The sequence below is a fragment of the Salvia splendens genome, chromosome 18, assembly GCF_004379255.2.
Source record: "Salvia splendens isolate huo1 chromosome 18, SspV2, whole genome shotgun sequence".
Taxonomy (NCBI): Eukaryota; Viridiplantae; Streptophyta; class Magnoliopsida; order Lamiales; family Lamiaceae; genus Salvia; species Salvia splendens.
Window position 1 is genome coordinate 18,413,961 of NC_056049.1, and position 71,855 is coordinate 18,485,815.

The window sequence follows — 71,855 nt, forward strand, 5'->3', positions numbered from 1 at the left end:
GTAGCAAAAGCAGCCAAAATTTCACCATTATGATCTCGTACTACTCCTCCACCGCAGCGTGAATCTGGCACGAAGGCTCCATCGGTGTTAACTTTGATCCATGGAACATCCGGGGGTCTCCATTGTACTCTCCCTACCTTCCTTGGTCTTGGAGCAGCCGGTGGACTTGCCATGAAATCCACCTGCGGACAACTCTCTCTCCATTGCTCTGGTCCCAACAACCTAGCCAGGACCAACTTCCACAAGTAACCAATAGTCCTCTTAATGATATTCTCCGCCTTGAACACGTCGTTTCTCTCTGTCCAAATGAACCAACATATAAGGAAAGAGATTAAGGAGCAAATATGTTGTCTGGAACCCAAATTCAAATGCCATTGCCACCATCTGAGCCATAGATAAATATTTCCCCCATCCTAAAAAAAGGCGGAACATGAGGGAATCAACGAGCAAAATGACTCCACACCGTCCTTGTTGCCTCACCATTTACAAACAAATGTAGTCTAGATTCAATGCTTGGTTTACTACAACATCTATATCTTGAAGCTTTTCAAAAATTTTACGTTTCAGTGTGTCAACTCATTATTAATTTTGTGTAGGTGGTGTCATAGATGTTTGCCTTTATATTTCTCTCTCTTTACCATAGAAAATCAAATACACCTACTCTTCCCTCTGTCTCTCTTCCCTTCTTCTTCCTCTCCTCTGGTTCCCTCCTCAAAATCTATCTTCCCTCCTCAACGCCGAGTTTTGTTTTTTGTCTTCATGTCTTCGTTGTCTGTTAAAAACTCGGCTGATGGAGGGAATAGTTGTAGGTGGCTCCGATTTGAGTACGAAAAATGTATGTGCCGGCAAAGAGCGATTCTCAAAATCGTTATTGACGCAAAGCTGAGGTTGGAGAAGAGGAAGAAGTTGATTCTGAAGTATCTCGAAATCGTTGTGAAGGTGGAAGTAAAGCGAAAGATTTTTTTTTGTGTTATTTGGTGGGTTTTCATTGTTAGTTTCATTTGTAGCCATTATCGTGAGTTTGAGCAAGTAGGTTTTCGCAAGTACATTGCAGATCGTGGGTTTGGGGAAAATTTTTGATTCGCGTTAAGTTTATGTGTTCGCTGAAGTAGGTTCGATGAATGTCATTGTGAGATTGATGAAGTAGGTTGTGACACATAGTTTGGGGAAAAATTTTGATGTTTGTGGATTTCATGTGTTTGAAGCAATGTAATTTTATGAAGTTTGAAGTTGTGATTTTAAGATTAACGATGCTGGAAGTATTCAAATTTTCATTCGATGTGTATTCATTCATAAGTTCGAAATCAAGAACAAAAATGAAAAAAAACTGATGGTACCTAGTCAAATGAATCTGGTTGGAAATGTTACTCAAATATATCTTGTTGAAATGATATCAAATCCAAATCCATTTCACACAAAATAATATCAAATGCAATAGGCGGAAATAATATCAAACGCAATTGCACAACCAAATAATATCACGTTGAGTACTGATATTAATATCAGATGTAATAGGCTAAAGTAATATCATATTGGGTACTTATTAATATCAGAAGTAGTACATGCAAGAATATTGGGCAATTTTGTCTTTTCAAAAATTTAACTTTTTCAATGTGTCAGCATCATTCAGATTGCATGTACAATGAAATAGTGTATATTGATTTATATTTGAACGGGAGGTAATGTAGTGTTGACATGTAGAGAGAGGGTAAAATTTGAGTGCATTTTGAGAAACCCTTCCATCTTCCCACCTTTTGCAACCCTTCATCTTCTCTCTCACCTCACTCTCTCACCTGCAACAAGCACATATTTCCTCTTCATTTTCCCACTCTCACTCCTCTCTATTCACTCCATTTTCAGGCTTCTGGAGCAAGCAAAATCGTCTTCCTTCTCTGAACTGTCTGTGTGTGCGTAAGAACTGTGTGTACTTTTGTGCTAGGTCAATCTCCTCAAATCCAGAGAATTCGCTAGATCACAAGGTCTAGGAACTCGCAGGATCCTGGAAGTCTCGGTCGTCGGACACAAATTCCGCATTCAAAACCATCAACCCGCTATACTATAAATTAGTACAGGGAAGTAGGGATCGATCCCACGAAGATGGATGCGTATGAAGGAATTTAGGTGATTCTGGAAAAGTGATTGGCTGCTGCCACGAAAATTTGGGTTGAGGAGGCTATTACTAGACTTAGGAATAAAATCTAACACTAGACCTAGGAAATAGAGAACAACATGAAAACGCCGAACACATTCTTAAGATCAATACCTCGAACAAACTTCCTTGACCTAGTAAACGGCTACCTAATTTGGCTAAACAGAAAGTAAACATGCAGTGGGGACCATTTCCCAGAAACAGTAAAGTACGGATCAAAAGCTGCAGATAACAAACTATGAATTTAACTAACAACAACCTGCATCTCGTTACCTGATTCAAACACGAACATGGAAAAAACAGAGCAAATAACTAGATTCAAACAGAATATAATAATTCAGACATCGGAAACTGGCGATTAACCGGAAACAGAAAAGATCTACATATACTAGACGAAGGGAAACAAAAACACAGAAACGAGTCATCAAATTCATGCACAATCAAACAACTCAGCTTCAGATCCTCACGTCGGATGCTCAATCCACTCCGGATCCAAGCAATCCGGACTCAACTACAACCAAAAACAACTCCATAAACACTGATTCAACAAATCTGCTCCGATCAATGACACACCAACCACGATTCTACTCAAATTCAACAGATCAAGTGCGAAAAACATCCATTCAAGTAAACAACTACAAACTCAGAAACAAACATCATCCATACTCAAAATCAACATCATTATAACGGAAAATAGAAATTGCATAGAAGGATCAACAGTACTTCAACAGTCAGCAAAAGCCAAGCTTCGAACAGCGAAGACTCGGTGAAATTCACAGCAGAAACTGAAATGAAAACAGTAAATTGTTTCTTCGCCCTACGTGAGGTAGGTGGTACGCAACATCAAACCGAAAGTGAAACCCGAACCCCTCTCAAATTCCGAAACCCAAGTGTGTAGAAGTGTGTGCGAATGAGCTGAGAGCCAAAAGAAAAATTTCTCTCCCCCCACTTGTAAATTGCATGCTCTCTCTTATATAGATGCGGAGGTGATCTTCTAAAAGCCTTCACTTGAAATCTCTGTTCTACCCTTCAGCTTAGCGATCTCCTCCGTCTGGCTATTTTTCCTTCATAATGCACACTTTATTGCCAAATTTCCTTCGCCAGGCATTTTCTTCCTTTCTTCCTTGGACTGGCGATATCTCCCACACACCTGGCTTAAAAAATGCGTTAGACCCCGTAAATGCATGAGTTTACCCTCCTAACCAATGCATGAAATTAACCTTATCATTCTCTCACTCCTCTCTCTCTGAAACGCGTATCGTCCTCCACAAAAATGAAAAGGACGAAACCGCATCCGAGATACCGCCAAAAAAAGGGGACAAAAGAAGAAGAACGATGACGGTGGTGTTTCAAGCTGAAATACGAGGGACGATGATGTTTCTGGGTCGAGCGAAAATACAAGGAACCATGATGGTGCTGGGCCGAGCCGTCCTCGGGTGATAATAGACCTTGAACAGGAGTCATGGCAGCTCCGTGATGACAATATCTCTATCTTCCACCCGGAGCTTGAATATGGTACACATTTTATCCTTGAAAAGTGTTGGACTTTATACTGCAAAAATGAAGATTTTTTAATTTCTTTATGTTGAGGTTAGGGTTTTCTGAAAAAAGGTTAATTTTATGCTTGCAAATATGGTGCGCATTTTCAAAACTAATGGATTTATTTGGTTTACGTGACTTTGAACAGAGAGTAGGCCTGATTGTTTCACGATTGCCCTTCACCACCATAGTGTGTTCCACGCTAGAGACTACATTACAGGAATGTTAAACTACATCGACTACGTCAGCATAATGCAGTTTAACCTGTTCGAATTGGCAAGTATGTTGGCCAGAGTTGGGTATCCTAGACACGCAATACGTGAGTCGTATAATTGTCATCCCAAGTTCAATGATGGATGCGTGGGCGTTCAAATTGGGCATCCTCCTGATCCGCACATTGAAGATGTTGATGTCCCTCGATTTATGAAGGTTGCTACTAAGATGAAAGCGAGACTCGTTCATGTTTACGTGCTTGAGATCACACGTGCAAAAGCTCTGGCACGACAGAAGCAGGACTAAGCTGAGTTGTTCAAAGAATTTATGCGCCCCAAATTGATTGGTGTTGTGATGAAGAAATAGAGGAGCCACATTTAGTTGTACCGAAGCCTGCAAGGAAGAAGGCAAATGTTATTCTAGAAAATGCAAAGGTTAATCCAGATACACCTTTGTTAGGGTGGTATGAACATGACATCGAGTTTGAGGACTACCTCGTTGATAGCTTGGTGAAAGCACGTGAGGCAAGGAAGGCAAAAGATAGTCAAAATGAAAGCGTTATAAAAAATCTGATGGATGAATTTGTTTATGTTCAGGTACTGACTTTCGTGTTATGTTTGGTTTTGTTATAACTATGTCTAAGTGTGGACATGACGTTGTAGGATGGTAATGATCTGTCTAGTGAACAACAACAAACTCAAGCTACTGTTGGTGATGCAACAAAAGAAGCCGATGTTGATGTTGTACAACAGGTATTGAATTTGATATTTCTACCTATTAGTTTACTACATACTTATTTTGCTATTTTGTTTTGGTTGGTTTATTGTAGGTTGGCAAAGTACATGGGATTGGAGAATTACAAGATCAAGTTTGAAGAAGAAGTTCAGCCTGCAGCTGATAAAGCACAATCTCATGTTGATGAGGTACTGCCTATGTTATTGACATTGAGATTTTTGAATAGAGTATTGTTTGTATAGGCATTGATTTCATTATGATATTATGTTTGCATACTGTTTTTTGAAATTATGTTTGGTTTGTCTGTTGTAGGTTGACAAAGTACATTAGTAGAATTACAAGATCAAATTGAACCTGCAGTTGGACAAGAGCTGATGAAGTTCAACATGCAGCTGATGAAGTCCAACCTGTAGCTGATGAAGCACAATCTAATGTTGATGAGGTACTGCCTCTGTTATATATTCATATATATTGGGATATGGTGTTCAGAAGTGGGTGGGCTGATTTTGTAGATGCATTTTGAATTGGTGCTGAGGATTTGTTATGAAACTGATTTTTAAGTGTGAAATTGATTACTATAAGTATTGATTTGGTTATTAGTTTGTTGGTTTTGATGTTTGAAATGTGGATTTGTATAGGTATTGATTTGGTTAGTAGTTTGTTGATTTTGAAGTTTGAAATTTGTATAGGTATTGATTTGGATATTAGTTTTGATGCATATTGATTTTTATATTATGTTGGGTTGGATTTGAGGAAGAGATTGATGTGGTATTAACTGCCTTTTTGGTTGACTCTGCAGCCAGCTGAAGTAGTTTGTGAGGCAGTTGAATCAGAAGTACATGGTAATGCACAAACAGATGATGATGTTTACAGGCCAATTATGGATGGGTTGGAAGATTACGGGCCATTTAAATCCCACTCAGAAGGGTCGTTTGTGCCAGATTTTGTTGAAGCAACTACTGTGTTTGAGGAGTATCTTAGCAGCTGAATGAGGTTAGGGATATAGACCATGTAGGAGAAAACGCAAATGGGACTGAAGAGGTGAACAATGAAGGAGGAAAAAGATTTCCACATGTGGTTGAGGAGGAGAACACAGAGGAAAACCAGGGAGGAGAAACCGCAAATGGTGCTGAGGATGTGAACAATGAAGGAACAAGATTTGACATGGGCCTGAGGGAGATGAACATAAACTTGCAAGACGACCAGGTCGAGGACGACGACGACGTACACATAGGCGATTTCCCTCTGCACAATGAGGGTTTTGATATGCATAGTGATGATGGCTACAAAGACTTCGATCAGTTCATTTCTCTGGAAAGCATGTGTCGAGATGAGCAAATGTTTGCGTCTTATTTCGAAGAAATGACCAGGCAACGCGAGTCTGAGCGAGCCGCAACCACAGCAAAATCTTCCACAACAGCCGCAGCCAAATCTACCTCGAAGACAACTAAACGCCGCAAATTCTCTCCTGTGGTAGATACTCACAATCATGAAGCTCGACGGATGGATGAAGATGCTGACATGCTAGATGACGTAGCCAATGCCGAGGTGAGAGATGTTGATTCAGACGATGAAGCACCTAGGCGTGGTCCTGTGGTGAAACGGTCGTTCATACTCACTGATCAGTTGCCACAGTTTAATGCTGGAGATATCTTCGGCAGCAGAGACTTCTTTAGTGAGGTCCTCCAACAGTATGGCGTGATGTCGAAGAGGCACGTTCATATCAAAGTGAATGATGATACAAGATTGAGAGTTGTGTGCCGTGGGGCTGATGGTGAGTGCAGTTGATTTGTGTACATGCATAAGGAAAAAAAATGGGGACTATGTATGCAAACATTGAACAGAGAGCATATTTACACATGTTCAGAGGTTCAAGAAAATAAATGGATCACGGCTAAGTGGTTGGGGAAACAGTTCACTGAGAAGATAAAAGCAAATCCGCAAATTCCATTAGTTGCAATCAGATAATGTGTAGATGAACAGTTTGGTTCCAGACTTAATCGGATGAAGGCATATAGGGCTAACGCACGCGAAGGCATATTTAAGAGCACCGATAAGCAATACAAGAAGCTCTTCTACTACAAGAATGAGCTGCTTCGAACGCATCCCGACTCGACTGTTCAGATACATTATGAGAAACATAGACGCACTCAGAATTTATATTTGCCTAGGGCCACTGAAGATCGGATGGACACGGTTCTGTCGACCTATCATCTTCCTTGACGCATGTTTTTTGCGGGGGACGTATAAGGGACAGATATTGACTGCCATCGGGATCGATCAGAATAATGGTTGGTGGCCTATAGCTTGGGCTGTTTGTGAAACTGAAAGCTATGAGCAGTGGAAATGGTTTCTAGATCATCTGGATGATGACTTGCAGCTATCAGAAAACGGGCCTCGATATGTAATCATGTCTGATCAGCAGAAGGTAAGTATTGTGATGAGGCTCGTTCCGTGCATATTTTCGATGGTAAAACTACATCATATTCTGTGAACTAACTTCTAATTTTGAGCCAGGTGTGTGTGAAAGTCCGCCATAATCGAAGGATAAACTGATCAATTGTGTGGACGAGTGGATCAAGGAAAAGGAGGTGTTTGCTACGCAAACTGACCAAGTCAGCGCTCGAATGGAGCAAGCCAATCCAGCATGGGAGATAGAGCTGAAGACCCCACCACAAAAGCCAAGGGCAGTAATGCCAATTTGAGAGGACGGTACCCTAGGGATAAGAGCCCTACGCATCTCTATAAATAGAAAGCCCCGGCGAGAGAAAAAAGACACGGGGGGAGCTTCCATCGGTGTCATTCATTAGTTTTCAGCCTCTTCTAGAGCTGGAATTAGGAGCTCCAAACACTTTATCTTCCTGTTTTCGCACGCGCACTTGGTTCTGTTCCAGTTTAGTTGCCATTTGGTGGTATTTTTCTGCACTGTTATCGTTCTGTTCTTGATATTCCTCAGTTTACTTTTAGATGTTATCGACTTTTGATGTTTTGATTTAGCAGATTGGAAGTTATGTCTTCATTTCCAGTTTATGTGTTATGTTTCATGCATGATGTTCCCGATCTGCCTTCGATTTCTGTTTTTCGACTCATTTCTTAGCTAAAAATGTTTCATTGTGTTTTGATTGAGTCAGATCTGATATTTTATATCTGAGATTGCCTTAGGATGTTTAGATCTGGGTGTTTCTATTTCATTTCTGCATGATTATGGGTTAGTTTCTTATTTACGCAGTCGCAGTTTATATCTTAGGAGTAGATTCAATTCTATGAGTTGTTTCGATGTTTCGTCTTCTGTAGCATTTTCAGATTTGTTCTTTGCTCTGTTTTTCCTGTTGATTCTGTGAAGAAGATGAGTTGTTAAAAAGTTCTTTATTTTATCATACACCTTGCAGGGGACTGATAGTCCCGTTTATTCTGTTTGTCCATTTATGGAAAGTTTAGTTAAGTTGATCAAGTAGATTAGTTGAGCTTTCATGAGTTGATCAGTTTAGTAGTTTTGATTCCTCAAGTCCAGTAGTTAACTTAACCCACCGTAGTAAAGCGTGGCAGCAGCCAGCCCCATTCTGTGCCTCGCAAGCAAATGTTAAACACATCATCTCTGTGGGATCGATTATTACTTCTCTATACTAGTTAATAGTATTGTGGGTTAAGGTTTTGAAAACATGCTTTTGCGTTCTTCTTTTCATCTCACTCGAGTAGGAGTAGGTCGAGTTGATCAGGCCAAATCTTTACTGGATCCACTAACCTGTTCTCACAAGTAGAAGGGCACACAATTGGCTAGCCGGATCAGTATGACAATCCAACTTGAGCAAGCCACAATGATAATAGAAGAGAGTGAAGAGTGAACAAAAGAAAGTGGGACACTTTTCGTATTGCAATTGGAAATTATTTCATATCAAATTACAACTTGTTAGGTAACTACTTTCATTTTTATATAGACAAGGTTTGTCGAAGATAATTGCTGAAAAGTATTCGCAGAGTGAGCACGGGTTATGTGTACAGCATATGTACAACAACTTTAAGAAGCGGTTCACAGGTAAAGAGTTGAAGAAAAGGGTGTGACAATTATCTGATAGCGCGACTGAGGAGGTTTTCGAGCAGAAAATGGATGAACTTCGGTTGTACAACCAGGCTGCTTATCAGCATTTCGTGGGTGCGGCACCAAAAGAAAAATGGGTTAAGGCGTACTTCTCTGGACATGCAAAATGTGATACACAAGTGAACAAGTTTTAAGTCTATAACACATGTTTAAAGTATATAACATTGTTTTGGGTAGTGAATCTGGATTTACCATCGTCTAATGTCGACATTATTGTGCAGCTGAACAATATGTGTAACACGTTTAATGCTAAGATTGTCGAAGCACGTGAAAAACCAATTCTGACGTTGTTGGAGGAAATTCGAACAAAACAATTGGAGCGCATCCAGATAAGAGTTCAGTGGGTGAAGAACTACAACTACCCTGTACCACATGTCATAAAAGAGATCCTTGATAAGGTAGCATCCAACTCTACTTCTTGGAGAGCCTTGTGGAATGGGGAAAATGAGTACCAGGTCTCTAGGCCTGCTGGTCAGTTTGTGGTGAACATGCTTAATAGGACATGCACGTGTAGGATCCCTTGTGTGCATGCTGCAACATCCATACTCCAGTGTAAGCACCCTCAGACTGATTATGTATCATCATTTTACGTGAGGGCCAGCATGGCGGCACTATATGAGCATGTGTTGTACCCTGTCAATGGTATGGAAAACAGGTCGAGGTCTTCAGAGGTTGGTTTTGAGCTGGACCCTCCAAACACCAAAAGGCAACGTGGGCGCCCAAGGAAACTGAGGAGAGAACAGCCTCAGGTAACACATCTTTTTCAGATTATATGTATCATATCTGGTGTTCGTCATTCACTAAGAAAGCAAGTTTGATTTGCTGGTAGGTACATCTTCACGAGAATGGAGTTGAATCGCTACAACGAACTTCAGTGCTCTCATGCGGTCGGTGTGGACAAATTGGGCACAATAAGCAGACTTGTCAGAATGACCCTTCAGTACCCAACAGCCAACGTAGTCAAGCAAGTGGTGATGGGAGTTAAGAGCCTGACGCGCAGAGGGACCGACTGCCTCGCCCTCCTACGGAGACAACTGCTGGGCCGAGCCGTGCTGCTTCATCATCAACCCATGTTCGGAAAGCTCAGAGATGTGGTCGTCGGAAGACGGTTGATTGAATTGAATTGGCAGCCTATATGAAACTGTGTTTTTTGTGAATGGCATTGCAAATCTTTAAACTTAATCATTTTTTGTTGTAAATCACATACACTCTGTGTCTCTACCCTTTACTATTTGGGTTGCTACTCCTTTTTGTTTGTTTTTGCCCATGGACTAGTAAAGGGATGTGCAGACTGATGATGATTTTGGTATGCATTTATGTAGGATTGCATACATAAGTTAGGAGTACCCTGTATGTACTTAAACCTTCTACTTGATCTGATATTATTTTGTGGTATCCATTACCGCTCATATGAAGTATGATATTATTTTGTGTAGTACTTTTTGTCATCTACTACATCTGATATTACTATTAGTACACAATTTGTTATTATTTTCTATATTAAATGTGATATGTACTAGTTTGTGCAGTAGATTTTGACATGTAAATTTATACAGTTTGATATTAGTTTCGTATGACATGTGATATTAACTATCAATAGCCAATTTGATATTATTTTCATATACTACATCTGAAATTATTTCGTATACTACACGGATGTATTTGGGCAAATTTTTGAGACGCATTGAATTCATATATCTTCCAACTTCCAACTTCCAACTATATACATTATCAACCAATATAAAAACTTGCACAATTAAATACATACGCCTAAACACAACACAATGAAGACAAGCAGAAATCCAAACCCAGTCGTTGGTGGAAAATTGTTTGAGGAAAAGTTGAGAAGTATCTTTGCAAGATTAAAGCGACCCCAAAATGCAAATGAAACGAAGCCGACACCATCCAAAACTGAGTTTCATTTCTTAGCACTGGTCTCAGAAACTGCCGCCAATGTCAGAGTTGTCTCAAGCTCAACTATGACAGCGACGTCGAACAATCAACACCCATTCATATGGGCAATGGAATGGGAACAATGGATGGAAGATGTCGAACAAGATCCATTCGAATAGATGTCCAACAACATCAATTTAAGTAGGATTTCCAACATGATCCATTTCAGTAGCCACTATATTTATTACTAAGTACGATTAGTTTTATTCTTAAAAAAAATTAAAATCAATTTTTCATTCAAAACTACAACATCAGAAACTTCAACTTCATAAAATTTATTCTTAGACCTTAGAAACACATAATCAAATTAAATTCACGCCAATCAAAATTTTCCCAAAAAATCACATACTGCAATCTAGTTATCAAATATACTTGCTCAAACTCACGATAATGGCTACAAATGAAACAAATCAACTTCGTCCTCTCCTCCAACCCCACCTTCGCGCCGATTCTGGCCAACCAAGTCAAAACCGCACACTTCGGCTAACACCACCATAAATAAACTTTGCAACATTTCATTTGATTTCTTGTTACCGTCGACTTTTGTGGAGGAACCAGAGGAAGAAGAAGGGAAGAGAGGTAGAGGAGAGAAGGTGTAAAGAGAGAGAAATATAAAGTCACACATCAATGACACCACCTGCACAAAATCAATAATGAGTTGACACAATGAACAGTAAAAATTTTGAAAAGTCCAATTGCCCAAATGTTCAAAATGATATTTTCGTATCAAAAAAGGCCAAAGAACCAATTTTGAAACAAATCCTTAGTACAGGGTTGTCTGGCGATATTTTTAAAGTACTGGGACTATGGACGAGATAAACTCGTAAATGTGCTAATATAAAATGAGAGTTTTGAAAATATTTACCGAAACGACATTTTAAAGGAAAACATAGCTATTGGTCTAACTAAAAGGCAAAAATTGTTAGACATCACCATTATTCGATACACATTCAGGGAAAATGGTTTCTCAAAAAAGTTTGGGAAAATGGTTTCTCAAAAAAGTTTTAAACCTTTATAAATAATTCATTGTCATGGTGTCTATTCACTATTTTGTGCAATAGATTTCCCATATGCGAAATTTTTGTTATTAGGTTTTTTTTCTCTCTAATATGATTTCCAATATATATGCCAGTCGATTAAATGTGCTAAATTTATGTTTCTCATCTTTTTCTTAAATTTGTTATTTTGTTTTTGTTAATAATATGTTTCATATCTATTAAGTGAGATGTGTATTTCACATCAGAGAATTTAATAGTGTATCTATTAATCAGGTTTCGTATATCATTATTTGAGATATTTTCTAATTGAACTTTATTATTTATGATCCGACCCATGGTGTTGTTCAGGCAATTTTTATTTGTTAAGTGAGACGCTCATTTCATATTAGAGAATTCAAGAGCATATCTGTAAATCAGATTTCTATAGTATCAATTATTGGAGGTATTTTCTAATTGACCTTTATTATTTATTCCTTGATTATAGTATTTTTTAATCTTTTATTAAAATTAGCATGTGAAAATATAGTCTTATAATAAATACTTTAATTTATTTTAAAAGTATATCTATTATTTTGTAAATCAAATTTATTGTAGTATATTAAATTGTTGTATGCATAAGGGTGCGTTAGGGTGACACCAATCTTAAAGTCACAATTTGACAACAACGTAGCATGCAATCTGCGATACATAGGTAAGCAACTCAGCATATGGTTCAAAGTAATCTGCGATACGAAATCAGAGCACTATGATGACACCATAATTAAAATAACAATCTAGGCAACCAACTCAACATATAGTTCAAAACAATCTGCGTTACGAAATTAGATATAATCAAGCAATGCTCGATACATAAACAAGCAAGTCTGCCACATGGCAGGCTAAAATTGAATATGCTCCTAAATCTAAGGGTCCTCATTGGTGGTATGTTGTCATTTTAAATATGATTGGCAGTTGTAATACAATCCGTTATGCACATCAATAAATATAATCAGATGACGGAGACACTATAACTCCATGATAGAAAGTAGGAGTAAGGGCACATGCTTGGACCCCTATCTTCCATGAAGTCAGCTGCTCGATAGCCCTCTCGATGGATGCGAGAGAAGTGAGCCTGCAACTATGAAAGCATAGAACGGATTGAAACAATATGATATCTCACACACTTAATTTTAATTCATTTTTGCATTTTTATCATTTTAACGTAATAACTATCACTTTCATTGAAAATAATAAATGTCTATATGTAGAGGAAATTTTGTCCAACATACAATTTCTTTAGCATTCTTTAAACACAAGAAACTATTCATTAATTGTAGTTCAATGCATTTTCTCTAACTTCAAAAATTGCACTCAAAGGTATTGGAATTGATAGAAGAAATGTGTCAAATTTCAAATATTAAACTCCGAAGCATTTTTACTAAATTAAAGCATTCACTTAGACTGAAAAGATGAAGTAAAAGAAGGGATTGGTTATTGCTCAAAAGCCAGTTAAAAAAGTGGCTGTGGTTTTTTGTTTTTGTTTAGTTACTAACATGTATTTGTATACAACACTCTATTTCTGCAGAATTAGTAACTGTTAGAAATAATGGGAAGAAATTCTCAAGCCGTGTACAGGCGGTACTCTAACTATTACAATTGAAAGGAAACTTGCAACAAAAAGAGGAATGAAAATTACAACGGAAATAAAGCAAACCAAATTTATAAGTCGAGTCGAGGAAAGCCCTCTTTCCGCAAGACAAATTACGCCCCGGCTAGTGCTCACGGAATGGCGTATTGCCCCCAAAGATAAAACGACTTCCTCCTAGCGTGTAGAAACCACCTCAAACCCGCTAGGCACCGGCGAATTTGATTGAGTTCCGAGAATCGAGCTAGACAATGCTCCTATATGTGAACTAGGATGTAGAGAGCTAGAGAAGAGAGAATGCTTGTTGTGGTGTTCGTCTCATCTCTCAAACCCACCTATTTATAGGTAAGGAGAGACCACTTCAAAGACATTAAGGATCCCCATAAACTACATGGAGGTTACCTTAGGAGTGAAAAGCCAAAAGGCTTAGGAAATGAAAATCTTGAGGCTTCTCTATTTCCTTCACGTTTTCAACAATCCCCCACATTGGTTAGAGCGCTACAAGCTCAAACCAACACCAGACACAAATGCATGTATGCAGACTCTTTGCTCAATTCTCGAGAAACAATATTGCATTTGGAATAGTAGCTTGGGGCTTTGAACTTTCCATAGTCAACACTATCGGGCATACCGGCGGCCTGGTGGACGTGATGCCTTGAACCATTCCTCCTTGGTGTATACCGAGACAATAATATTGACACAATATTATTTACAAACTCATCAGTTCTCACGTTTGTGTCCTTTACTGGCCATGGAACACCACTTTGGACTCATAAGTGATTCACATGTTGAAGCGGCCCACACTTCTTCACTTACATAGGTGATTCTTTTCCAGGTATCCTGCAATACCCACCCCTTAGAGGTTTTCAAGAATCATTAAAAGTCAAAACTTATCCTCCTACCACATGCAGGTTACAACACTCAATGCTTTCTAAAGAATGGGCGAAGATTAAAAATCTTCCGAGTGTTACAACTAGATTCATATAGCTTCGTTTTCCCATTGAACCAAGCCCATGGGATCTCAAATCGTATGGTTTGGTTACCACTATAATCATCTTTTAAGATGTGGTTTTCAGTCCCATTCCTTTTAGCAATTTATGCAACTGATCACGGTTTAAACCTTTCGTTAACGGATCCGCTAAGTTATCAACTGACCTTACATAGTCAACTGTGATAACACCACTTGTGATCAATTGTCTGACGGTATTATGTCGCCGACGAATATGTCAAGACTTACCGTTGTATAAGCCACTATGTGCTCTCCCTATAGCTGCTTGGCTATCACAGTATATCACAGTATTATGTCGGCACTGACTTCTTCCAACATGGAATACATTCTAGGAAATTTCTGAGCCACTCGGCTTCTTCCCCTGCTTTATCCAATGCGATAAACTCAGATTCCATGGTGGATCGTCGACTTCCACGAAACAGCACCACCCCCCACAATGAACACATAACCACTCGTCGAGAACGAGTCTTTTGAATCAGTGATCCAATTTGCATCACAGTACCCTTCAAGTACTTGGGGATATCTTGTGTACTGCAGCTCAAAGTTAAGAGTATACTTCAAGTATCTCAAAACCCTACGCAGAGCTTTCCAATGTTCCTTGCTTGGGTTGCTCGTAAATCGGCTCAGCTTATTCACCGTACACACAAGATCTGGTCGGGTGCAGTTTGTGATAAACATCAAACTCCCTATGATCTTTGCATATTATTCTTGAGCTATAGGCTCACCCGTGTGCTTACTCAAATGCACGTTGGGTTCCAATGGAGTCTTAGCTGGCTCACAATCGAACGAGTGAAATTTCTTTAGCACTTTCTCAATATAATGAGATTGTGTCAGAGCAATTCCCTCATGATTCCTTTTAATTTTGATTCCGAGAATCACATCAGCTAAACCCATATCTTTCATGTCGAAATTTCTCTTCAACATATTTTTGGTTTCGTTGATAATGGCACTATTGCTGCCCGTAATCAACATATCATCTACATAAAGACACACAGTAACAAAACCGTTATCTGTGTTCTTAATGTAAACACACTTATCGCACTCATTGATAGTGAATCCATTTGCCAACATCACTTTGTCAAATTTTAAATGCCATTGTAATGGTGTTTGTTTCAACCCATATAATGACTTTACCAGTTTGCATAATTTACGCTCTTGCCCAGGCACAACAAACCCTTCGGGTTGTTCCACATATATTTCTTCTTCCAGATCACCATTCAGAAACACAGTTTTCACATCCATTTGGTGAATATCGAGATTGTGCAAAGCAGCAATCGCAAGAAGCACCCGAATGGAAGTGATTCTCGAAACAGGTGAATAGGTATCAAAAAAGTCATGCCCTTCTTTCTGCTTAAAGCCTTGGACAACTAGGCGAGCTTTGTACTTATCTATAGTACCATCAGGCTTATATTTCCTTTTCAGAATCCACTTGCACCCTAAAGCCTTACAGCCTTCAGGCAAGTCTACTAACACCCAAGTGTTATTTCTCATGATGGATTCGATTTCACTATTGATAGCTTCTTGCCACCACGCTGCGTCTGGGCCAGATAGAGCTTCCGCCAATGACTTTGGTTCGTCATCCAACATAAAAGTTATGAAGTCGGGACCAAATGTTTTAGCAACTTTAACTCTTTTACCACGTCTTGGTTCAACATCCTCAAGACTTGACCTCGTCCTTTTTGGAGGATTAGAACTAGTGGATTCATCCATCATTCTTTCACTAGAACGATCCTCTTGCCTCTTGCAAGGGTAAACATTCTCAAAGAATATAGCATTCCTTGACTCAATCGTTGTTCCTTCAGCCACGCCAGGCACAGCTGATCTATGGACTAGGAAACGATAGGCACTACTATTAAGTGCATGGCCAATAAAGATGCAATCGACTGTTTTAGGGCCTATTGCAACTTGTTTCGGAGGTGGTACTTCTACCTTCGCTAAACACCCCCACACTTTGAGGTATGAATATGAAGGTTTCTTCCCTTTCCACAACTCATAGGGAGTCACATCCCTATTTTTTAGTGGAATTTTGTTCAGGATATGATTCGCTGTTAACACAGCCTCCCCCCACATGTTCTGGGGTAATCCTGAATTAATCAACAAGGCATTCATCATCTCTTTTAGTGTTCGATTTTTGCTTTCAGCAATACCATTTGATTGAGGAGAATATGGAGCTGTGGTTTGGTGAATTATACCACTTGCATGACATAATTCTGCAAACGGAGCTATATACTCACCACCTCTATCACTTCGAACACACTTAATTCGACAATTAAGTTGATTTTCGGCTTCATTTTTTAAGTCTTTAAACGCTTCAATTGCCTCATCTTTACTTCTTAATAAGTAAAGGTAACAATACCTTGTGCAATCATCTATAAATGTGATGAAGTACTTTTTACCACCTCTTGTTTGCACAAATTTCAAATCACACACGTCTGTATGGATTAACTCTAGAGGTTTTGTGCTCCGTTCTACCGAGTGAAATGGTAGCTTGGTCATTTTTGCTTCAACACAGACTTCACATTTTTCTTGTGAGTTAAACTTATCTACTTTTAGTAAATTAAGATTTACTAATCTTTTTATAGCATTTAGATTTACATGTCCCAATCTTTTATGCCATAAATCAGAGCACTCAAGCAAATAAGAGGATGTGTCATCTTCCTTATTTCTTAATCCTTTTCCACGGTGAATGACCGTAACATTCAGCTCAAAAAGCCCATTCACTAGGTGACCTTCACCTATGAACTTTTCATACTTGGTCAATATAACCTTTTCACACTCAAATTCTAGTGAAAAACCATGATTTACTAGAAGTGAGCCTGACACCAAATTATTTCGGATATCTGGGACATGCAGCACATCCTTGAGGGTAAGAACCTTTCCGGATCCTAATTTTAGGAACATATTACCCACACCAACCACCTCGGAAGAGGCTGGTTTCCCATACGTACTTTTCTACCTCCAACAGATTTGTAAGTCGAAAAAACGCTTCTCTCGGAGCACACATGACATGTGGCACCCGTATCAACAAACCATTCATTTGGATTGTTACCAATGTTCACGTCGGAGACCATTGCGACCACCTCGTGATCATTGTTGTTTATAACAACACGTTGAAATAATTTGCACAATATTGTCTCCACCAATAAGTACACAATTATATTGAACCATATGTGCATTGGTATATTCAACACCACAAGCATCCCAATTATTACTACCAAGTCAAAATTGGTCTTGCTTGTCAACTGACAAACGATAAACACAATTCTCAAGAGAATAGATCTCAAGGAATTAACCATTTCGTAGCTCATGAACATTGGTACTGTTCGTTTCTTCATTCCAGCTTTGGAGCTAATGTTTCCTCCAACTTCAATTGGTATAATCCTGTCTTAGAAGAGTACACTAATTTATCTTGCGATTGTTAGAAATAATGGGAAGAAATTCCCAAGCCGTGTACAGGCGGTACTCTAACTATTACAATTGAAAGGAAACTTGCAACAAAAAGAGGAATGAAAATTACAACGGAAATAAAGCAAACCAAATTTATAAGTCGAGTCGAGGAAAGCCCTCTTTCCGCAAGACAAATTACGCCCCGGCTAGTGCTCACGAAATGGCGTATTGCCCCCAAAGATAAAACGACTTCCTCTTAGCGTGTAGAAGCACCTCAAACCCGCTAGGCACCGGCGAACTTGATTGAGTTCCGAGAATCGAGCTAGACAATGCTCCTATATGTGAACTAGGATGTAGAGAGCTAGAGAAGAGAGAATGCTTGTTGTGGTGTTCGTCTCATCTCTCAAACCCACCTATTTATAGGTAAGGAGAGACCACTTCAAAAGTCTTGGCATTAAGGATCCCCATAAACTACATGGAGGTTACCTTAGGAGTGAAAAGCCAAAAGGCTTAGGAAATGAAAAGCTTGAGGCTTCTCTATTTCCTTCACGTTTTCAACAGTAACATCACATCCCCATTTTATTTTGTTGTTTTTCGTCTGCTGGTCTTGGTCTTCCTCTTACGAGCGCATGCCTCTTAGACTCGGTAAGGTGCTTGTTATGCGCGTGTGGAAGTGTGGCTTCTGCGTCTCCAGATTTCGTTGAGATCTTACATCTGGTGTGTCTGTCCAGGCATGAAGTATGGCTGTTTAAAGGTGAGAGTAGTTCTCTCCTTGTTTGTGTTTTGCTTCTACTGATCACTCCATTTCTGTCTGAACCCAAATTTGATGTTTTTGACAAGGCCGTGAAAATTAGTGACAAAATCAAGAATTAGTGAAAACTAAAAACACTCAAAACACTGGAGCAATTGAAATTGTCATCAGAGTTTTCACTTCTTAGTTACTATAGAATAGCGCAAACATGAACTATCGAATGCAGGAACGATTAATCAGCTTAAAGGCGTAGCTTGAACAAGCAAATGCATTTTGGAGGCCTAAACGCAAAGCTCAGATATGTGTATGTAAACTAACTCTTCATACATCCTCAGCAACAACAACAAGTGACATATAAGTTACCTGGACTTGATAAGACTGCACGACATAGACGACGTGGAGCTGAAGTAGGTCGTTTGGTTTTGTTGCTCCCGCTGATGGGTGCTTTGTTAGTTTCTGGTTGAGAGGAAGGAATATGTGTTAGATTACATTCAGTAAATCGAAAAGGAAGTTGGTAAATATCGAACCCTTGGATGCCTGAAAGCCGGGAGATGGTGATTTGGGGAAATCGGAACCAGGAACCCTTACAAATGATACCGGAGAATCATTTACACAACATGAAAAGGGACATCTCTAATCAAGTTGTGATGCTCAGAAAGTTTCATATATAAACACTTGCACAAATATAAAAATTTAATCTTCCCTCTTTACAGAGCCACTTTACCAATTTGAGCGGTCCATTATTTATAAAACTATTTACTTTATTCCACTTTAAGTATCTTTAAAGAGCCACTTTACCAATTTGGGCTGTCCATTATTTTTAAAACTATTTACTTTATTCCACTTTAAATATGTAGACTCTAGATTCCACTAACTTTTTATATACTCACAATCCATTATAAAACCAATACTCATTTCACTCTCTTAAAATGGTGGACGGAGAAAGTAAAATTTAATCTTACTACCTCATCCCTTAAAATAGAAACTATTTTCATTTTTGTCTGTCCTTAAAAATAGAAACTTTCTAAACTTTCTAAACTTTCTATTTTAGAAAGTGGACCCCACAATTGACTAATGTTACGTTCTCTTTCTTACTTTTACCAATTCTTCTCTCTCATTATATCAATTGTGCGTTAAAATATGTGCCGTTTTAAAAAGTTTATATTTTTCAAGGATGGAGGGAAGTAAAACATAATTGTTGAGACTAATTTGCAAAGCTCGATCATGGGATCACAAATTTCTAAGAATTCCAAGAACGACTCTTTATGTTTTCTGAAATACTGACGAAAGATTAAGAAATGGAAAGCAAAATCAAGTGGTGAAAGGCGAACAAGAGATGCAGATAAAAAGAAGAATAGTGATCGAAAGAGAGCCATTCAAGGAGCGCAGAGAAGTTAAACCGTAATCATAATGATCAGCTTCTTCTTCAGTCTCTTGCCGCACCTTCACCTTCGGATACACTAATTCAACACAAATTTAACAATCCAAATCATTCAATCCCAAAATAGAAAAAACAAAACATGAGTTTTGCTATTGAGATTAGATTACTTTACTTGTTGAGGGTCAGAAATCTGGGAAATGCAAGGCTAGAGGGAAAATCATGTGGATTATTATTATATCACTCTTGCTACAGTGATATAATAATAATAATCGATTATATTATTATTAATTCATTTGCCTTAGATAGTGATGGGCACATTTATGCATAGGAGGTGGGCCTACAGTTACGCATTTTTGCAAGTTACTTGTGCTAAACAGTAGTATTTAATTATATGTGCCCAATTTCGGTTTTCTTGTTCTTTTTGATAATTTATTGTTTATCGTAGTTAAATTCATATGGAAAAATTTGAAGTACGAATTTAATTAAAGATTTTAAAAAATATAATCAAAATAAAACTATAACTAACTTTAACTATGCTCATTGGACCAGGCCCAACTATTAATATCCCAACACCTTATTGGTTGAGAGATGAAATTGTTTAGTCCTCCTTGTCATTTTACTTGTTCTTGTATTGATTTAATTAGTTTGTTTTGGAAGGAATTTGTGTAGGCTGAAACGGGCGAATTAATTCTTCATCAGAGGACATTAGTTACTTAAGTAAGTACTTACCGTTCAATTTCTAAAATCGGTCACACGTCAACTTGGTTATGACCCTACTGAATAACTCTTCCCTCTTATGAGGTCTTTTAAGGGGTCTGTCACACGTCAACTTGATTATGACCCTATTGAATAACCCTTTACTCTTATGAGGTCTTTAAGGGGGGTGACTCGTGAGTGACCTATTTCTAATATGGTATCAGAGCAGGTCCAGGTCAATGATGATTTTTTTTCTCTCTTATCTAGAGCTGGCTCAAGTCAATGATGGATTTCTTTATTTCTTATCTATCTCAAGAGTGGAAGACCTATTTTCATTCCTGTCATATCGATGATGGTTCTCTTATGTCTTACATTGCCTACTCATGTGATGGAAATCTGATGTTCATTTCAGCCCACACGTGCAAGGTCGAGTGGCCTAATTATAATACTAAGTACTCCCTCCGTCCCTGAAATTTTGTCATATTTTTCCATTTCCGTCCGTCTCACAAAATTTGTCACGTTTCACTTTTTACTATTTTTAGTAATGGGCCCCACGTTCCACTAACTTATTTCAATTCACATTTTATTGTAAAACTAATACTCCCTCCGTCCCGCACTACTCGCACCTTTCCTTTTGGGCACGGAGATTAAGGAATGAGTGATAGACAAAGTCAACAATTATGGCTGTAGGTATAAATTGTTACTAAAAATGGAAAGAGTGCAAATAACTTGGGACGCCCAGAAAGGAAATAAGTGCAAGTAGTGCGGGACGGAGGGAGTACATTAAAAGTAGGACCCACATCCTACCAACTTTTTCAATCCACTTTTCATTACATTTCTTAAAACCCGTGCTCGGTCAAACTATGACAAAATTTGGAGGACGGAGGGAGTACTTAATTTCAAATAGATTTATTAGTTACCTTTTGATTCAAAATCATGTTGGTTTGCGTTGGGATTTATAAGTTGGAAACAGATTTACAAAATTTTCCTTTCTATGATTATGAGTAGAACATTTGACCTACTGCCTGCATACGGTTAGAGAGCAGAGGAGTCTGTGTTTTTTTCTTCAAGAGCATGAGAGCATCCACAGCGGCGAGCAATTGCTCGTCCGTGCCAGCGGCACGGCTCCGCTGTCCGCCACTGCGCTCTTGCCGCTGGCACGGCGCTGTTCGATGCATCGAGCACGTCCGTGCCAGCAAGCAGGCGACGTGGCACGTCCGTGCCAGCAAGCAGACGACGTGGCACGTTCTGATTGGTACTACTGACTAACAAGTTGATTACCTCCCTCCATTGCAACCAAACACAAGTTCTTCACCAACACTTTTGAATATCCCTAAACCTTAATTAATTAAATCAACAAATCTACACAAGCTAAAAACCGACTTCCACTACTCAAATCTACAATTAAGTTTGATTTCAAAGTTCAACAACCTGGGAATTCACATTCCTTAAAAGAATGAAAAACACCACCAGTGGTTTTCTAGTTGTGTAGTACTACTACTATTTTCAAAGACAAAAAAAGCTCCACCCTCAAATAATTGTGGTGTTTACAGACTTCTTAGTAATCTGCAAAGTGAAACATGAATGCAGTAACATTAGTGGAAAAAAAAGCACATAATCATCACCATCACAGACAAGATTCAAGAATCCATACCATCTTTTTTCTTCAATAAACCTCTTGCAAAGAGCAAGCAAATGACCAAAAACCCCACTCCTGCTGTCCCTCCCACAATGACAGCCACTGTCTTCCCTGTATTAGGCCCTCCCCCTACAATAATCCAATTAAAAATCCAATCTTGCATTAATCAAATCCAAGAACCAATTAATTAAATAACAGAATCAACACTACCTGAAGATGAAGGAGATGAGTAGGAAGCAGGAGATGATTTCTTGGGGATCCCATTGGGATAATAGCTATAGCCAATGAAGCACTTGTGGAGATAGATTTGAGCAGAGATGGAGCTCCCACACTCCACCTGAGCTTTCTGGACTGCATTTTTCACACACTCCACACAGTCATTAGCCCCCACATCACCCTCACACTGCCCCAGCACATAAACAGCCTCATAACTGGTGGTGAAAAACCCTCCACTCATCCCACTTTCAAGTGAACTCAAAGCAGCATCTCTCTTCTGCTCAAAGCCAGCTCCACCAACATTAGCCCCACTACAGCTCTTATACAGCATTTCCATCCCAGAAATCTGGGCAAAGCCAGCAACCTCATAGAGCATGTAGCAGCCATAAAGCTGCAATCTTGCTGCTATAGGCTTGCCACAGAGCTTGTCTATGAGTATGGGCAGCCTGCTCACACAGGTGTAGCAATCAAGATTTGATAGATCACCTCTGCATTGGAAAAGGCCGGAGATTGAAGTCTGCCCAGTGCCGGTTGAAGCCATGTAGAACTTGGACTTTGAGGACTGTGAGAGAAGGGTGCCGTACAAGGAGGAGAGTGCTTGAGAATACACTCCTGTTGGATCTGAAAAAGACTGCTTTGCACACCCTTTGTACACTATGCTGCTGAAATCAGGTGAAGATTTGGAGGGATAGAGGAGTTGAAGAGAGGCTAAAATGAGGAGGAGAAGAAGATGGATAAATCTTGAGGGGTTTCTTGTTAACCCCATTAGCTCTGTCTAGATGAATCAAATCATGCTTTTTTTCTACTGGAGGTCAAAAGATTGGATTTTGAGAAAGTTGGGTAAGTGGGTTTTCATTTAATTTAACAATGAGGAAAGATTGAAGTGCTTGGTTTCACTCTAGTGGTAGATTTTTTTTGTAGTGTAGAAATAGGCTTCACTTTATATTTTAATTTTTACTGAAGGCTTCAGTTTCACAACTTTCACAAATGAAGAGGGATACCTTTTAGCTGTGCACAAGAAGAGTGGTGTGCTAGACTACTAATGTGAAATATCCCGTTGATAATTGACTTACTCCTCTCCTGTACAATTTTTGTTCAATTGTAATTCGCATCTTTAAACTTTGAGCATTAGCAATGGGGCTGATCGCCTGAGCCCTTGGTCGGCCCATCCATAGGCCCTTCATTGTTGAAGAGAGGGCGGTCTACTGCCCTCCCCTTGCACCCTAATTGCCCGATCAGTCAGCCCCGGCCGATCCCATAGGGCCGATCGTCTGCCCCACATTGTGGTGATAGAGATGATGATCAATCATATCATGTTATTTGTTTTTTTATAATTATTTATATATACTTTCATACCTCATTCTTTTGCATCCACCCCTTCATTCTCACTCGATACTTTTTTTTCTCTCTAGAAAATGAATTCCGAAAATTCTCCACAAAATTTTGACAATTCCGGCAAAATTTGGATTCCGACGACGACGACGCTTGAGTCATTCTTCTTCTTTTCTTCTAGGTTTTTATATGTGTTTTTTAGTTTATTTTTTTCTGTGTTTTTTTTAAATGTAGGATGTATCTTTAAAAAAATAAATAAATAAGTATGCTTTTTTATACTACCTTCGTATTTTAAAAATAACAACTCTTTTCATTTTAGTCCGTCTCTTAAAAATAGAAACTTTCAAATTTTCTATTTTAGGAAAATTTTAAACCCCTATATATCAATTTATTTACCACTTATACCACTATAATAAAATGGACCTCACAATTCATTAACATTAATTCCATTACCTTTTCTCTTCCTCTCTCTTACTTTACCAATTGTGCATTAAAAACAGTGTCGTTTCAATGGTTTCTATTTTTAAAATACAGAGGTATTAATTTATTTGTGTTTGAATTTATTTTTATTTACCATTTTATCTTATGTTATTTGATACCAACAATTAAAATTAAGATATAAATAATGATGATGTTCAAATGAAATGGGAAGTGGGATAGGCCCTAAGATAGGCTATTCTACTGCAGAAAGATAAATCATGTCTCATGTTGGTAAAATGCTGACGTGGAAATAGGAAGAAAAAAAATAGCCCTTGAGATGGCCATATCCGTTGCTAATGCTAGGCCAAATCCACAATAGGTACCTCCCGCTCATCCTGATCATTCCTCTGGTCACTGTCATAACTCATATCATTATTTCCCTTAAGGCTCGTTTGGTAGCTATGTCATGTTTCGACTAGATATGATACCATTATGATAGTTATCATAGTTTCGATTAGTTAATTTACATATATTGGGTGTTTGGTAGATTAAGATAATTGTGAGTTATCTTATTGTAGTGTTTGGTACAATAAGTCACAAGCAAGGATTAAAATTATGATTGCCAAAATTATCCTCATTAATTTAAATTAATTACTAAACTATCCTCATTAATTTAAATTAATTACTAAACTATCTGATAAGGCCTATTTCATGCATCGATTTAAGGGTAAAATGTATGCTACTTGATCAGTTTATCGCGCAAAACAAGTGTTAATTGTGCAGGAATGCCGTTTGACCAAGACAACAAGGCCAATCAAATCAAGTTGGTACAAAAGGCGAAAAAATGCCAAAAATTGGGTGAAATTATCAAGGGGGTGATCAAGCAGTTAGGCGGGGACCACTGCGTTCTAGAAGAAGGACACGTGAGGCTAATGAGCTGGATGATGATCATCATTCTGTTATCAAGGACGACGTTCTAGAAGGGGACACGTGCTGAAACGCAAGACGCAAGGACATAGCTGAGTCATCATTCTGTTATTGAGGAGCGACGTTATTCTAGAAGGAAGGCACGTATCAATCGATGAGACGCTCGATCACAGCGTGAGCGAATATCCTATTCCGAGATCGTTATCCAGCTGGAGGTCATTGCGGCAAGCTTATAAATAGAGGATGTGCCACCATAATTAAAAAATCTTCTTTTTAGCATCTCCTTTTCAGTTTCTTCTTTTATTTTCCTTTTTTTCGTTCTAGTTCAGTTTTGAGTTTAGTTTCCAGTTCCGAAGGTAGCTTAGTTAAAGATATAGTTAGAGAGAGAGCGACCGAAGGGAGCGAGACAGAATACTCAATATCTGTTCGGCGCCGTCCCAAGTTTCCAACTGAGAGCTCCTCGGCCTTACTCGCTTTCTTACTTTCTGAAATTGTTAGCTTAGTTTAAATTCAGTGTTGTTCCGTAGTTCAAGTTTTGATCTTTTTGTATTCCGCATGTTCACCGCACTTTTCTGAGCTACAAAAATCGGAGTTGTTTTGTTTTCGTCATCCCGTTTACTGTTCCAGTTTAGTTTCATTTTTTAGTCCTTGATTTAGTGTTTAATCGTGATGAATGGCAGAGTGTTTGTGTTTCTCGTAGCATACCTAGGTAGTTAAGCTCTTATTTCCGCCTGTCGCTTACTTGATCCATTAATTGTGTCAACATGATAAATAGCTTGATCAAGCAGTTAGTTTGCATTATGCCTAGCATAAATACAGTAGCGTAAAAACTCTCAACTTAAAGCGTGGCAGCAGCCGAACCCTGTTCACTAGAACGAGAGCAAGAACGCCTTGATCAAGTGGCAACGACATTTGCTAACTGATCCACCCGATCGGTGATAATCCGATATTCCTTGATTCGCTCGTATCTCAATTCGCTCAACCTTAACCCACCACTATCCTCCTTAAAAAAATTAGCATCTTTTCAAGCTAAACTCCTTACAAAAATTAGCATATTTTCAGGCTAAACTCCTTACTTATCAAAAAACTTATATTTATTCTACCAAAAAAAAAGTATTTTATTTTGGTATTCTATTTTTGTAAGCATTGATTATTTTGGTCAAATTTTATGAATAAGCATTGATTATTTTGGACAAATTCTATATGAAAATATTTTATCAAGTGCCAAATTTGTACGTTCAAATTTTTTGAAGTTTAAAGCGTTCGTGGATTGAACAAAATATTATATTTTTGTTTAAATAAAAAAGCAATTGCCTTCAAGTATTACGTAATTATAATTAGAATATAATATAATGAAAATAAAGTGAGAACAGCAAATTGACATCAACAAAAATCATAACATGATTTAATAGGAAGATGACGTCTTTCAATACAAAAACATAAGTAAAACCAACACAAATGCGACATAGCAAAATTGACGTCTAAAGCAATACAACAAGCAAAAGTTAAACGATACCAACCACACTAAATGATGGAACTTTGATGAAGGATGTCTGGAAAAAAAACATGGGTGAACATCAAAACATGCATCACTTGGACAGGTTATTTTTGATCGGGGTCGAAGAAGCACAAGAACTACCATAAGAATTGGCAGGTTTCTTCCCTTCTGAGTTGACGCGGACGAGATGGGTAAACGTCTTCAATTACTGCGCAAAATGTGATTGAGAAAACTCAAATTCCTGCTGAAATAACTGTGACACAGAATACAAATGCAACATAGCCGGAAAAGAAACGACGAATTACTAATTGAAGCAAAAGAAATACAGCCTTTCAAAAAGCATAACATTACATTTCCAATCCAATCACATAAAAAGAAAACCAGAAAAAATATTAAGAAGAAAAAGAGAGAGAGAAACCGAATTTTATCCATAAAAATTGGACCTTTGTTGTTTGCAGATAAAAGGAGGAAATGGTGAGTTGGACAAACTAAATCCATTGCAGGCGTAATGTCAAGATCTGTCCCAAACTTGAATAGGCTCAAGATGCCCAAAGCTTTACAAAAATCTGCAAACAAAACGCAGTCCGTACACTACTAAAAAAATTGCCTATTATTACACCTAGTTTATCACACTTATCAAAAGGTGTCATTATATATAGTCAATCATTACACCCATCTTTGATCACATTTTTATCAAATGCTAATACTGCACTTCAAATGAATGTAACAACGAGATGCATTTCCTTACACTTATTGAAGTGTTTTAAAATTTTATAATAATAATAATCCAATTACTGTATATTTAAATAATAAAATATAAAAACTAAATTAATAGAAAATGTAAAGCTTTTACTATACACCACAGCTATTTGATTATTTCACTTCCCCCCATCCCTAATTCACGTCTCTCTCTCAGTTTCAAATCCCCCCAAAACCCCCGCTATTCAAATCCCCCAAAATTCACGTTCCCAACTTCTCAATTTTAAAAATCCCCATCCTTTCCCTAATTCTCCCAATCCGAGCAGGAGATTGGATTTTCATTGCTAACAGGATTTGTTGCAGAGAAACACCTTTGGGTTTTCGGAGGATAGAATTTTCCAGCAGAAAATTCCAGGTTGAAATTTTGTGATTCAAGAAATATTTATGTCTCTTGTTCCATCCATTTTGTAGTAGTATATGGTCATTTTGATTTTATTAAGTGTTGATATACTGCAATTTTCCTTCAGATTCTCTCATCCAAAACTGAAACTACAATTTATTCATTTACATTCCCAAACTTTGGTTATTTTCATGTGGATTGTCATTAGAATGCTACCCCAGCCCCTCATTTGTTTTAGTTTTATTTGAATGTCTTTGCTTTTAGTATTTGTTAGTTGGGTATCTTGAATTTCTTAATAATTGTACATCCTATTACACATTTAAGATTTCAATGTTTGATTTATGTTTGTGGCTTGAGCATAATTGAATTTTTCATTGAAACCTTCTTCCTAGAAATTGTGTGAGTTTAGTCATGGGTGTGATGAGATACTATATTTTAGTTTGTTCAGGTTGGAATAAAGTATTAAGTTTCTATGATGCACTACTTTTACATTTGCATGTTAGTTCATATGGATACATGTGATAATGAATGATAGTATTAATGAATTACTGTTGCCTGATATGATTACCAGTGACCAAAATCACTTGATGCCTTTATGTGAATTCATTCGTGCTTAAAGTGTAATTCTTCTTCTCGACTAGTTGACTCTTTGGAACTTATTAGTTTGACAGAAACTTACCCTTCTTGAGAGTTTTGGTTTGTTCCACTTCGCGAGTATCGATGCTCTGATTATTGTTATTTAGCCAATTAATTGTGCAGACATAGTCACATGTTGCAAGCTCTGTTTTTTTCTTCACTAGTTAGGAATGCCGTAGAGATGCAAGTTTTTAACCAAGTCAACTATAAAAGTGCAATGTCCTTGCTACTGGGTTGAGGGGTAGTTTATGTAAGTAGAATCCGATATTGTCTTTCTCTCAGTTGTTCATTTTGAAATATTTAATAAGATTCCATTTTTTCTTATTTTGCATCAGAGCATACAAATTAAGCATTGCAAATTAAGTTTGAAGAACATTGTGTTCCTTCTTTGGGGTCTAAAAATATGAGTTTTGTGGATCATTGGCTTCATATGTTAAAGTATATATCTAAAATTGTTATTACTGTAATTCTGAAACTTTTTCCATTTATTGAAGTGCATATTATTTCTCTCAGTCTGAGTACTTCGCTCTCGAGTCTCAACTTGTTTGTGATTGATTACTTCACAAGTTTGGCTAGTCTCAGATTTACTTGAGTTTATTATGTTTGTCCGACCGATTTGCAGGTCCAAACCACAAGCCAATCTTTGCTAATGAGGGCATTTAATCAGGCTATCAGATCGACAAGGAACTCGATCATTTGAAGAACGCGTTTGAGGTAATACTATCTTCCTAGTGCTTTTAGCTGTAAAATTAGTGATACATCCCATGTCAAATATTTCTCATGTTTTTTAAGTATGAATGTTTGAATTCTGTTTGAAAATAGACAAGGAAAAGGGTGATGGTAAATTCGTTCATAATTTGAGCTTTGAGTAGGTAAAGCCTTAGTTCTTTTCTAGACTTTACATTTATCAATTTTGCTAGCTTAGTGGAGTATTTATCTTGAACATAGTATCAAATTTTGTTTTGATATGTTAAATAATATATTGCATTTCTATTGCATTAACAGGAACAGATGAAGTTATTGTGGACATGAAGATGTGATGTTTGTCAAAGGGAGCTCAAAGGGAAATAAAAAATGCTAGATGAATGTTAGATCTAGAATTTTATGTTTGTATACATTGATTTTCATTTTACATTGTATATATTGATTATTTTAAAACTATTATGCAAATTTTTTATGTAACAGTCCTTTTATATTTGAGGCATTTTAAATATTATATTTAATTTATGGTTATGTATTTAAGTTAACATTCTATTATAAGTGACTATGAGTTTGTTGATATCTAAAGAAAAATTTTAATATTTAAATTATCAAAAAATATAAATAATTAAAGGTGGAAAATGTAATATTTTGATTTTTAATTATAGATGGAAAATGTAAATTATGAATATTTGTAGGAGAAAATGTAATTTCAATTATTTATAGGGAAGTTTTTGTAATTTTCAGTTGTTGTAAATGAGTATAGTCTCTATTTGCGTTTTGTTACACTTAAGTGACATTAGACGGGCTTTGTCTTTACAGTCTTAGGTGTGGTAATAGAGACTTTATTTCTACACGTCACCTATTATTACATCTACTAATATCACACTTGCACCAAATGCCACTATAGATAAAGTGTAATAAGAACATATTTATGTTGACAGTTCCAGGTGTGATTATAAGCCTATTTTCTAGTAGTGGTAGCTGCAATGTGTCCAACATCTCTCAATTTGTCACACAATTACAGATTGGAGAAATAGGCTAACAAATTAGTGAGTTGTTGAAATAGTCCAAGAGATTCGAGGGGTTTTTTCAAGGTATTTCAGATAAAACTTGAAGAATAATTGCAAAAATCCTAACCTTGATTCAGAAACAAAGTTGTCGGGAGAGATGGAGTCACCGGAAGAAATGTAGTGGCATGAAGGTTTTCGAGTCACCAAAAGAAATGGAGGGAGGCAGATTGAGAGAATTTAGGAAGAGCTCTCCATCGCCATTGTTGTGAAAAAGAGAAATGTGTTGCGTTCATATTGTATTTTGATGGGTAAAATTGTATTTTGCTAAAATTACTAGGCTTCCATAATAAATATCATAGGATTTTGGTTAGTTACAAATATGAGTAAAACATAGAATTTTCAGTGGGCTTTGTGTAGACCGGATATAAAACACGGGTTATTAAGTTTGGTAACATAACTACCAAACACACAAATAAATCCAGATTAATCCCTTTGCTAGGCGTAATATAGCTACCAAACGACCCCTTAATTTATATCTCATATTACAAATCCTATATTCTCCATCCATCTCATTAAATATGAAACATTTATTTTTTGATACGAAATTTTATATAGTGTTATTTGTGAATTAATGAATAGAGAATAAAGTAAGAGAGATGAAAAAATAGAGGTGATGGTATTTTTGTTTTAGAAAACATTTCATTTTTAATGAGACCGATGTAGTATCATATTTCTCTCATTTAATTTAAATTAATTTTTTAATTATCAATTAATTTTGACTTTTTATTACCAAATAATTTGTAAAATTAAAATACATTAGAAATAAATTATGAAATTACCTTATTAAAATTACTACTAAGTCCTACAAATTAAAAATTAAAGATATATTTTACTGATGGAATTTGTTGGTGCAGTTCCAAATATCTTTGATGAGGTCGGCGTGGAGCGACCATGGACTTATTCTTCGTAGAAGCACGCAGACTAGAAACCTCTCGAAATTATAGAGGTGTGCCTTGACTTGGAGGATTGTTTACGATGGTCGATCTAGAACCACCCTTTGCTCGTCCAGCCAATAAGTAACGTTGTTTCATTCATCTTCAATTATCATGTTATGCATTGAAGATGCATGATCGATACCACGCATATCAGAACATATCACTATCGTGCACTTTACCAAATTTAATAGACCACGGCGTCCAAATTCATCGCGGCTAAATCGTGATTTCCATCCCAATAAATTACGAATAAAATGAAGTTGTCGTCTCGACTTTGTCTCTCTCTTTCATGTCTCGAGCTAAGCCGGTAAAGTCTCTCCCCTCCACATTCGTTCTCCAACTTCAACATCCCCATCTCTCCCTACACCAAATTCCATAAGGAAACAAAAATCTAATAATTCCAACAAATAATGTGGTTGCAATTCTTAATCGGGCTATTGGGGGCCCAAGATTTTGATAGTACTCCTTCACCTTCAGCTCATCGCCAAAGTCCAATGACGAGGATGGGCTAGCCACAACATTAAAAAGCCCAACTTCTTGAAGAATTATTGACATCTTTATCCTTAATTACAATAAAAAAATAGTTACGATCGATCTCCTTGTAAATTAGTTAATTAGGATGCATTATTATCATCCATTAATTCCCACGTTCTTAGAATTGCATGTTCCTATTTCAAGCACTTTCCCACGATTTAGCATGTTTATTCCTAGTTGTTTATTCATAATGAGTAAGTCTTTGTTAATATGTAAGTCTTTGTGGAATTTAAATAGCAATAATGCCAATATATATGTGTGGAGTATATAGTAATGTTATTTAAAAAATATTCCTCATACTACTTGCAAATATATATGTACATAGAATATAATTAAATAACAACTAGGATAATAGTACCCATTAGATTGCGAGATCTAATGAACCGGGAGATGCCACATGAAATTTTTTATAATCATTATTTTAATATAAAAATATATTAATGTCATATTTTTACATAGTATATTGTAATACAATTTTACGCATAACATGAAAATTTCTCAACACAAAATCTGCAATATATTTTTTATCACAAATTTTGTTATTTCATCTTTTCGTAATTTGTGTACTTATCATAATGTCAACATATATATTAACGATACATACATGAATAATCGTTCTAATTTTATTAATTACATAGTGCTAATTATTATCTAAGGTAGATATTAGATTTCATATATATTTAGTCTTATTCCCCGTCTCTGAAAAATATGAACTATTTTTTTTAGGAGTAGTGATTTAGAGACATAATGTCTCTATGCCATAATACCCTTATGTTATCTTGACATAATTATATTTTATATTGTGACTAATTTACCCTCTTGTTATTTTAGAAACATAAATATTAGATTATGAAGTTTAATTAATCGGCACATGCTTATCATGCTTGCATTCAATGTATTCATAATTTTAAATTGAGTATTTAAAGTCTTACTTAGAGTATTCATACTTTTAATTAGAGTACCATTAAAAGTATATTTCGTAATTTTACAGAAATAATCATATATTTTTAAAATATAAAATTAAAAATGATTGTTCTTACAAATATAATTTATTACTATTTTTATAAATAAAAGTTAGTATGAAAAATATTATTTATTAAAAACTGTTTTATAAGCTGCATAAGGGGATTGATAAGATATGTATTTTAATTTTCATAGGGAATTTTAGTTTGGGAAAAAACAATACAATGTGAATTGATCAAATGTGCATTGTAATTCGTACGAGACAAAAAAATATGCTATTTTTCGGGTCAGTGATAAAAAAATCAAATAGGGAGTATAACTTATTTTATAGTTAAAACCACTAAGATATTATAATTATGAAAATTATTTAAAGTATTATATCTCTAAAATTTAAATAGTACATTTATTTATTTTTAATTAGTTTCATACTTATTTTATTACTAAGCAATATGAAATATAGAGGATGAGATGTGATGAATTTTCTAATTAAATTATGAAAACTCTAAAGTCAATTTATATAACGTATATAGTGTTACACATTGTAAATGTAAATATGATAAGATTAATTTTGAAAGATATATTTCGATAAATTAATTATTTGATGAAAAAAAAGTTCATGCATGTCTTTATTAATTATTTGCATGGTATATCTTCAATTAACTTATATTATTAAATGTTTTATTAGTTTGTATTTTATATCTCTTAACATTAGGATAGGTTTTATTAATAATATTAAACCAAATAATTAATTAATTAAGTTATCATTATTTGCGAATTACAATCACAATCAAGTTTCAAATAATAGAATTGTGAAATAGAGATTTGTTGTAACTAAATGTAATTAAAGAAATGTTAGGAGTATGCCATAATTATAGGGATCTTAGCTAATCTCATTCACCTAAATTAGAAGAATTGAACGTTTTTTCATATAAGGACAAGAATGTATATATACAAATTGTAAAGTTAAATAAAAATATAAAACAATCTAAAATGACTACTTTAACCTCATTATGTCTTAGACATTATGTCTCCAAAACATTTTTCTTTTTTTAGTCCATGATTTTCTAATTTTAGAAATCAAACTATACTATACTAATGATGTGAACTCCACTCTCTACTAACATTATTTCCATTATCATTTTTCTTCATCTCTCTTACTTTATTAATATTAATAGTATATTAAAATCTGAGCCCAACCAAAAATTTAAACTTTTCAAAGACAGTAATTTAAACTTTTCAAAGACTTGAGTGGGTATTGAATTTCATTGATATCTCCATCTTCCCTAGTATTCGGTCCTACTATAGAATATAAGGGGATGGTTACACTTTCTATAGAATATAAGGGGATGGTTACACTTTAAAGCGACCATATATGGTTGCATTATATACATTTCATCCCTATATGTGTGCATAACCAAAGACAAAATAATGAAAATATTATTGGATCAATAAATCAACCATGTAGATTAAGAGAGAATATTCCCCATAAATATCCTATATGGATTATCATTTTGTAGCATTTCAATGGAAAGTATCTGCATGTGTAATTGATTAATGCACTATATTGACTTTACTTAAGTATCATAATGATCTAATTTACTCCCTTTGTAACAACCCACTTTCCCACGTTATGAAATAGACGAGAATCAAATTATTTTTTAAAAACAAATCAACACATCCTTATTTTAATCCTTGAATTTTTGAAAAACAAATCAACAGTTATACGTCCTTATTTTAATCCTTAATTTTTTATTTTCCTTAATTGAATTAATCAACCAAAAATTTCTATTGACTAAGGCCATCCCCAACGCGGTCTATTATCCGTCTCTTAATAGTCTCATCTTTTCACTATTCATGGGCTCCACTGTACTTTTCACCTCATCTCTTAACTAAGAGACATCACATGCATCCCCTCATCTCTTAACCATCTCATCCCTTAACTATTCATTCAATTTCATTTTTATTTTTATTTCCAACAAATTCAATTAATAAAAACACACTTCATTAAATAAAATAAAATTACATCTTAAAATTCTAAAAAAAATAAAAAACCACATTAATAAAATCCTAAAAAAATAAATAATACATAATTTAAAATCTTCCGTTCAAAATCTCTCTCGAGGCAACAAAAATTCGCAGCGATAGACTTGGGGAGGTGAAGGATTTTATTTCGAATTTGGGAGAGAGCTCCGACGAACTTTTAGTCTGTGGATTCCAACGATACTTGAAAATTCAGGGTATTTGATTTTTTTATTCGACGAATTTGCTAAAAAGGATCCATGAATAGATTAAATTTGGGAGAAGAATAATGTTTTGAGATGAAGAATGTAGAGTGTTTGAGTGAGAATAGAGAGTTTTTTTTTATGGTGGATTAATTTGTGGGAATGATTTGATATTTATAGAAGTGATTGGGGGCTTAAAAAAATATAAAAAATTAAAAATTTGCAAAAAATGGCTATAAACGGCTAGTATATGTTTTGGGATTTTTTTTGTTTTCAAAATTTTCCTGAATTTTTAAAAAAAATTTAAAAAAATATATTTTTTTCGGATAAAAACGACGCCCACTCGCGGGCCGGCGAGTGGGCGTCACGGACGAACCGGAGCTCGCCACGTCGCAAACGCGCGTGGCGAGCTGTCTCGCAAGACTTCCCTCCGCGGCGAGACAAGGGACGGGATGGGGACGAGACGAGGACGAAACGGAGCCCGCAACGCTGTCTCGATGCGGTCTCGTCTCTCCGAGACGAGATAGAGCCAGCAACGAGACGCGTTGCGGGTGCCCTAATATACTCCCCCCCTCTCTTGCCCAAATATAATAATCCCTTTGTCTCATTAGAAGTGAAACGTTTTTATTTTTGTATTGTCCTATTAAAAATGAAACGTTTCCTAAAATAGAAATAATTTTATCTTTATTTTACCTCTCTCTTACTTTACCCTCCCTTCTTTAACTCACAAAAAAACACTATATAAAATCTCATGACGAAAAGTAAACATTTCATATTTATTGAGATGGAGGAAGTATAAAATGACATATGGGATATTTAATCTTGACAATTAATTTATTGATCTAATTTGATCTTTAATTATACATTATCAAAACTAGGAAAATTAGGATGTGCTATATGGCTAATTCACTGTTAAATTGCTAAGTACAACTAAATGATAGATATTAGATTATTAAATCAAGACACTGTATCAATTCAGCCACGAATATCAATTAAGTGTTAAAAAAATATGAATAAGGGTATTAATGACAATTAAAAAAACATAGTTTAACTAACTTTTTAAAAATATTTAAAAACTTTAAATGATTATAACTTTCTCAATTATAATTATATTTTTACACAACATATATCAAATTAAAGATAATTTTATAAGAATTATAACGAGATCTCACTTGCATATGTTTCGATATCAAAATTTGAAGTTTTCAAAATTTTTAAGAAACAACTTAATGTCAATATAACACTATCATAATATGACAATATAATACATATACAATGTCAATGTTAAATTGTGTTGACACATTCATTGAATCGTACTGATATATTTGATACACTATATTCACATTTTGATCCAACACCCTAATTATGGTAGTTTTCTTATCTTTTTAAATTTAAATAATAATAAAATGAAATTATACATGACAATTTATAGAGTACTAAATCTCTACAAATCTTATGATTTTAAATTAATTGTAGTTAGCAATTAGATATTGAGTTAGCAATCGATCACTCCATATCAAAACTATATATATAGAGAATTATTTTTTAAGATTTTTTCTGGCAGATATTAATGAATATACAGCTAGTAATAATTTTCTCTTCAAAAATGTATTTCAAATATTTAAATTTCACATCATTTTCTTAATTTAAATTAATGTTTTTATAAAAAAATAGTATTCAATTAATAAGGAATCTAATGAGATCATAATTGTATAATGTTGAAATCAACAAATTTAAAAATAATGGATCATTTTATTATATTAATACATTTTGAAAAATAGTATATTAATACTCCTTCTATATCCTATTACGTGTTCTAATTTTTCATTTTAGGATGTCCCTTGTTAATTGTCTCCCTCACTTTTACTATTTTACCTTACTTTACTCACTTTTAATACTATAAAACTAATACTTCATCCGTCCATAAAAAGCATGCACTATTTCATTTTTTGTCCGTCCCCAAAGAGTATGAACATTCCTTTTTGAAAACTCTCTTATCTCTTATGAGGTGTGACATATTCTCCACTAACAATACTTTAAAAAACTTTATGTATCTATCTCTCTCTTACTTTACCAATAATGCATTAAAATCGGTTGGTCAAAGTTGAGCATATAATAAAGGATGGAGGAAATAATATATTTTGCATTTTAAAATGATATGTTTTGGATTGTAAATTGATATCATGCTTAATACTTACTCCATCTGCCCGCCATTATGAGTCTCATTTCTTGGAGGCACGAGTTTTAAAAAATGTTAAGAAAAGTGGATGGAGAAAAGTTAGTGGAATTTGTGTCTCACTTATATATATTAGTTTTAAATGAAATGTGAGTGGAATGCGTTAGTGGAATGTGGAGACCCTATTACCATTTATGATAAAAGTAATCCGGGACTCTTATTCGCAGACTGACTAAAATGGAAAAACGGGACTCTTATTCGTGGACGGAGGAATTATATTATTAGTGTAAATATAATTACCTTCCTCACCACTTGAAATGTGCATTTTTTGAATAAGTCTAATTTATTTTGATACTGAACAAAACACATCAACATGCATATATTAATTATGCAAACTATACATCTTTGCTGGGCTGTCTGACTCTGGGTTTTCTACATTTATTAAGAAACACTACTAGTGTAATTTTTTTGGCTATTATGGACAGAAGAGTGGAGCATTTTGTTTTTTTTTCTATTTCAACTTGGAAGTCAAGTTGCTTTTACATAAATTAAGATTGAAAAAGTAAGAAATATGCCTAGGCTAAATTCCTAAGCCACATGCGCACGCTCTCACATATAAATACAATGCAATCCAATGAAAAGTTGTATCACCAAATGGCAAGAAATCTACTGGTTATCTTGGCCATCTTCTATATACAGTTAGGCCTATCATGTGCAAGCGAATGTAGCATCTTGGATCAGAAAGCAATCAAATATGGCTGCGAAATCACCCTCAAGAACTACTGTGAGAGCTGGAGGATGAACGTCGAGCTCCACAACATCCGGGATTTCGACGTTGTGCCCGAGGAGTGCGTGGAGTACGTGGGAAAATACATGACATCGACGCAGTACAAGGTGGACTCCGAGAGGACGATAGATGAGTGCAGGGTCTACGTGAGCAACAGCTGCGCCTTCAAGAAAGATGGTGCCGATGCGTGGATCTTTGATGTTGACGACACCCTCCTATCGACTGTCCCTTACTACATGAATTATGGCTTCGGGTGAGGATAACTAACCAGAGCTAGTTTTTGGAGTTTCTATTAAGTCATCTGTTGATTCTAGATTTATGCCGCAGGGGTGTGAAGCTGAACTTGACGTCGATGGAGGAGTGGATGAAGAAGGGCAAGGCTACGGCGCTGGAGCACTCGTTGATGTTCTACAATGAGTTGAAAGGGCTAGGAGTGAAGATCATTTTGGTTTCATCAAGAAGGGAGTCTCTCAGATCTGCTACAGTTGATAATCTTATTAATGCTGGCTTTTATGGATGGAAAACTCTGATACTAAGGTTTGGAATCTCTCTCCCTTTTCGGCTGTAACCCCCGTGTAGGCTTAGGGCCGGGTGTGCTCTCCGGTTCCGTTTCCTAATGTAGTGTTTGCATTTGCAGAGGAGCGGAAGATGAGAAGAAGGAAATCGGAAAATTCAAGGCTGATGTGAGGGAGCAGTTGATGAGCCGTGGCTATCGTATATGGGGCATATTAGGGAACCAATGGAGCAGCATTCAAGGGCCTCCCACTGCTCAAAGGACCTTCAAGCTGCCTAATCCTCTCTACTACGTTGCCTAACGTCCTTGATTTAATGCTCTAGCTTGTTTCACTTCTTACTAATGTTGTTCATCATCATGTTACAATTCTAGCAACTTCAATAAAAGTGTTGTTCTTTTTGTATCTGGGGAATGGTTCTAGACAGTTCTAAGCAGTGTTATATATGCAATACATATAATAAAGAAATCATTATATATAAAGAAACAACATTGCTTCAATCTCACAATTGCATACACACTGAACTTAATAATACCTAGGAGAATAGCATATATTACATGCTCTATCTTGATTATTTAAACGCTATACTAACCATACCTCCGTTCACTCCATCTTTTGGTCACCCTGCGTTTGCATCCTGGCAAAATACTCGAACAAACTGCCGTCGAAGCAGCGCCTGACGGCCTCTTTCGACAGCAAACCTTCTCGATCTCTAGCCAGAATGTAGAGAACAATCCATTCCACTTTGCTTAAAACCCTGCAACATTAAAAAACAACGCAAGGATATTGAAAAGAAGAAGTAAAAGCGACTGCATCTTGAATCTGAATGACACTTACCATCCAAGGAAGTCCAAGGCATTTCTGTTGGCTTCCGTCATGTTCCACACTTCTCTGAATGTAAGCTTATCGGGATATGTTTTGCCATACTTGCTAAAGATGCTCTCGAATTTCGTAGGGGAGTATCTGAGAATCGAACTACTTGTTAGGTATCATCCATGCTTCGCGGTTTAACAAAGGCAGGTTAGCCTGATTGCGTACCTTCCTTCCGTGTCATAAGTTTCAGAATCGCTTCCGTGTTTGGCCTTGTGGATATTAGGTATGTATATGGGGAATAGAGGAGAGGGAAGCCATCCCTGTAAAATTAAGTATCTCACTCAGCAAATTTATATGCAGCCAATGCAAATAACACAAGGTAATTTGCCATTTCAACATTTGAGATTATTTTGAAACAAAACCATGAGATTACAAAGGGCATAAGTTTTGATTGGGTTGAATTCAAAACAATGTGAACACGAAAGACCACTAGCAATGCCACACATATTTGAAGATGATGATCTGCATATAAAACAATTATACTTACTGGGAGTGTAGGATAACTCATTGACAAATTGACAAATATACCCAGGAAAAGTGATAAAAAGAAATTGAATCCAATTTTCCGGCATCCTGCAAAAAGATCAATGTCAATGTCCATCCATAATGCTAATTGCCGTTGCTTTCTCATATCATAAGTTAAAATGGAGATGCAAATATATTCATTCTCGGGTATGCCAATATCATCAATAAAAAAGTTTGATCATAGTCAAGAAGTAGGAGCAAAGAAACATCACTCTCGGAATGAAAATTACCAGCATAGGTCTCCCATGGATAAACGATACCATTGCCGTCTAGATCAAAGAAAGCAACATGCTGCTGCAGGGGACTCATATCACCATGGATATGCCCAGGAGTTCCATCAGGGTGTTCCATATCTGGAGCAACCAATCCTCTCACCATATCTAAATTCACATTCCCCAAAACACCCAAGATAAGAGTGCGATACAATACGGATAAGTCACAATAGAATATGTGTAGAATTAAATTAGTCATATTGATAAAGGTTAGATGGTTAATCATGAGATACAACACAGACACACTTTACACTACAAAATCCACATACAGATTGAACTAATAAGAAAATTTGGAAGATATGCACAGCTCAACATTTCGAAATTTTAGCAATTCTAAAAATACCGGCAATCAATACACCTAAAATAGACAATTCATACAAAATTGATGTACAGATTGAAGTATAATTGATGTGGAAGAGAAAGAGGGAAAATAACTGACATGGTTTGGGAATGGAAGTTTCGAGATCTGTGCGCACCGAGCGCTCGCTAGTGATCGGCGCAAGCGGCGCCACCGTGGACAAGGCCGGATCTCCATTAGTTTGAGCGGCTGCCATCACTCTTCTCTAAGACTACACTTGTTCCTTGCAAACACAGAAAGCAATTCAATTTCAAATTTTCAATTCGAGCTTCTCCTAAAGTTAAACAATCCCCACAATTTAATAGCGTCACATGCAAATCGCAACACGCAACAGTATTGCTATTTATGTCACGAATTCTGTAAAACTGGGAAATCTGCCGACCTAAATATGAAGAACTAAGAGTTCCGTAATCGAGAGACTACCGACTTGTGGTAGAGTTGATGCCGGGCATGCACCTAATCGGATGATGACACATCAACTTATTCATTGAATCATAATAAGATTAAACACGTGCTCAAAAAAATGAAAATGCTACTTCAATATCTTGAATTATTAGTACTCAATTATTGAAAACATTGGAAATGCTAGTCTAATCTGTTATCATCATCATCTTTGATTGACTACTTTTATGAAAATAAAAGGTTTCCTCTTTTAGTTAACTCACATGATCAAACACTAATTGAACTCTCAAAACATAAAATGTACTAATCCTTATTACGGTAGGACACGTCCTTTTTTTATAACTCAAAAATTTCAAACCATCCAAAAGTGGCTAGGTAGAGTACAAAATCATTACTAGTACACTAATTTAAAAATGGTAGAAAAAATTGGACAGAGCTAACAGCACAACAAGTGTAAAACCAATAGAGCTAAAAAGAAAAAGCAGCAGTCGAAAGCATGGCACACCAAGAACTAACAAGGAGAAGGCAAATAACAGAAGTTGAGTAAGACCCAAGAGTACCTGAGAGAACATCAGACATCAAGTAGGGAGCAAGCGGCAGCGCCCGCCTATTTCGTGCGTTTCTCAAGCCTTCAAATCTGGTGTCAACCCTCCCACTCTCTGATGTCATACCAATCCTCCAGTATTTGCCCCGAAGAGAAAAAGAAGTGAGGGCATCATCCTCCAATCCACATGCCAAGGAGCCAAACTCCAACTCCAGCCATACACAAAAATTCATTATTGGTGTAAAAATCATCTCTAATCATACGCCAAACTCAAACCCATTTTTGGTATTTGGTACGGATTTACACCAAATATGGAATATAACAACAAATATGGTGTTATTGCAAATATTTGTGAGATATTGCAAATCAATCCATTATATTTAATTATGTGAATTAAAACACGAAAAACAAATTAGATATTGCAAATCAGTCCATTATATTTAATTATGTGAATTAAAACACGAAAAACAAATTACAATAACAAATGAAGATGCTCGATTTCTAAAGCATTTAACTTGATATGACGCAATGAGAATTATAATGATCATCTGAACTTGTGCTAGTTGTAGTTCTGGAAACAAACACAAATTTCGAATCTTGGATTTTTTTCAATTTTATGTGTATTGTAGTATTTTTTTTTGTAATTGTAATATTTTTACATATATTTAGGTCAATGTATTAATTTTATCATAGCATCTGAAGTGTATATTACTCCCTCCGTCACACAATAAGAATCACATTTTGTCATTTTGGTCCGTCCCACAATAAGAGTCAAACTTCATTTTTACCATAAATGGTAAGTAGGTCCCACATTCTACTAACTCACTTCACTCACATTTTATTATAAAAATAATATAAAAAAGTGGGTCTCACATTCCACTAACTTTTCCAACTCACTATGCTTTACATTTCTTAAAACTCGTGCCCACAATAAGAGTGACTCGTATTGTGGGACGGATGGAGTAATTTTCAAGCTAGTGTATTTTTTTTAATATAAAGTACTCCCTCCGTCCCTGAAATTTTGTCACATTTTTCTATTTCCGTCTGTTCCAAATAATTGTCACATTTCACTTATTTTTTACCATTTTTAGTAGTGGACCCCACATCCACTAACTTATTCTCATTCACATTTTATTATAAAACTAATACTTTAAAAGTAGGACTCACATCTGGAAAGAGGGGGAAGAGACGAGACCGATCAAGTTATATGGAAAGATAACCAATCGGGTGGATCAGTTTGCAAATGTCGTTGCAACTTGATCAAGACGTTTCTCTCTCTTTCAAAAACTATTTATAACTCCCTAACATGCATCATACTTTAAACAGTAAGCAGCAAGTACGGGGTCGATCCCATAGAGAAGCTGGTGCGTTGAGTGTGTGTTTAGTGAACAGGGTTTTGGCTGCGGCCACGCTTTAAGTTGGGAGTTTTAAACTACTGGATTAAACTAGGCAGAATGTAAACTATCTACTTGATCAAGGGACATATCATGCTGGAAAAAGTGAACTGATCAGGTAAGTGACAAACTGAAATAAATGACTTAACTACCTAAGCATGCTACGATTCTACGAGATACTTTACCATTCAACATTATGCAAGTTCAAACTTATGGATCTGGGAATTTAAGACAAAAACTAAGCTATAACCATCAACAAGATTTCTGAAAATAAATAACTTTGATTTAGAAACAGAATTCTGAATAGATCTTAGAAAATGCGGAATACAAAACAAGAACGATTTCTTTCAACTACTTAACAACACGAAATTTAACTAACTAGAACTGAAATGAAAGAAAGTGATAGATCCGAGAGATCCTTGGTCGGAAACTGAAACGGCGGCGAACGGATCAGGATTTCTTTGTCGCGCTCCTTCTCACTCTCTAGCTAACCATTCTAACTCTCTAATGGAAGCATAACTAAAACTACTGATAAAGAAAGGAAAAAGATAGATCCAAAAGATCCCCCGAGCTATGGCGATGCGTCATCTATTTATAGGCTCTTCATAACAACCTCCAGCTGTGATAACAACTTTGGCAGCAAATCTTCGTCCTTGCTGGAATTGCTCGTCTTATCCATCGATACGTGTCCCCTTTTCTGTTTCACCGTGGTCGTTGGATGACTGATTGAGGATCGCTTTCCAGCGCATCAGCTATACGTGCCCTCTTTCTGTTTTGCAGTGGTCCCCGGCTAACTGCTTGACCATCAACTTGATCAACCCACACTGTTTTGGGCCTTTTTCGCCTTCTGCGCCAACATGATCAGTTTGGCCTTGCTGCCTTGGTCAAGCGGCATTCCTGCACAATTAACACTCAATTTCCGCGTAAAACTGATCAAGTAGCCTACATTTTACCCTCTAAACCAATGCATGAAATAGGCCTTATCAAACTGCTCACACTTAAAACATACTTGTCATCAAGTATTAAGAAAAAGGAAAGAAGAAGATAATGAGGCAAATTTCAGGCATGGTTTCTCGTTTCAAGAAAGTAAAAGAAGAAGAAGAAGAAGAAAAACACAAGACTCAAAACATAGACACATATTCACATAGATGCATAAAACCGAATAAACTTCCATCAATCATACCCGAGGTTGAGGTCAATCCATTTGCCAGCAACTTATGTTTCCACCCTTTCACGTTCACTTGATCAATGTGTCAGTTCGTCAAGATAGCTCAAATTTAAACTAACTGTTGGATTCACTCAGTCACTCATTTCTCACCAGAGATTTTAGGACTGTTCACTCAGTAATTGCTGCACACTTAATACCTCGAGTTTGACTGCACAAGATAGTTCCTTAAGGTCTTTGTTTTGGTTGTAATGGGGCTCATGGTAGTAATGTGTTTAGGTAAGATCCTAGTGGTTCTAGGTTAAAATTTAAAAATATAAATTGGAAAAAGAAAAATGAAAGGCACATGAGTCAAGAGACCAAGATCTGAACAACTTTACCGGATCAAGCTGGGTTCACTTCTTTGCCACTTGACACCTCCCTTGGTCAAGCTACGACCTTAGCTTTTAACTTTCTGGCGTATTCTTAACTATCGACTTATTGGGTCAGGTTACAAACTTTTTTTTCACTTGATCAACCTAACTTTTTTATTTGATCAACTCGACTAATTGATTTGATCAACCTGGCTACCCATTTATTTCGATCCCTCTATCGCTATTCCCTTTTCTTTTGAAATAGTCCATCTCTCGACCCCTTTTTCTCATGTGTTTATAGAATGTAAAAATTTGGTTTCAGGGTTTCAAAAGACGGGTAAAAGTGTATACCGGCTCAACTTGGTTACTAAGGGGTGCCTTGTTTGATGAGGCGGGTTTGTGAAACGAAGGAAAAAAAAGGCTCAAATGGTTAAGTCCTAATGCCTTTAGTCCTTACTACTTGTGCAATTTTCATCTAAATATCAAAAGGCAGCCTCTCATTTTTTTGTAAATATAGTAGAAAGTGTTCTACTTTGGCTTATAACTCACAATTTAGAGAGGCTTCACAAAAGGATTTAACTTGAGCATTTCCATCATAATTACGCCATCCAAAATGATCAAATTGAGCAATCAAGTTTCCACGTGTAAACATGTTGTATCCTTTTTCTAACCCTTCCCCAGGCATTCATGTCTTTCATTTACCCAATTTCATGCATACTGCTCTAAATTAATTATATCTGTTTGTTTGTTTTTTTTTTAAATTTGACATGTGTGATTTCAATTAGGATAACCCTCCCCCCACTGCATATTAGCTCGCCCTCGAGCGACTCGATGAAGTGGAAAAAGGGTTAGGCAACGGCACAGGTATAACAAAAACCAAGTAAAACTTCTCACACTTAGACCAGACACTGAGCTAAGTGGGAGAAGTGCCCCAAATCAAAATCATGCTGAAAATAAGAAAAACAAGAGTAAAACAAGAACACATATTCAAGAAAAAGAACAAGAAATCCATAAACTTCTCACACTTAGACCAGGCACTGGGCTAAGTGTGAAATGGATAAAAACATAGTAATTACAGACCAAAAACAAAAATAAACACATAAATTATTTTGAAACTGAAACGAGCTGGGTAAGATGTTATACTATTTCCTCCTTGATGGCTGGGCAGGTTGAGTAGAGGTGGGCCTGGTAGGAGCAGTGGCATGCCTTCCTTATGGGGAGCGAGTAGAGGGAGGTGGTGGGTGCCTTGTGCTTGGTAGTCGCGCTAGGGAACTGGCTGGATCACGCACTGCCTCCAGCAGCCTCTCCAGGACAGTCTCAATCCTGTTCATCTGCACCAGGTGGGCTTGAGAGTTTTCCACCAGCTGCGCCATCATCTGCTCCATGCGCAGCTTCCAGTCGGCGTCTCTCTGGGCAGCCTCCTCCGTTCGCTCAACCCTTGGGGTGGCCACTATCGCTAGCTGGGGCCCTTGATGCTTGCTCGGGCTGGCTGGGCGTTCAGTATGCCTTTGCCTTGATTCCAGCTGACCTCTTGATTGCTCACGCTGGAGGGTAGTATAGAAATGGAACCTCCCCCGTCGTCCTTTCTCTAACACCTGCATTCTGAAAAAGTAATCAAGGTCAAAAAGTTCAGGCGGAGGGCAACGAAGGGGGTGTCGTACACTCTCCTGGTTCTCCAAATTCCAGTTTCTTCTTAAGTAGGCTCCAAGGAGGTGGCACACTTTCTAGTGGCGTGCCGGGCGTAGCGATCTGATGAATCGAATAAGCCAGCAAGAACCCCATGTGGACTTTCCGCTGCTCATTCATACACCACATATAGTAGAGTTCGGCCAAGGTGATCATTGCGGTGGTGTTGGGTTTTCCCAATAGATTGCAGCCAAGGTAGACTTGAGCGATGCGGAGGGCAGGGTCAGCAATGTGGTTCCCCCTGGACTCAGACGCCTTGAACGCTGGAGCACGATTGTGGCTGATAGCTTGCCAAGCTGCCTGCTGGTCGAAGTCCGCCTTCTTGTTTGGGAGGCCTATGTCGAGCCCAAACCATTCACCGTTGGCCACCTGATCATTGCTGTAGAGCCCCATATGAATGGAGCTCATTAAGGCTCATTCTTTGCTGGCGGCCAAACACCCTAAATGAGATGCTCCTGGCATCGAGGTCAGTTTCTCCAGTGAACCGGAAGGAGTTAAAGAACTCCTTCGCTAGAACCTCTGCAACAGGGGTTGCATCGATCTCTAGCAGCCACTCGAAGCCAATACCGGTGATATACTTAGTGAATTTCTCCTCGACCTCTATCTTCTCTAGGGTGGGTTGGTGGAGCTTCTTCCCTGACTTGAGCCTTTTTTGCTTTGTTACCCTCTAATTGACCTCATCTTGCCACTTTGGGTTGTCAAATTCAAGCATTCGCTTGAGGAGGTTTGCGGTCAGTGAAAGAGCCATGGTGTTGCAGGTGTCGCGTCAAGCAAGGAATGTATCCTACTGATCAGGATAGAAAATCCCAGCTAATCCTGAACCTGGCTATCAATAATTCCTCAACCCACTTCTACTGACTAGTATAGTGGATGTAAGGGTCGAATCCCACAGAGATGAATGCGCTTTCGTAATTGTGGTGATATTCTGGAAAGGTTGGTTAGCTACCACGCTTTGGGTTAAGATTCTAACTAGACTGGAAATTAATGTGGTACTCTACTGACTAAGAGGTGTGAGAGATGATTGATAAGCAGTTGTGTACGTGAGAGTAGGGAACATTATGTTTCAGAAATTATGTGGGAGGTATGGGGTTACAATAAAAGGCGAAACGACATATCAGAGAATAAGTGGTAGTTAGGTGACTAGGCTGATAGATCTGTAGGGTACTAGCAGAAAAGGTAGAGAAAAGTAAAGGACAAAAGCAAAAAGTAACTAAAAAGTAAAAGTGATCCCAAATTTGGATGTAGACATTGTCTTCTCCAACAAGTATGAACACAAATCAAACAACTCAGATTCCATGAACGAGAAATTCAGGTTAACAAACTCCACAAGAACAGATCTACAATCTAAAATCCAAATCAAAAGATTTAACTAACGAAACTGAAATTACGCTTACTGGGTGACATGCAAGGTGGCAGAAATCACGTAAACTAGGCTTTCACACTTAACCATTTCAGATCTAAAATCTAATAGCTATCTAAACTCATGAACTCAGATCTATCAATTCGGAAAGGAAAACATGCTTGCAATACTTGGAAATTACCGCAACAACTAGATCTAAGCTATCTAGGCAGAAAGAAACTGAATCAAACAAGAACCGATGCACAAAAACAACTTCATAACATAAAAACGTTCAGATCTCAACCAAAATACTTCGAAGTCAGAAAGTATTGAAAAACGCAACAGATCCAGCGTAAGAAAAACGAGTAAGATTAATTAAGAAAGCAATTAAAGATTGTTTTGCCACTCCGATCGATGAAACTGTTAACACTACGAAACACACTGACTGGAACGAGAGGATGTGGAACTCCGGTGAACTGATGAGCTTCAGGTGACCATGGCTGTGGCGAGGAACGAGAGTATGAAGAATAATGATGTAGGAACTGATCTACCGAAGAGAGGTTTCTAACTAAGCGAAGAAGTGATGAACTAATTGATCCTTATTCTCTCTCCAAGTGGCTTCCTTTTATAGGGAGGCCTCCCTTGATTTTTAGGGTATACTCTTTTCCTGAAATGACTCTTTTGCCCCTTGCTTGCGGCTGATCTTCCCAGCTATCATTCTTCTCAATCTCGAGCCTTTTTGGCATGCATCCTGGTCGGTATTGCACCCTACTGATGCCCTTTTCACCTGAATTATCCGAACATTCCCATACTGGCTAGAACACTTTCCCTGCACACTTTAGCAACTGCTTTGCAGATATGTTACAATTATGCACATTATACTGATCAGTAACCAAGGCCTAGAATACGACTTATCAAACTGCTCACACTTACCACATGCTTGTCCTCAAGCGTGAAGAACAAACAAAAAGCAATAAGTCAAATTCTAGCGTGGTTACACCCCTGACCGACTCTATCCTAACCTAAACTCTAAACTATTACGCAAAGAAAAACACATAAACAAGACAAACACACATAAAAGACAAAAGAAACACTTAAACACGTTAATCGGGCTATATTTTCAACCATCCCTCCCCTTTGGGTCAGGTGCAATCCAGCCTTAGACAGCCTTGAACTTCCGCCGCCCCCCTTTTCCTTCCAGTCAGTATATCCGCTCGTCAAGATCACCCAAACTCTCGGCCAAACACCAGATTCGCTCAGTCACTCATTCCTCACCGGGGATATTAGGACTGTATTCTCTCATAGCGCTGAACCACAGATGCTTTGGACTTAGATCTCACGTGTGGCTACCGAAGGTCTTTAAAGCTTGTAACGGGGCTATTGGCTTGTAGTGTTTGGGTTGGTTGTTCCTGAGGCTCTAGGCTCAAAAATCTCTAATTTATTTCGATGTGGGGAAACTGTGTGCGCTCAGGCTCTTGGCTGTCACCTCTGCTTGGCTGGACCTTTTCTGATGTTGCTTCCCAACTGGTCAGTAGCGTCTTGTGGCTTCGCCACCCTTGTTCCTTCTCAATTTTTTTGTGGTCAAGTATTTTCGACCATTTTCTTCACATTCTTCTTCTTTCCTTTTTGTGGCTTCGCCACCCTTATTCCTTTTTATTTTTTTTTGGGACCTGGAATGACTTCCTGGTCGATTTTCTCCTTGCTTCTCCATTTCTCGCTCTAGTTGGTTTTTTTCTTGCATGTCCTTCTGGCCAGTTGCCTTATTGCCTTATGCCTTGCACACACACAGTCCCAGTGGCTGATGGGTTATATCTAGGTATATATGGCTCGAAAGTGGGGTTCTAAGGTTTTTTTTTTGGGAAGGGGGGGTTTCCTACTGCCTTCAGTGTATGCTACACGCGGTCACTTTACCCTAGGCATCTTGTGGCAGCCACTCTTTTCTTTTCTGGATGGGTGGAAAGTGGTTCCACTTTAGGTTTTTAGCTCACGTTTAAGAGGGCTTTTGTGTTCGGCTCTAAGGATGGGTTTTTCTCTCATACTTGCATCATCTACAGTGACTAGGAGATACTAAGGGGGGTGGTTTCCATTGTCCAGCATGTCTTATCTACCTCAATTCCCCTCACCGTCAGTTCGAGGCAGTTGAGTTTTAAGCCCAATCAACACGTATAAAAAAAAACTAGACCTAGACAAACAATAACACAGACCACACATATATACATGTCATACTGGCCATTGTATCCCCCCTCCCGCTTCACAAGTGTCTGCCCTCAGATAAGGCTGTGAAGTGGAAAAAGGTAATGGCCAGTATGGCTGACACACAGACATACCAAACAAGCAACACATGCTTCTACTAAAAACTTTTCACACTTAGACTATATAAAAGGCTAAGTGGGAGAATTTAAAAACCTAAACAGAACCCAACAAACACACGCACATATATACAAAAACTCCTCACACTTAGGCTACGCAGTGGACTAAGTGTGAGCTAACATGCACTCAAAAATAAAAACACATAAACAGAAACACATGCGCCAAAAATAGCAAACCCTTTACTTCTCACACTTAGACTATTGTATAGGCTAAGTGTTATGAAAGGGGTTTGCTCACATACTACACAGATTATACTGCCTAAAAAAACACATAAAATACGAAATACGAAAAACTAAAACGTAAAAGGAAAAGAAAAACTAACTTGTCAAGGGGGGTGGTGGTCACATGTTCCTCCTACTCCTCCGCGGAGCAGGGCTTGGTGCAGGTGGCTCTGCCAGATCCTCTTCCTCATTCTCGGATGGTTCTTCCTCAGATTCCGCTTGTTCCTTGTTACCTTCTTCCTCTCATTCATCTACCTCTGTCTCCGGCACCTTGGGTTCATCATCCTGGCCTCCATGGCCACTTGGTCCAGCTCCTCGTACTAACTTTCCTTCCGCTAATTCCTTCAGAATCCCTTTCATCACATTTGTCAGGCGAGCTAACTCCGTCCTAGCTTGCCGATTCTCTTCCGCCAACTCTTCCACTGCCTTCTCTAATCTCTCCTGCCTCTATTCTTGATCTTGTGTTCCCTGGCTGGCTGTAGTTCTCCCAGTCGGTATAGCTTCCTCACCCATCGCGTAAAAACGCGGTACTCCTTGCCTCATGTAAACAACATTCGTTCGGACGAAGAATGAGGTATCAAACAACCCAGGGGGATCTACCATGATTTGGGGGGATAAGCCTTCAGCCTCTGTGATGATGATGTTGTTTCTGACGAACACTTCCAAGATATGGCAGAGGGTGAGATTTCTCGCTGGATGGGTGGCAATTAGATGGCATTGGTAAGCAGTCTAAAAACCCAGATGTAACCTCCTTCCGCGCTTGGCGCACCACAGAAGGTATAACTCTGTCATTGACGTTCGTACAGAGGAGTTCGACTGCCCCAGCAAATTGAAGTCCAAGTGGAGTTGTACTAGGCGTAGGATTGGGTTGTTGAAATGGATAGAGCGAGAGAGAGTGGATGCAAACTTCCCAGCGGCCGAGTGAGTTAATTCCTCCCATGCCTCCTGGGGCTCGAAGTCTACGTGTCTACGTGGAATTCCCCGTTCCCTGCTCCGCCACTCTGATCCTATCGCTTCCTCCAGACTACACATCCCCAAACGTACTGTCCATTCAATCAGATTCATGCTTATCTACCCTCCAAACAACCGAAAGCTAATAGAAACCTCGTCCAAATCTGTGGTGACACTAAATCTGATTGTAGTAAAGAACTCCTTTTCTAGCCTAACACTGATATTTGGGTTCCCATTCTCCAATAACCATTCGAATCCTAACGCATGCAAATAAGAGAGAAACTGCTCGCGGGCACCCAACTCATCTAAAGAAGGAATATGAAGTACCTTTCCGCTCTTCACTTGCTTACTCCCTTCATCCTTGCTATCGAAAAACTTTTGTAGCTTCTTAGAGTCGAATAACTTCATCTCCTCCACCAGATCATCAGTAAGGTCCACTGTCCAGCGCCGGTAGCTCAGTCTCTCTACCGTGGGATTTCTAGCTCCCAATGATCGTGTGGGAGTTGTTGCTCACTGTACTCCTCATTCTCCAAGGAAATGTCGCTGTCCGATTCTGACTCTTCATTGACAGCGTATTCGCTATCACTCTGTTCCCTCCGGTGTTCCTGAGTTCGCTGAACTGACTCAGTAATGACTATGCCAGTGTTCACTGTACGTGGCTTCTTGTTGCTGGGCTTCTTCTTCGTAGGGGCCTTCCCCTTCCGTTTTCTCTCTGCACGGTGTCTGTCCTCATCACTATCTCGCTCGTCTTCTGGTTCATTCTCAGCGTGTGTTGAAGGTTGGTTTGGGGCAGAGGGTCGGGTCTCAGTACTGATACGAGTACCTTCAGTTCTCGGCTTGACGTGACCGACTGGTGCAGATGCGAGGTCCGGCCCCTCAGCCATCTGCGTCGTCTCTTCGCCCTGGTCACTCGACGTTTGGGAGACCGCTTCGGTTGCCACCGCAGTATCCTCCAAATCAGTAGTGGGTAAGGATCCCTCCCCAGGTTTTGTGGGAGTGGTCCCTTCCTCTTCACTTAAAATCTCCACCGGATCTGCCGCCGTGTTTACTTTTGCTATACTGGATGCCCATTTCCCTAAGCATCTTTGCGACACCCTCTTCGGCTTCGGCTGTTCTGCCCTAGGGTCGCCCTTCAACACCAACTTCCTCTTGACAGCTTTTGGTTTTATCATTGGCGGTGCCACTGGTCCGGGTACCTCTGTTCTTGCTACTGTTTCCTCCTCCTCAATATGCACATCACTCTTCCCCGCCTCTGTCTGGGGAGTTGTTGACTCTGTCCCTTCTTCTCTAGTCTGGCCTCCCACCACTTCGTCTACTGGCCGTTCGGCTAGGCCTTCTGAGTTGTTCTCTCCATCATCTTTCTCACCATTTTCTACCAAATATGATGCATGCAGACATCGGGGCTTATTCCCACCAAATTTGTAAGGCTCCATCCAATTGCTTTTTTGTTCCTGCCTAGGACGGTCAGTAGCCTTACTTCTTGTTCTTTCGTCAGGCTGCTGCTAATGATCACCGGGTACGAGTTTTCCTCCCCTAGGAAGGCATACTTCAGATTCGCAGCTTCTTCAATTCAACTTGTGGGGGAAGTATGTCAGCCGGCAGAATGCTTCTTGCAGCATCCCCCTCCTTTTCAAACTCTTCATCTGAAACTTCATCTGTACTGACTGGTAGCTGAGCCCCTGCGGCTCCAATAAATTCCGATTTCTGGCAGAAATCCTTAATTGCTCCTTCTATCTCTTCGTCAGTTAACCCTTGGCTACTGATCAGATCGCACCATGCAGCCGCTTCCACATCAGCCTGCCCATATACATCTAAAGCTTGGAGTTTCTCCTGCAATAATTCAGTCTCAAGAAAATCTTGGACTAAGGGGTCAATTACATCAACATAGCAAAGATTTTCAGAATCGATAGGCTTTTTCATGGCCTCATTGATATCAAAGGTAAACTTCTCTCCAAGAAAATCAATGCAAATTGTTCCCTCATCCATATCTACAATCGTGTTGGCTGTCCTAAGAAATTGCCTTCCTAACAATATACCGCTTGACTCCCTAGCTTCAGACTCACCCATCTTGATCACGTAAAAGTCAGCAGGATAAGTAAAATCATGTACTCTCACCAACACATTTTCTAATACACCCGCAAGACTTATACATGATCTATCAGCCAGTTGGATCAACACCCTAGTGTTTGACAACGTTACTCCCTTCAGCCGGTTATAGATTGACAAAGGCATAACATTAATAGAAGCTCCCAGGTCACACATTGCATGCTTGACTTTTACATCTCCTATAGTTATAGGGAAAGTAAACATACCTGGATCGGCTCTCTTGGGTGGTAGCTTTTCCTGCACAATTGTTGATGCTATCTCTTCCACCATGATCTTTCCCTCCTCCTGGGCTTTCCCGGCTATGAACTATTTAATGAATTTCCCAAGTGGGGGTAGCTTCACGGCCTGGAAGAATGGTATGGTAACATCCAGCTTCCCGAAAATCGACATGTAATCCACTGGGTTCTCTTTCTTCCTTTTGGTCACGAAACGGTAAGGGAACAGTTTCTTTCTTTTCTCCTCTTCAACCAGTCCTTCAACAGCCTTTCCGAAGTTTTCCTTGGGTACATTCTAGGTTGGAGTCTCCTTCGTCGGTCCCTTTTTCCTTAGGCAAGTCCACCTTGGACTGCATGCCTCCGGTTTCACCGTTTCTCACTGGTTCCTCATCCAAGAAAAATGGATCATGCATTTGGGGTAGAGGTCTGCGTAGCTCCTCTTCCGAGACAATGTTTCTCAGCACCTTCGTCCCACTAGGTTCTCCACTGGACTTCTTCGGTTGGGGTCCTTCATAGGTTGTACCTGTAACATCCCAAATTTTTGTGACTCTTCTTATATGTTATTCGAATTTTGGATTCTTGGAATTATGAAACTTTCGTTTCTATGTGATTAAGTGTTTTGCGTCAAATAAATTTTCGTGGTTAATGTAGGATGATGAGCTTGATGTTTTATATTTTCCAATGTGGGGAAATAATTAATAGGATCATGCATTTATATTCTTCGAGCCAATTCATTGGAATTTCGGCCCTTCCTAATTATTGAAAGAGTATTTCATTTCTTGGATTTAATTAATTGTCTTGGGATACTTATCCAAATTAAATCCAAACCAAATGACCCCTAAATGGTACTACATGGAATTCGAACTCCATTTTTATTTTCCTTGGGAGTTTTCGAAAATCTCCTATAGGAGAAAGAATTATTTTCATTTGATTTAATTGGTGCTTTATTGACTCTCTTCCTTTGAATTTAATCCAATTAAATCATGTTATAATTTATTTCTTCACTTAAAATAAATAGAGAGTTGGGACATTCCTTGGTTAGCAATTTTCGGCCCCTCCACTAAATTTTGGAGGATATTTTATTTGTTTCCTAATTTGTGGAATCCCTTTTTATTCAAATAAATTCCTATGTCGAATTAATTGGGGATGCGAATATTTTCCATATCACACGCCCCCTATGCAATATTTTCTTTGTGGGAATTTAATTAATTGTTGCCTATTTTATGGGAGCCTTTTTCCTATAAATAAATTGCCTAATTTAAATCCTATTCTTTTAATTGGGGATTTAAATAATTTCCTTGTGCAATTCCTTATGGAAACTTTCGGCCCCCCACCATTATTTTCATACTTCGAGATTTAATTTATTTTGTTCCCTTGTTTATGAAATATTCACTTTTATTTCCTAAGTTGTGAATATGTTCTCTCCAAGTAAATACCAAATAAATTCCTTGCTATTCCTACATGGAATTTTCAAAACTTTTCTCCCCTTCCCACATGCTTATTTTATTCTTTTAATTATGGGATTTATTTAATTGTATTTTTCCCCACAATTAATTAATTAATTGATTTTAAACCTAACCCTAATCCTATAAAAACACCTAAACTAAACCCTAGCCCCCATTCTCCCTCAATTTTCGTGCCTCCCTCCTCCCTCTCCACATTCTCTCCAAAAAACTTCTTCCACCATTGTTTCTTACATCCATTGAAGTTTATTTTCAAGAATCTCCGACGAATCACCTCGTTTCTTGGTTCTACCGATTTGTTTTGTCAAAGAAGGTATATTGGCTTCACTTTTCCTCATTCTTTTCATTTGAACCATGGTCTTGAATCCTACATGCGTGTAGTGGGTGTAGGAATCGTAGATCGCAAGTTTAATCGGGGGGAAAAGTGAGTTTGCTTGAAAACTTTGATAAATATGCGTTTTCAATTGATTTGTGTGAAGTTTGATTTGAATCTTTGGTGAATGATGTAAGTTTATGTGCAAACATGTTTAAGAGAGTCTTATCAAGCATGATTGTGTGTTATAAGCATGAGAATTGGTGTTTGGATGATTGAGAAGAAAACCCTGATTTAGAAATTGTGTATCTGTTATCTGTGATGTTCGACCAGTAGCTTCTGAGGAGTAATTGACCTACCAAACGGCTGAATTTTGATATGAATATTTTACGGAGTAAACTTCAAGGTGTTACCTGTGTCTCGTGTAAATTTCTGTTTGACTGAGCAAATGACCTCCGATTGATGTGATTCTTGAACTAGATTAAAATTTGAAGTGTCTTCTGAGTCGTGTTAAATTTTCAGCCTTTTTGGGCCCTGGATGAATTTATAATAAATTTTTCAAATGAACTGCGCAGTGCTGTCAGAGATTGTATGTTCCGACCAGAGAGTTTAATATGTAATATGACTGACTAAATGACGTGATTTCGATGTGAAAATTTTCATGGATGAACTTGAATGTGTCCTCTGTATTGTGATCCAAAATTTAGCTTCATATGAGGTCGAGTGAATTTATAGTGATTTTTACAAAACGGTCGCGCAGTTCTGCCAGTTTTCTGCCTTGTTAAAATGACACCTAGTTTCAAGTTTAAAAGTATTATATGATGCATGTATGTCCAAGGAACGTGTTTAAATGTTGAAATCACTTGTGATAAGTTGGAATTTGTTACGTGTGTCTTTACACCTTTGTGACGTATGTTGGGTTGGGGAATTTGAGAAAAACGATGAGAGAGAAAATGATAGGACATGCATAGTAAAATGTTGTTGTGGAAGGCTGACTTGTGTTGTCGTTGACAAGGGTGTTTTGTACTCGTGAACTCGAGGATCGAGAGTTGCTATAAGTTGGGTTGTGAATTTGCTAAGCGATCGAGGTGGACTTTCTTTTCAAACCTCTTTATTTTTCCGAAAATATGATGTGGTGTTATAAGGGTGGTTTAAAGTGTTATGTCATGCCGTGATTGTTTTGATGTTGAGATTTTTGCCTGATGCCTAGTTCGTTTGAGCTTGCTCCGTTAGGCTGTAGGGCTATGTTGAGATTGTGCTTGATGCCTAGTTTGTGAGTTCGCTCCATTAGGCTATAGGGCTATGATAAACGAATTCGGGTCTGAGTATGGCCGCAAACCCTATCAGGCTGTGTACACAGAGGGAATCGTGAGCCGTCCTTGCTAGTCGGCCGGTCTCGTGGGCGAATAGTGTGGCCACACTTTTGTCGCACTATGGTAAGAGGATGTGATTGATTGATTGATGTGGAAAATGAGGAGATAAATTGTCTGGCCAGACTTGGGTTTTTGTGTTCTTGTGATATTTCTTACTATATAAAACTCGAGATCACTGGTATGGATGACATAACTTATTAAAATGTTTTCGGCATGAGCCCATTGAGTACATCAAGTACTCAGCCCTGCATATTATTTTCTTATGTGCAGGCTGGGCAGGATGTTGCGGAGGATGTTGAGCTAGCCTTAGGATGCGTCGTATCTTCATACATAGGCGTGATCCTTGACTCTCCCTTTGAACCTTATTTCCGCTGCTAGGTTTTTGAATCATGTTTCAATACTTAAATCTTTTCGTACTATGATGAGCATGTTTTGGTCACGTTAGATTTTAAACGTCTATTTACATTATTGTCTGAAAATGATGTCTTTCACGTGAGTTAGACTACATGTTTTTCTTAGAAGTTGATTGGGTCTTAAATAACTATTTTTCTCCGCTGCTTCTTTTAAAAATGTTTATCATATGTTGTTTTTTTTAATAGCAAAGTTATAATTTTAAGTTTCTTTAAAACAAAAAGAAATTTTTTTTCCTTCAAGTTAATTAAGTTTTCAATAGAAATCTACCCTTTACATGTTGTATCACGACCGCCGCGTTTGTAGTAACCCTAGTATGGGCGGTCGTGACAGAGTGGTATCAGAGCTTTGTTCTTTCGCTCTGATCCGAGAGTCTTCTTTTACTTTGAGTCTAAGTTAGTGAACCCTTATTGACTAGAAGTGTCATGAAGGCTCAACATCCACAGCATCACGCTCAACCAATGAAAGTGAGGTATGTTTTATTTGTTGAAGGCATGTGAGATGGATGCACGAAATGGATGATGATATGATATGACGTTTGACAAGTTTATGCATGTGAATGAACGATATGCATGAGGATGAGTTATAATGGGATGACTACGTGAGCATGATTGCCATGATAGCTTGAGCATGTATTATGTGTGTAGACATGATGTTGTAATAGCATGATTACGTGGAATACGAGTATGACTGGCATGATAAGTTAAGACACGTGTTGTATTTACGAATGTGATATTGTTATAGTATGATTATGTGAGACATGAGCAAGATTGGCCTGATGACTTAAGTATGTGCTATGAGTGTGAAAGTGTTATGACGTAAATTGAAGTAGATGATGATCTATGAGATGATGAATTGTGTTGTGAACTTAGAGTACCTAAAACATAAGCCTAGTTGACCGCGCGAATCGTAGTTCTAAGTGAAAAACATAACTATTGCTTTTCCGAGCAATGAAACGTACGAGAATATGAGAGTTTAGGCAAACGCTTAAGTCAAGGTGCGAGACAAGAAGAACCGATGCTAAGAGATATTTTCATGCAACGACGAGCGATCATACTCGCGATTTAAATTAGTATAGTTTAATCTTGCGTAAGTGGAAGCACGAAGATGTATCGAGAGTTGAAGCAACAGTTTTGGTGGAATGGAATGAAAGGGGACGTAGCGTCATATGTGGAACGATGTCTAGCATGCCAACAAGTGAAGGTCTTACACCAACGGCCATATGGGAAGTTACAACCGCTTGAAATTCCAGAATGGAAGTGGAGCATCTAGCTATGGATTTCGTGACGGGTTTGCCAAGGTCACAGAAGGGCAACACCGCGATTTGGGTGATCATTGATCGACTTACTAAAAGCGCGCACTTCTTACCGATGAAAATTACTTAAGGCGCGGACAAGTTAGCTAAACTCTACGTGAATGAGATTGTGCGATTGCATGGAGTGCCAAAGATCATCGTGTCCGACCGCGATACGAAGTTCACATCGAAGTTTTGGATGAGTTGCAACGAGAATTGGGCACACAACTAAACTTCAGCACTGCTTATCACCCGCAATCGGACGGGCAGTCAGAGAGGACGATTCAGACGCTTGAGGATATGTTGCGAGCCGTTGTCCTAGATCGAGGGGAAAGTTGGGAAACTGTCCTACCATTGGTTGAATTCGCCTACGAAAACAGTTATCAAGCAACGATCGATATGGCTCCGTACGAAGCTTTATATGGTAGGAAGTGTCAATCTCCACTTTATTGGGATGAAGTCGGCGAGAGGAAGATGTTAGGACCCGACGCTATAAAGGAGATGACTGAAATTGTACATCAAATCCACGCAAGGATCAAGGTAGCTCAAGACAGACAGAAGTCGTATGCTGACGTGCGTCGAACGGAAATCAAATTCGACGTTGGTGACAAAGTGTTCTTGAAAGTGTCCTCGACGAGAGGAGTTGTGAGATTTGGAGTCAAAGGCAAGCTGAAACCGCATTTTGTGGGACCGTACGAGATTATCGACGAAGTAGGTCCTGTAGCGTATCGATTGGCGATACCACCTAGCTTTGGGAACGTGCACAACGTGTTCCACGTATCGCAGTTGTGCAAGTACGTGTTCGACCCCAGACATGTGATTCACCAAGAGGAAGTGATCCTAACCCCTGACATGAGCTACGAGGAAAGGCCGAAGCAATCCTAGATCGGAAGGTACAAGAGCTACGAAACAAGACGATAGCGTCCGTGAAGGTGTTGTGGAAGCACCATGGTCCCGAGGAAGCTACGTGGGAGTTAGAAGATAAGATGAAAGAAAAGTTTCCCGAATTGTTTGTGTGAGACGATTAAATTTCGGGACGAAATTTCTGTTTAGAGGGGAAGGATGTAACATCCCAAATTTTTGTGACTCTTCTTATATGTTATTCGAATTTTGGATTCTTGGAATTATGAAACTTTCGTTTCTATGTGATTAAGTGTTTTGCGTGAAATAAATTTTCGTGGTTAATGTGGGATGATGAGCTTGATGTTTTATATTTTCCAATGTGGGGAAATAATTAATAGGATCATGCATTTATATTCTTCGAGCCAATTCATTGGAATTTCGGCCCTTCCTAATTATTGAAAGAGTATTTCATTTCTTGGATTTAATTAATTGTCTTGGGATACTTATCCAAATTAAATCCAAACCAAATGACCCCTAAATGGTACTACTTGGAATTCGAACTCCATTTTTATTTTCCTTGGGAGTTTTCGAAAATCTCCTATAGGAGAAAGAATTATTTTCATTTGATTTAATTGGTGCTTTATTGACTCTCTTCCTTTGAATTTAATCCAATTAAATCATGTTATAATTTATTTCTTCACCTAAAATAAATAGAGAGTTGGGACATTCCTTGGTTAGCAATTTTCGGCCCCTCCACTAAATTTTGGAGGATATTTTATTTGTTTCCTAATTTGTGGAATCCCTTTTTATTCAAATAAATTCCTATGTCTAATTAATTGGGGATGCGAATATTTTCCATATCACACGCCCCCTATGCAATATTTTCCTTGTGGGAATTTAATTAATTGTTGCCTATTTTATGGGAGCCTTTTTCCTATAAATAAATTGCCTAATTTAAATCCTATTCTTTTAATTGGGGATTTAAATAATTTCCTTGTGCAATTCCTTATGGAAACTTTCGGCCCCCCACCATTATTTTCATACTTGGAGATTTAATTTATTTTGTTCCCTTGTTTATGAAATATTCACTTTTATTTCCTAAGTTGTGAATATGTTCTCTCCAAGTAAATACCAAATAAATTCCTTGCTATTCCTACATGGAATTTTCCAAAATTTCCTCCCCTTCCCACATGCTTATTTTATTCTTTTAATTGTGGGATTTATTTAATTGTATTTTTCCCCACAATTAATTAATTAATTGATTTTAAACCTATTCCTAATCCTATAAAAACACCTAAACTAAACCCTAGCCCCCATTCTCCCTCAATTTTCGTGCCTCCCTCCTCCCTCTCCACATTCTCTCCAAAAAACTTCTTCCACCATTGTTTCTTACATCCATTGAAGTTTATTTTCAAGAATCTCCGACGAATCACCTCGTTTCTTGGTTCTACCGATTTGTTTTGTCAAAGAAGGTATATTGGCTTCACTTTTCCTCATTCTTTTCATTTGAACCATGTTCTTGAATCCTACATGCATGTAGTGGGTGTAGGAATCGTAGATCGCAAGTTTAATCGGGGGGAAAAGTGAGTTTGCTTGAAAACTTTGATAAATATGCGTTTTCAATTGATTTGTGTGAAGTTTGATTTGAATCTTTGGTGAATGATGTAAGTTTATGTGCAAACATGTTTAAGAGAGTCTTATCAAGCATGATTGTGTGTTATAAGCATGAGAATTGGTGTTTGGATGATTGAGAAGAAAACCCTAATTTAGAAATTGTGTATCTGTTATCTGTGATGTTCGACCAGTAGCTTCTGATGAGTAATTGACCTACCAAACGGCCGAATTTTGATATGAATATTTTACGGAGTAAACTTCAAGGTGTTACCTGTGTCTCGTGTGAATTTCAGCCTTTTTCATCAAAAATGAATTTTTAATAAATTTTTGAAGTTGACTGCGCAAATCTGCCAGAAACTCGTGTTCTCGCCATGAATGTTTCGTTTTCTGTTTGACTGAGCAAATGACCTCCGATTGCTGTGATTCTTGAACTAGATTAAAATTTGAAGTGTCTTCTGAGTCGTGTTAAATTTTCAGCCTTTTTGGGCATTGGATGAATTTATAATAAATTTTTCAAATGAACTGCGCAGTGCTGTCAGAGATTGTATGTTCCGACCAGAGAGTTTAATATGTAATACGACTGACTAAATGACGTGATTTCGGTGTGAAAATTTTCATGGATGAACTTGAATGTGTCCTCTGTATTTTGATCCAAAATTTAGCTTCATACGAGGTCGGGTGAATTTATAGTGATTTTTACAAAACGGTCGCGCAGTTCTGCCAGTTTTCTGCCTTATTAAAATGACACCTAGTTTCAAGTTTAAAAGTATTATATGATGCATGTATGTCCAAGGAACGTGTTTAAATGTTGAAATCACTTGTGATAAGTTGGAATGTGTTACGTGTGTCTTTACACCTTTGTGACGTATGTTGGGTTGGGGAATTTGAGAAAAACGATGACAGAGAAAATGATAGGACATGCATAGTAAAATGTTGTTGTGGAAGGCTGACTTGTGTTGTCGTTGACAAGGGTGTTTTGTACTCGTGAACTCGAGGATCGAGAGTTGCTATAAGTTGGGTTGTGAATTTGCTAAGCGATCGAGGTGGGCTTTCTTTTCAAACCTCTTTATTTTTCCGAAAATATGATGTGGTGTTATAAGGGTGGTTTAAAGTGTTATGTCATGCCGTGATTGTTTTGATGTTGAGATTTTTGCCTGATGCCTAGTTCATTTGAGCTTGCTCCGTTAGGCTATAGGGCTATGTTGAGATTGTGCTTGATGCCTAGTTTGTGAGTTCGCTCCATTAGGCTATAGGGCTATGATAAACGAATTCGGGTCTAAGTAGGGCCGCAAACCCTATCAGGCTGTGTACACAGAGGGGATCGTGAGCCGTCCTTGCTAGTCGGCCGGTCTCGTGGGCGAATAGTGTGGCCACACTTTCGTCGCACTATGGTAAGAGGATGTGATTGATTGATTGATGTGGAAAATGAGGAGATAAATTGTCTGGCCAGACTTGGATTTTTGTGTTCTCGTGATATTTCTTACTATATAAAACTCGAGATCACTGGTAAGGATGACATAACTTATTAAAATGTTTTCGGCATGAGCCCATTGAGTACATCAAGTACTCAGCCCTGCATATTATTTTCTTATGTGCAGGTTGAGCAGGATGTTGCGGAGGATGTTGAGCTAGCCTTAGGATGCGTCGTGTCTTCATACATAGGCGTGATCCTTGACTCTCCCTTTGAACCTTATTTCCGCTGCTAGGTTTTTGAATAATGTTTCAATACTTAAATCTTTTCGTACTATGATGAGCATGTTTTGGTCAGGTTAGATTTTAAACGTCTATTTACATTATTGTCTGAAAATGATGTCTTTCACGTGAGTTAGACTACATGTTTTTCTTAGAAGTTGATTGGGTCTTAAATAACTATTTTTCTCCGCTGCTTCTTTTAAAAATGTTTATCATATGTTGTTTTATTTAATAGCAAAGTTATAATTTTAAGTTTCTTTAAAACAAAAAGAAAATTTTTTTCCTTTAAGTTAATTAAGTTTTCAATAGAAATCTACCCTTTACATGTTGTATCACGACCTCCGCGTTTGTAGTAACCCTAGTATGGGCGGTCGTGATAGTACCGGACCGTAATGTGACCTTGCTCACGTTTGCCTTTTCAGGTACATGGACTGCAGATGGGAGTTTCCCGGAATTCCATTTCATTTCACCCATCGAACTGGCCAGCTGGGCCAACTGCCAATTCATCATATCTATATTCGCCTTATGTTCCTTCTGGGCACTCTGCATCCCCTGCACCACTTCATTGTTGGATTGCAATTCACCCTTGATACTCTGCTATGAAGCGAGCAGTTCTCCCATCATGTCCTCCATAGATAGATCATCTTGACCTGTTAGGATATTGGGACTGATTTGGCCCTTGGTGCTGGTTATACTGGAGGTTCTGGTTGGGCTGGAAATTTTGGAAGTTTTGCTGGTTCTGGTTAGATGGGTAATGGTTATGCTGGCCAGGAGGGTTGTACTGGTCTTGGTGATATTGATTTTGGTTTTGGTTTTGATACTGGGCCTGGTTTTGGAACTGGTTCTGGTTCTGCTGATGTTGGGAACCCTGATTAGGCTGATTCAGGTAATTTTGAAAGTTTCTCTGGTGGGGTGGTACGTAAACAGGGTTTGGGTTCTGGTTTTGTGGGGGTTGGTTTTAAGGTTGTTGACTGTGGGGTTGTTGGTTCCTTCCTGACCAGTTGAACTGGTTGTTGGGATTTCTGGGCCACGGTTGAAATTTTGGTTTGGGTGAGGGTGGTATTGATTCTGACCTAGACCTTGGTTTTGATTTTGGTTCCCATCTCCCCATCGAAAATTCGGATGGTCCCTCAATGGTGCGTCCTGTTGTCTCCCTTGGATCCAATGCCCACTAGAATTGTAGTACCTGACAGCATTGACTTGCTCCATATTCTCGAAGTTATTAGGCTGATCATAGCTCGGTCCTTGGTTTCCCTGTTCCGCACCCTAGTAGTAGTTCCCAGCTGGGGAAGTTGGTGGTGCATTCTTCTCGATCGCGCTCAGGAGTGTCTTCTTCAATTCCTCCATCTTCAAATCCATCTTCTGCTCTATCTTATGCTCCTGGTCAGTAGACAAGGCACTCGCAATCCTTTCTCTGCTGTAACCATCTCTTGAATTGTCGTACTCCTTCTTTGCACTCAAGAGTTTCCCTAGGACCCTCTTAGCTTCACTGACCCTTAATTGCGTGAAACTTCCTCCTGACGAGGAGTTTTCCAGATCCTTTGTCGCCTTGTTCATCCCCTCATAAAAGGTGTGATGTATTTCTATATCCGCCATTCGATGGTTCGGACATGCATCCAAAATGCTCATATACTTTGCCCAATAATCACTCAAGGGTTCATCATAACCTTGCTTCACACCGGTTATCTCTCTCTTCAGCGCACTCGTCTTAGATGACGGAAAAAAATCGCCTAAAAAGGCTGACTTGAAATCTGCCCAACTCTCAATGGAATTGGGGGGCAATCACATGAACCAGGTGTTAGCCTCCCCTTTTAGAACGAACGGCAAAGCCTTCAATCTGTAGTCATCCTCTGTCGCCCCTGTTGGCCTTCTCTGTGCCCTACAAATCTTAAAGAACTCATGAAGGAATTCGTAGGGGCCTTCATAGCTTTTCTCACAGTACGTGGGCAGAATTGCAATAACATGGGGCTTCACATCACAAGCTGTCTGCCCCGGGGTGACTACTATAGCTTGCGTTGGTTCTCCTTTGGTATGCGCCTTCAGCGTCCCGATCTCTGGATCATCATCTCCTTGGGCAGCCATTCTCCTTGGGTTACCCTTTAACTGTAGTACTTGTTCTGGTATTCCTCCCTCTATGGTGTCTTGCTCTTCGTCACTACTCGTACCTAGGTCAGACAGGGCTGTCGACAGACTAGAACGAGTGGTGACAAGTATAGTTCCTCGCTGGAGTATCTTCGGTCTCCAATGGTCAAGAGTCGAACTGCTTCTCATAAACTGAAAGAAAAAGAAAAAAAATTATGAACAATATATACGCCAAAGTATCACACACAATAACAGTTAATAACGCCATTCATCCCCGGCAACGGCGCCATTTGAAAGAGCCAAGGTGTTGCAGGTGTCGCGTCAAGCAAGGGATGTATCCTATTGATCAGGATAGAAAATCCCAGCTAATCCTGAACCTGACTATCAATAATTCATCAACCCACTTCTACTGACTAGTATAGTGGATGTAAGGGTCGAATCCCACAGAGATTAATGAGCTTTGGTAAGTGTGGTGATATTTTGGAAAGGTTGGTTAGCTACCACGCTTTGGGTTGAGATTCTAACTAGGCAAGAATTTAAGATGGTACTCTACTGACTAGGAGATGTGAGAGATGATTGATAAGCAGCTGTGTACGTGAGAGTAGGGAACATTATGTTTCAGAAATTATGTGGGAGGTACGGGGTTACTATAAAAGGCGAAACGGCATATCGGAGAATAAGTGGTAGTTAGGTGACTAGGCTGACAGATCAGTAGGGTACCAGCAGAAAAGGTAGAGAAAAGTAAAGGACAAAAGCAAAAAGTAACTAAAAAGTAAAAGTGGTCCCAAATTTGGATGTAGACATTCCAACAAGTATGAACACAAATCAAACAACTCAGATTCCATGAACGAGAAATTCAGGTTAACAAACTCCACAAGAACAGATCTACAATCTAAACTCCAAATCAAAAGATTAAACTAACGAAACTGAAATTACGCTTACTGGGTGACATGCAAGGTGGCAGAAATCACGTAAACTAGGCTTTCACACTTAACGATTTCAGATCTAAAATCTAACAGCTATCTAAACTCATGAACTCAGATCTATCAATTCTGAAAGGAAAACATGCTTGCAATACTTGGAAATTACCGTGACAACTAGATCTAAGCTATCTAGGCAGAAAGAAACTGAATCAAACAAGAACCGACGCACAAAAACAACTTCATAACATAAAAACGTTCGGATCTCAACCAAAATACTTCGAAGTCAGAAAGTATTGAAAAACGCAACAGATCCAACGTAAGAAAAACAAGTAAGATTAACTAAGAAAGCAATTAAAGATTATTTTACCACTCCGGGCGATGAAACTGTTAACACTACGAAACACGCTGACTGGAACGAGAGGATGTGGAACTCCGGTGAACTGATGAGCTTCAGGTGACCATGGCTGTGGTGAGGAACGAGAGTATGAAGGATAATGCTATAGGAACTGATCTACCGAAGAGAGGTTTCTAACTAAGCGTAGAAGTGATGAACTATTTGATCCTTATTCTCTCTCCAAGTGGCTTCTTTTTATAGAGAGGCCTCCCTTGATTTTTAGGGTAGACTCTCTTCATGAAATGACTCTTTTGCCCTTTGCTTGCGGCTGATCTTCCCAGCTATCCTTCTTCTCCATCTCGAGCCTTTTTGGCATGCATCCTGGTCAGTATTGCACCCTGCTGACGCCCTTTTCACCTGAATTATCCGAACATTCCCATACTGGCTAGAACACTTTCCCTGCACACTTTAGCAACTGTTTTGCAGATATATTCCAATTATGCACATTATACTGACCAGTAACCAAGGTCTAGAATACAACTTATCAGTCAGCACCACGGATTGCCTGGAGTAGGTCACAGCAAGGGTTGGCTCAGGCCTCCTCTCCGTACTTCGCTTGGAGGTCCTTGTCCATCGTAGTTCCGGCTCCCCAGTCTCACTGCTTTCTTCATTATCATGGGGCAGTGGGGGAGCTGCTTGGTCAGCTTCACGAATCAGTATCCACTGGTTGACAGGGCGTGTTCTCTTAGGGGAAGGCTTGGCTAACTCCTTGAGCACTTCCTCCCTCATATTAGGGTTGAGCTTGCGCTGCTGATCATGGTGGGGCTTGGCTCCTTCCTCCAGTCGGATGTGGTACATGCATAGATCTGGGCTAATTCCCACCAAGTCCGTCAATTTCCATCCGATCGCCTTCTGCTTGCGCCTAAGCACCTCCAGCAATTGCTCTTCCTGCCTCTGGGTCAACTGGTTGTTGATGATTACTGGCAGCGTTTCCTTCTCTCCCAGGTAGGCGTACCCTAAAATGCACTAGAAGCGGCTTCAATTCTTTCGCTGGCGTGGGTACTTCAGTCGGCAGAGGATTCTCGTCTGCTTCTCTTCTCAGTGAGTACCTTGATCAGGCAACTTCTCGACGCTTGACAGTTGAGCTCTCCTGCTTGACCCAGCTGGCCGCGGTCGCTCACAGAAATCCATCACCGCCTTTTGCGATGGCTTGATCATCCATCTCGCCCACTTTCATAGCGTCGTACCAGTCAGTGACTTCTTTCTCAATTTCTTCATATGCTACAGAGTCTATGAATTGTCTCTGTAGGAACTCCTCTTCTAGATACTCTTACACCAGAGGCTCGACTGTGTCCACTGAGTGCACGTTCTCACTGTCCCTCGGCCTCTTCATCGCTTCATCGATGTTGAACGTGAATTGTTCTCCATTGAAGTCCAGACTGATCGTCCCTTTGCGGACATCGATTATTGTGCTGGCTGTAGACAGGAACGGCCTCCCCAATAAGACTCCACTAGACTCCTTCGCTGTTGGTTATGTCATTTCGATGACGAAGAAGTCGGCTGGGTATAGGAAGTTGTTCACCTTCACTATCACATCTTCAAGAATTCCCTCGGGGTGAATGCAAGACCTCTCGGCTAGCTGTATCATGATGTCAGTGTCGACAAGCTTAGGCTCTCCCAGCTTGTTGTATATAGAATACGGCAGCACGTTGATAGACGCCCCTAGATCGCACATTGCGTGCTCCACTTGAATGTCTCCAATTGAGATTGGGAGTGTGAACATCTCTGGGTCGGTCTTATTTGATGGGAGGTCACTCCGCTGGATCACTGCAGAGACATTCTCCTCTGTAACCATCCTTCCTTCTTCAGTGACCCTTCCTGCCAGGTAATCTTTGACAAATTTACTGATAGGGGGCATCTTCAACGCCGTCAGGAGTAGCACCTTGACTTCCACGTCTTTGAATAAACATGCCACATCAATCGTGGCATCTCTCTTCCTTGTAATCATGCCGCAGTAGGGGTAGGGCTTGGTCTTCTCAGTTCCATCGCCTTGACCTTCTCCTGAGGTCTCCCAGCATACTTTCACATTTCCCTTATCTTTTCCTCTGACGGCTTGATCAAGGGAACTGGACTCTGCTCCTTCTTCGCGTCTCAGTCCTGATGTAGATACTGGGGGACTTGCAGGTGGAGTGGGGCTTTGATATAACTTCCCTGACCTCAGGGAGACCTCGCTGATGTTCTCCCGCCCAGTAGGTTGCACCGTAGCAGGGATCTTTCCTTCATTCCCTCTCAGTTCCCCTAGTGACATGGCAACCTGAAAAAGTTGCTTTGTAAGCATGTCTAGAGCTGCCCTCTACTTCTTCTGCGCCTCTTGGATTTTGCGCATCGCATCATTCTGATGGTGCGGAGCATAGCTTCTCCAGGACCTTCATTGGCGTGCCTGTTGTATCTCTGATTCGAAGGTCCTCCACCGTGGCTGGGCTAAGGGTAGTCTTGCTGCCCATAGTGCTCAGATTGATACTGGGGCTTATGGTATGGTTGGCTCCCCTATTGTTGGTTTCCTCTTTGATGCAGCGGTATAGCTCACCACCTGGTTGTTGGTTGCCTCCCGGAGTTGCTTGACTGGGGGCCTTGATGTCTATATCCCCAATTTCCCTCTTGTTGTTTGCCTGACCAGTTGGGCTGACTTTCGCTGGACCAGTTACCCTGGGGTCCGTCTGACCAGTTGCCTTGACCACTCTGCCCTCTATTCCTCTGGTGTTCGGTCTTTCTTAAATTCGAGTAGGCCAATTGGGCTGCCCTTGGGAGGGTTGTGTCTGCTGAATAGATGGTTGAGGCAGTTGTTTTTTGCTCTGATCAGTCCACCTGAAATTTGGGTGATCTCTCCATGGAGCATCCCTCTATTTTCCCTGGATCCAGTGGCCATCCGGGCTCCAATGGCCGACAACGTTTACCTGATTCGGAGCTTCTGGTTGAGGAGGGAATTCACAGTAGTAATAATGGTGCTCATCCGGAGATGGTGGCACATACTTCTTCTCCTTAAGGGCTGGAGGTGGAGGTGCTCTGGCCTTCTCCACGGCTTCTAGCAGTTTCTTCTCCATTTGCTCAAATCGAGCCTCCAACTTCTCGTTGCTTCGTGCTTCTGCTGCGTGCACCTCTCCTCTTCTGTACTGGCCTCGAGAGGTCTCATATGATCTTTTTGCTTCGATCAATCTCTCCAGAATGCTCTTTGCTTGGCTGAATGGAGTTTTGGAGAAATCCCCTTGGGCGGCTAGATTGAGATCATTCTTGCTGTCCACCGTCAATCCACCATAAAAGGTTGAATAGACCTCCCGCTCTCCCATTTTTTGATTAGGACACGCTTGCAGCAGTCCCTGGAATCTGTCCCAATATTTCCCGAGAGGCTCATCGTAATCCTGCCTCGCCTCTGTAATTTCTCTCTTCAGGGCACTTGTCTTTGATGTTGGGAAGAAACGGTCCCGGAAGATCATGCGGAACTCGTTCCAGGTTCTAATCGAGCTTTCTGGCAGCCTTGACAACCAGATTCCTGCATCACCCTTCAAAACAAAGGGTACCACATTGAGCCTGTAATCTTCTGATGTGGATCCAGCTGATACTGGTTGAATGTCGCAATATCTGCAAAATTCCTCCAAAAAGGCATAAGGGCATTCTTTCGAGAGTCCGTAGAAATTTGACAACACCGCGAGCACCCCCGATTTGATTGCGATTGCCCGTATTCCTAGGGTAACTGTGATGGCATGAGTGGGATCCTTCTCACCATGAGCGTGTAGGGAGCCAATTTCCAAATCGTTGTCTACGGCGACCATCTTTGTTTCTCCTTCCTCGAGTAGTGGTTTAGGTGGCGTTGACAACTCTCCTTCCTCCTCACTGGTCAGTTGCTCAGCGGTAGATGATGATGTGGCCGCTGCTAACGCGGCTCTGTAGCGAGTGGTTACTACATCGGCCTCATGGACTCGCCATTGAGCGTTTGTATTTCTGTAAATGAGAGGATGATTCCAGTGTCCTCCGCGGTGGTACCTTCTCATGAAAAGAAGGAAAAACAAATTAGAAACAAGGAATAAAACTATTTACACCTATGCATTAAACACATCTTTGTAATAACACCATGCTTCCCCGGCAACAGCGCCATTTGGAAAGAGGGGGGAAGAGACGAGACCAATCAAGTTATATGGAAAGATAACTAATCGGGTGGATCAGTTTGCAAATGTCGTTGCGACTTGATCAAGGCATTTCTTTCTCTTTCAAAAACTATTTATAACTCCCTAACATGCATCCTATTTTAAACAGTAAGAGGCAAGTACGGGGTCGATCTCACATAGAAGCTGGTGCGTTGAGTGTGTGTTTAGTGAACAGGGTTTTGGCTACTGCCACGCTTTAAGTTGGGAGTTTTAAACTACTGGATTAAACTAGGCAGAATGTAAACTATCTACTTGATCAAGGGACATATCATGCTGGAAAAAGTAAACTGATCAGGTAAGTGACAAACTGAAATAAATGACTTAACTACCTAAGCATGCTACGATTCTACGAGATACTTTACCATTCAACATTATGCAAGTTCAAACTTATGGATCTGGGAATTTAAGACCAAAACTAAGCTATAACAGTCAACAAGATTTCCGAAAACAAATACCTTTGATTTAAAAACAGAATTCTGAATAGATCTTGGAAAATGCGGAATACAAAACAAGAACGATTGCTTTCAACTACTTAACAACACGAAATTTAACTAACTAGAACTGAAATGAAAGAAAGTGATAGATCCGAGAGATCCTTGGTCGGAAACTGAACCGGAGGCGAACGGATCTGGATTTTTTTGTCGCGCTCCTTCTCACTCTCTAGCTAACCATTCTAACTCTGTAATGGAAACAGAACTAAAACTACTGATAAAGAAAGGAAAAAGATAGATCCAAAAGATCCCCTGAGCTATGGCGATGCGTCGTCTATTTATAGGCTCTTCATAACAACCTCCAGTTGTGATAACAACTTTGGCAGCGAATCTTCATCCTTGCTGGAATTGCGTGTCTTATCCGTCGATATGTGTCCCCTTTTCTGTTTCGCCGTGGTCCTTGGATAACTGATTGAGGATCGCTTTCCAGCGCATCGGCTATACGTGCCCTCTTTCTGTTTTGCAGTGGTCCCCGACTAACTGCTTGACCATCAACTTGATCAACCCACACTATTTTGGGTCTTTTTCGCCTTCTGCGCCAACATGATCAGTTTGGCCTTACTGCCTTGGTCAAGCGGCATTCCTGCACAATTAACACTCGCTTTCCGTATAAAACTGCTCAAGTAGCATACATTTTACCCTCTAAACCAATGCATGAAACAAGCCTTATCAACATCCTACCAACTTTTTCAACCTACTTTCCATTACATTTCTTAAAACCCGTGTTCGGTCAAACTGTGACAAAATTTGGGGGATGAAGGAAGTATATCTAATAGTATACAATATTTTTATTAATTATTTAATTAAATTTAAATTGTTGATATAAATTGTGGGATTTAATGTGTAATTTAAATAAGTATGTAGGTATAGAGTTGTGATCAATGTCGAACTAATTTTAAAGATCGAACTAGAGATCAAATTAGGGTCATTAGATCTAGTTTTTCTTTTTTTTATGAGATTCGCTGATGTGTAAATTATTTTGGTCTTCATTACAAGCCCATTTTACTTTATTGTAGTAGGTTATTACTTCATTCAGGTACGTAGTACCTTGAAACTACGGTATGTTTTTACTTACTTCCAGTAGGTTTTGAAATGATTCAACACATGCATCATTCGAATTCATTGAACTGAATTTTTACTTTATTCACTTTAAAAAATATAATTTATTCTAGTAAGTTTAGTACTTTATTCGAAAACATTATTACTTCAATCGACAAGGTTTTTACTGAAGGGGTTGGCAGCTAAAGCATACATAAATCAATTACATAATAATTCTGATCTATTTAGTAGATTATTTAGACAAATTCTATTCGTGCAAGTATCTCATGTATCATGCTCATAACTTGAATAAAATCATGTTTTAAGTGTAATTGAAACCTAAAACATGTTTTTCTACGGATTATCCATTTTACCTTGGGGATTCTCCAAAGAATCGAAGATAGCTAGCGCATTGTCCACGTGAAGATCTTGAGTACTAAACCACGGATCTCCTGACTGGTTCCCAGACTGTATGCCGATATCAGTGTGAGCTGATCTCACCAGAATACTAGGACTTAAATAAAAAAGATAAAATTCTATCTCATGGAGGAGAGCTAAAAATCGTCCCTTACTGTGTAGGAGACGGGGACGAAAATTTTGATAAAATAATAAGTGTATTTTCTGTCTCCTTTATTTTCCTATTTATATTAAGTCACATATTGGGTCCAATCAGGGATCTATGGAAGGTTTGGATATGACCTCTCCCAATTAACTTTTTACTAATTAAATTGAACCTACAATTTAGTACAAGCTTGTATTGGAATATTACGAGTAACCACTACATTAGTAATATTGCACTGCACATCCAAATC

At 38.7% G+C, this 71,855-nt stretch overlaps 5 protein-coding genes and 1 long non-coding RNA gene across 10 annotated transcripts; 2 read left to right on the forward strand and 4 right to left on the reverse strand.

Moving 5' to 3' along the window:
* Positions 1–12,468: 12,468 nt before the first annotated feature.
* Positions 12,469–20,045, reverse strand: LOC121776421. Of its 4 annotated transcripts, none has more exons than XM_042173596.1 (5): positions 20,008–20,045; positions 19,855–19,914; positions 18,982–19,037; positions 18,818–18,910; positions 12,469–12,800 (listed from the first exon to the last, which is right to left on the reverse strand). In XM_042173596.1, coding segments are annotated over exons 1-5 (339 nt in total). In that variant the 5' UTR covers positions 20,009–20,045; the 3' UTR covers positions 12,469–12,671. The 4 variants fall into 4 exon arrangements, 2 of the variants coding, with proteins under 2 accessions (XP_042029530.1, XP_042029531.1); XM_042173597.1 differs by lacking the exon at positions 12,469–12,800 and adding an exon at positions 18,424–18,514; XR_006045289.1 differs by lacking the exon at positions 12,469–12,800 and adding an exon at positions 18,424–18,514 and having other exon boundaries at positions 18,818–19,914; positions 20,003–20,028.
* Positions 20,046–21,859: 1,814 nt separating this feature from the next.
* LOC121776175 (plasmodesmata-located protein 3-like) lies at positions 21,860–23,359 on the reverse strand. The gene is made up of 3 exons (XM_042173320.1): positions 22,381–23,359; positions 22,186–22,299; positions 21,860–22,097 (listed from the first exon to the last, which is right to left on the reverse strand). Exons 1-3 carry the CDS (start codon positions 23,150–23,152, stop codon positions 22,090–22,092), a joined length of 894 nt encoding a protein of 297 aa, XP_042029254.1. The 5' UTR covers positions 23,153–23,359; the 3' UTR covers positions 21,860–22,089.
* A 4,084-nt stretch (positions 23,360–27,443) lies between these two features.
* On the forward strand, positions 27,444–29,525 carry LOC121776091. Its single transcript, XR_006045234.1, has 3 exons — positions 27,444–27,677; positions 28,921–29,012; positions 29,304–29,525. It is a non-coding gene; the product is annotated as an uncharacterized LOC121776091 (long non-coding RNA).
* A 7,789-nt stretch (positions 29,526–37,314) lies between these two features.
* LOC121775719 (acid phosphatase 1-like) lies at positions 37,315–38,518 on the forward strand. Its single transcript, XM_042172745.1, has 3 exons — positions 37,315–37,940; positions 38,015–38,224; positions 38,325–38,518. Exons 1-3 carry the CDS (start codon positions 37,498–37,500, stop codon positions 38,500–38,502), a joined length of 831 nt encoding a protein of 276 aa, XP_042028679.1. The 5' UTR covers positions 37,315–37,497; the 3' UTR covers positions 38,503–38,518.
* Positions 38,519–38,656: 138 nt separating this feature from the next.
* Positions 38,657–40,725, reverse strand: LOC121775720 (peroxygenase-like). Of its 2 annotated transcripts, XM_042172747.1 has the most exons (7): positions 40,610–40,725; positions 40,309–40,450; positions 39,828–39,977; positions 39,560–39,645; positions 39,238–39,332; positions 39,037–39,162; positions 38,657–38,956 (listed from the first exon to the last, which is right to left on the reverse strand). In XM_042172747.1, the coding sequence occupies exons 2-7, from the start codon at positions 40,421–40,423 to the stop codon at positions 38,803–38,805; spliced, it is 726 nt and encodes a 241-aa protein (XP_042028681.1). In that variant the 5' UTR covers positions 40,424–40,450; positions 40,610–40,725; the 3' UTR covers positions 38,657–38,802. The 2 variants fall into 2 exon arrangements, with proteins under 2 accessions (XP_042028681.1, XP_042028680.1); XM_042172746.1 differs by lacking the exon at positions 40,610–40,725 and having other exon boundaries at positions 40,309–40,591.
* A 26,121-nt stretch (positions 40,726–66,846) lies between these two features.
* Positions 66,847–67,653, reverse strand: LOC121776848. The gene has a single exon (XM_042174007.1). It carries the CDS (start codon positions 67,651–67,653, stop codon positions 66,847–66,849), a length of 807 nt encoding a protein of 268 aa, XP_042029941.1.
* Positions 67,654–71,855: the final 4,202 nt, after the last annotated feature.

Bases quoted from the DNA above. Each gene is read 5' to 3' on its own strand.
- LOC121776421 (XM_042173596.1), bottom strand. The intron at 18,911-18,981 runs GTTCGATATTTA...CCTCTCAACCAG, and splicing joins CGGCTTTCAGGCATCCAAGG to AAACTAACAAAGCACCCATC. The intron at 12,801-18,817 runs GTAACTTATATG...ATGCTTTCATAG, and splicing joins TGCAGTCTTATCAAGTCCAG to TTGCAGGCTCACTTCTCTCG.
- LOC121776175 (XM_042173320.1), bottom strand. From the start codon at position 23,152: ATGGGGTTAACAAGAAACCCCTCAAGATTTATCCATCTTCTTCTCCTC. The intron at 22,300-22,380 runs GTAGTGTTGATT...GGATTATTGTAG, and splicing joins CTCATCTCCTTCATCTTCAG to GGGGAGGGCCTAATACAGGG.
- LOC121775719 (XM_042172745.1), top strand. From the start codon at position 37,498: ATGCGCACGCTCTCACATATAAATACAATGCAATCCAATGAAAAGTTG. The intron at 37,941-38,014 runs GTGAGGATAACT...TTTATGCCGCAG, and splicing joins TACATGAATTATGGCTTCGG to GGGTGTGAAGCTGAACTTGA. The intron at 38,225-38,324 runs GTTTGGAATCTC...TTGCATTTGCAG, and splicing joins TGGAAAACTCTGATACTAAG to AGGAGCGGAAGATGAGAAGA.
- LOC121775720 (XM_042172747.1), bottom strand. From the start codon at position 40,423: ATGGCAGCCGCTCAAACTAATGGAGATCCGGCCTTGTCCACGGTGGCG. The intron at 39,978-40,308 runs GTCAGTTATTTT...ATGTGAATTTAG, and splicing joins AACTTCCATTCCCAAACCAT to ATATGGTGAGAGGATTGGTT. The intron at 39,646-39,827 runs GTAATTTTCATT...ATCTTTTTGCAG, and splicing joins TCCATGGGAGACCTATGCTG to GATGCCGGAAAATTGGATTC.
- LOC121776848 (XM_042174007.1), bottom strand. From the start codon at position 67,653: ATGCTTACAAAGCAACTTTTTCAGGTTGCCATGTCACTAGGGGAACTG.